At 44.2% G+C, this 72,089-nt stretch overlaps 1 protein-coding gene across 2 annotated transcripts; it reads left to right on the top strand.

Moving 5' to 3' along the window:
• The first annotated feature begins 27,636 nt into the window (after positions 1-27,636).
• STUM (stum, mechanosensory transduction mediator homolog) lies at positions 27,637-71,196 on the top strand. Of its 2 annotated transcripts, XM_075708308.1 has the most exons (4): positions 27,637-27,823; positions 62,269-62,448; positions 68,212-68,220; positions 71,162-71,196. In XM_075708308.1, exons 1-4 carry the CDS (start codon positions 27,637-27,639, stop codon positions 71,194-71,196), a joined length of 411 nt encoding a protein of 136 aa, XP_075564423.1. The 2 variants fall into 2 exon arrangements, with proteins under 2 accessions (XP_075564423.1, XP_075564422.1); XM_075708307.1 differs by lacking the exon at positions 68,212-68,220.
• Positions 71,197-72,089: the final 893 nt, after the last annotated feature.

Genomic DNA, 72,089 nt, shown 5'->3' with positions numbered 1-72,089 from the left:
CCATAGGTCTCAGAAGATGAAGAGCTGCAGTGACTGCTGCTTCAAGCTGGCAGTCTATCAGCAAGATAACTCAAGTGCCATTCCCAGTCACGCATGATAGTTATTTAATTAAGCTCTTTCCTTTCCCAAGAATTACCCAGCTCATTCAGAAAAGGCCATTTTGCTTGTGGTAACCACAAACAAATAATCTCAGTTTCCACAGCACCATTTCTCACCCACCCCCAGTAAAAGGCCAGGGTAGGAAATATAACAAGAAAACTGTTCCCAGCATGTTCCAGCTGCTGGGTCACTGAGCTCCATAGTCTATGCTAACTGACCTCTCCTGTGATAAGTAATTGTTCAGAGATGTCACTGCAACAATGATTTACACTTAAAGGCATAGCTTGCTGCAGAGATTATTTATTCTTTGAGAATCACCTTGTTATTGCAATTAAATTGTTCCTACCTTACAAACACAGTGGTAGTTGAAGACTTTCTTGCTAGCATTTCTGTAGGCAATCTCAGCATAACAAAAGGACATTCATTTAAGAGCTGCAGGTTTCCATCAGACTTTAAATCTCCTGAAAATGGATTTCCAGAACATATTTCCAGCACAGCTCTCTTTAACCAGAAGGTTGCTACGGGGAGTAAAAGACCTTTGCAGGTAAGGCAGTAGTTATTCACAGGACCTGACAATCGCTTCTGTTACAGCAAAGTGTTTGCAAATTTGAGTAAAAGTATTTTTAATTAGAGAAAGAAATTAAGAAAAAAATTCCAATGCAAAATAAATAAGTAAATCCCAAGGGGACTTAGCACAGCCAGGATCTGAAATCACAGCCTATCTCGCAGCTGGCCACAGCTCAGAGCTGGACCTGCTCCTTTCCTTTCCCAGCCCTGCTCTACCACTTGCCTGTTGCCACTGCAAACCAGATCCCAAAGCTGAGCAAAGTCAAAATCTGTTCCTCCTCTTCTGTGGAGCTGGAGTCTCTGCCAGCTTTGCTACCTGAATTTAATTTCTCTATGGCCAGATAAATACCAGAGCTGGTATAAGGAAAGCCACAGGACCACACAGGGGTTGGAGGAAGAACAACACCCCCTTCCCTAGCTAGCAGCTGTTAAATCAATGTCTGATGCAAAACTGCACCCTGAAGTGCCATTCACATGCTCCCACCCTTCCTTCTCAGCCGGGGCCTTACTCAAATACCTTAGCCAGGAATTGGGCTCAGCTGACTCCAAGCACCTTCTCAGCTGACAAAGCCCGCTGCTTGTACAGGTCTTTAATAATGTTCTTTTGTGTCCATCTCCTTAAGTGCCTTATTTGCACAGCCCTACACATGAAATTATGCCCTTGTACCTGATGGCAACCTATTTTTTTTGTAAGATTAAAAGGCTACTTGTGCATGGATATTCCCTAATATGATGACGGCCAGATTCTAGTGTCTGAAAGAAATAATGCAGTGCCTCCACAGCAAGCTCTTTGGCAGAAGTAGCCAACCTACCCCAGCTACCTGCCAGACTTCTCATCCAGCCAAGAGCCACCAGAGATACGTCACTTATTTCAGGGATATGTTCACAGGCAGGGAACAACCGCAGCCTACCAGGGGGTTACACTGCAAGGTGACACTGTAATGGGCACATAGCTGGAGTCTGCAGCAATGTGCAAACAGGCGCCCAGAGCTGCCTGGCTCCTTCTTTTCTCCGGGCGGGGGAATTTCCCAGCAATGCCTGTGCATGCACAGTCTCTGTGGTGGTCATGGGATTTTGGCTGGGGTGTGCAAGAGCCACAGTTCAACTGCTTGAGTGCAGCCTGAATCTTGCTGCACAGCTGCTCTGCTAGGGACTTTTCTCTCTCTTTTTCCCACTTGGGGAATACAAGTAACAAAGTAGTCCTAACTTCTTCCAGAGGCACAAACGTCACCAAGACTCCAGGGTCATAGCCTCTCCTCTGCTGCTTTCTAAATGTATGATCACTTCCTTGGAAATCTGATGTAGCTCTACAAAACAGAGAAATAGATGCTACACTTCTATATCACAGGAATGCTGGTTATTGAAGTTAACTAATGTTTATGAGGTGCTTTAAGACTAAGTGTGATATACGTATAAGTCTGATTATTTTCATAGTCTTTCACATAGTACTAACATTGCTATTTACTAACATTATTTTTCCTAGGCTATTTTGAGCAGCATTTTCAATATGTAACTTGGACTTATTCTCCCTTTGCCTATTTAAATTGTACCCACTGAAAAGGCTGAGGGCTCAATAAGAAATTTGAATATTACCAGTGTATTTTATCTGAAGGTGGCAGATTTGACATCCGTGAATTAGTGCAGTGCTTTCTATTACAGTCTACTAGTGAGGGCTGTGATCTTGTCAGATCTCATAAACTAAACAAGATCGATCCTTGAATGGAAACCTTAGAAGAACACCCACGTGCTAGGTGAAGTAATATTTCATCTTCTGAATCATCCCTCTTACCCCGAGTCATTTCTATAGCAGGAGTTCAGCTAGGTGTTTGGGGTTCTTTGCTGATAGTTATTATAGTTAATACAGTTATTACCATTTAAAATATATTCAGAGGGGTTCCTTACCATCTGTGGTCATTAAAGAGCTCAGAGTTATTACCCCACAAGAACAAAACTATGAATATACGTATTTTGCACAGATAGCAGGCTGTACTTTATCTTAAGAAATCCTGCCAGCAATTTCATTTGGATTCAGTATTTTTGTCCTTTTGTCTGCCTGGAACAATGACAGACTGTTACAGGTTTTATTTCTCCCAGATGCTTGTGAGTAATCGCTGTTACAAGAGAACCAAATGCTGACCATCCAGCAGTCTCCTGCAGTTTCTAGAGAATGTGGAGGCAAGCTGAACTTGGCCCCAAAGGATTTTGAGTTTTGGATGCAGCTGAGCACTACTCCCATAACACTCTGAGCACCTTCTCCTCCCCCTGAATGCGTTAAGATCATGAGAATGTGCTCTCAGAAATACACACTTGCATACCTAAATGGGTGCTGATGCATGCAGTGCTTGGTCACTCTGCACATGCTCCTGACATTTCCTGGGTTTGAAGGTCTGGTGCATTCTGAGAGCAGGCTGAGTCCTTGGGCCCTGTGCTATTATCACCGAGGTGGCCTTGAGCTGCCAAATTTCAACATGTGCAATTTCAAGTCCGGATCTCAAAACCCTCCACGCAACACCCATTGGTACCTGGAATCTGGATTTAAGGATCATCTTTATTTTCCACGTTACTAGTTTAAAGAGTCCTAGTTGCCTTTCTTGCTTTGCAAAGAGTAATGCATAATTTGGCCACAAATATTACTTGTTATTGCTTTAGAAAGACAAATGATAGCCTTCTCTTCTTAAGCGTCTCTACAAGCCATAAAAGACATGTTCTCCTCAGTCCATTCAATGCTTTGATGGGAAGAATTACATTTTTCCTGTACAGAGCCATTTATAATTTATTTTTAATTTGTATGTATGGCACAGTTTTGTCTGAGGAGCCTGCTACTGCAGCTCTTATAATTTAATATTTCAGGAAGATTAGGATAAAAAAATGCTTTGGAGAAACTTTATGACAGCTTTATTACTTATTTCTCTTTCTAAGCATGAAAGTTAATGCAGGCTTCTTGCTTCCCTGATAGATACAATGGCTTTTTGGGGGGTTATTTCCAATTCTATCGGGGATCTTTGCTCCGTGACTTGCTACTTCCCTCAGTAACAGCCACTTGACCTATTTCAGGTGTGACAGTGTATCAGCATAGATTATAAAATGTAAGATATTTCTGCAGGAAAAATTGGTGATCAAAACCACCCTTGCAATAGTGACTGCTTATTTATCTTACTTTCCTTGAAGAGCCTCAAAGTGTTATCAGTGGAAAGCCTGAGAAAGCCGTGTTTTCAAAAACTTGTGAGACTGAGAAAACATAATTGCTTCGTTATGTAAGAATGGCTGGTTGCAGCTTCTGTTACCTTGCTGTCTAACAGAGACAATGCTTGTGGTTTTAGCTTCTCAGCTCAGCTTTGGCACTATAAATTGTTCACCGAGATTTTTTTATTGCCTTTGGCACTCATCTGACATGGATGGTATCAGCAGATGAACTCTTGATATCACACTAAAGTGGCTTAAAGTGTTACTGTGCTTGAACCAGAGATCCCCGTTGCGCTGCAACAAACACAGTAGTCAGCTGCATGCACACACATACTCTGTTCCAACATGACCTAAGATGAGTATAGGTAAGTCACTTTCAGCAGGTCACTACAGAAATTAGGAGTGTATGATGAACAGTTATTGCTAGAAGAAGCTGGGAGCAGAAACAGTAACTTTCCATCCACCTGATCACACCCAAATGATGCCCCTTTCAGCAAAATGGGGCATTAGGGCTGGCACAGAGGAAGTCAGGATTGTTTAGGTATAGCTCACAGGTTTATGCCAAAATTAGGTCCATACTTAAACTGTTTGGGACAAGGAATTCTTACTAGCCTGTATCCTGTGTATGTACTTAGCATGAAGCACCCCAATCTTAGTGGGTCCCTAGAGTTAACAGAATAATAATAATGTTGTGACTTTTAAAGATCTGTTGGTCCCAAGCTGAGAAAAAGAAATTGCCAGCTCACAGCCCCTCTCCATGAATCTGGAATATGAAATAACAACGGTGATGGCTCACCATCTGTTCAGCAACTGATATGAAAAGGCTGGAGGATCTCAGTCCAGTTCTTAGCAGATGTCTATCCATAGCATCCATATCCATCATGGGTGTACTCACTTGTGTGCAGTCAGCTGTGCAGAGAAAGCAAGATTCAACACAGGGACTGCCTACACATTGCTTTTGCACATGTACATCTGTAAGTCCCTCCTTGGAGCAGCAACCTCATTTTCAAACTGCCTATATGCCTGTGTCCTGCTGACACAATGAAAAGCATTGTAGTAATTTGGATCAAACACGAGCCACATAGCAGATTGTTCTAGGGCCCCCACTGATATGTACTACATCCCTTTAATTATGCCCATGACAAGGCACTAACAGGGAAAGCTCTGTAATAAATTATTCCTGTTCTAATGACCTATTAACACCACAGCTGAGAATTTTTCTGCGGGATGCATCCTCCCCCTCCAGTTACGTGATCCTTCACTCTATCTGTAAGCTGTACCAACTTTTCAATTTCACTTTAAAAGTCAAACAACATTGCACCTGCAAGTCTTAGTTCATTTAGGGGTCTGTATTCAGAGCTTCCCCACTCTGTTGACTGTACAGCAAATTAAGTCGCCTCAGAGTTTCTATGGAAACAGAAAAATGGCTGTTAACTTTAAAATACACAACAGGGTATGCCTTCCAGATGAGTTACTTCATATCTGATTGGGTGTTTGCTTTTCTCACCTGCACTACAAGGTTTTGATTGCCTCTAATCTTGCTGGATGTAGTGACCTGGATCAAGCTGGCTCAGACCTGCATAGACCCTATGCAGCCAAGGGCTTTACAGGAAAATTTTGTCCTGGGAGGTCTACTCTTAAACACATAGATACTTTTCCCTGGACTGATTTCACAGGCAGTTGAGATTCCCAGCTTCAGTCTTCCAGCCTTGGGGAGATCAGCAGTCCTGTGCAGAGGCTCCTAGGGGACATGCTCCTGTTCTTGCTAGAAATACTGTGAGGGCAGCTGGTCCTGTGCTCCCTCATCACACTTTATAGCCAGCCTGGAGGTGTGTGCAGCAAAGGAGAAATGGTCCATCTTTGCCTGATGAGAGAATAAGAAACAGAGGAGAGCCAAGGGGTGGTGAGGGAAGAATGGGAGAAAACTGGCAATGTATCCTGTATCTGAACAGGGGGGCAGCTTGTATTTAACCAGGAAGAGATGCTCATAAACTGTGGGAAGTGACAAGATGGAGAACGGACAGGAACCGCTGCTGTCCTTGAGTTACACAGACTAGCTGGGGAACCCAAACAGCTTTTCATATTTGAGCACTCCATTGGCATCACTAACAACAGACACATCTCAGGATCTACAAAGCCACCCATGCCAAACACCCTTTTCTTCCCCTCAAATACCAAATAGGCCTCAGTTAGTCTTAGAAAATGCACCAAGAGAGTAAGGCTGGAAGTTCCTGAGTCACTAGTAACTGAAGGCTGGAGATGTATTCTGAAGAAGAATCACTATTGATTTTCCTTGTTCTTATACTCACCCCTAAGGCATCCTTTCTTGGCCACCGCCCAGGGACAGGATGCTGAGCCAGATGAACCTTTACTCTGAGCAAGTATGGCCTTTCTGATGTTCCTGTGTAAAGTATGACAAACTGGCAGTTACAAAAAGCAGTAGAACATTTTCATTTACTGCTGACAAAAATGTCAGTTTAATCCATTATATCAGTCCTTAAAATTCCCAACACATACTTCTGTTTTTGTACTGAAAACAATTCTCATTAAAAGCAAAAATACTCAGAAGGATATTATTTACTAGCTCCTTGATCAGCTATTGCTTCTAAATTTTCTAATTTTCTTCTAGTTTTTTAGATTAAAACCACAAGAAAAGGTATAACTGGTATTGCAATGAGGAGTCATTAGAAGAGCAATTCCTACCAACCTCTCTGTGAAGAGTTAGGAGAGCAGCCCGAAATGGCTCCTTTCCTTGGATTATACAGACTTATTGGGAACATCGATAGCTTGCCTTCCTCTGAGCACTCCATGAGGGTATCAAACCACAGACATGCATGTTTACCATTGCAGTTGCACACAGTACCTGATAGGGAAATAGCCTCACTAGCTGCTGTCTAATCTATCTGTCAAGACTGGTGTTCCTTTAATAAATGCAATGTTTGCAATGCAATTCCCATGCGGCTTCAAGTGAGCTCACCATTTCTTTACCGTCTATCCTAAAGCATTACATAGTATTGCTATAATCAAACAAACAGACGCCCAGAGTGAAATGATCTCTATGCGCTACTCACTGACTTCATCTGAGTGCTTTCAGATTTAATTAATTAATATTCCTACAGCACATTTTAATCTTTGAGTGAAAAACCTTATAGTACCCATATGGAAACGTTTGCTGTGTTAACCTGTCTGACAGCGTGGTGAAATGGAAATACTGATTTGAAAGGACAGGTAAGAGTAAATTGTCTCAAGGAACAGGCCAAGCAGAGAAATTATGTGACATGGCACAAAAAGCCAATAGTGTGATTCAAGCTGAGTGATGAATTTGGCCTACTTATTGATGTCAACAAGATTTTGTTGTCATTAGTAAGGAAATGAAGGTTGATTTTCATGGTCTTGGATTGCTGAAGCCCTCAGTAGACAATCTTTTGAACATTATTGGTAGACTTTTTTCCCTAGAACAGTCCTGTATAATTAAAAGCTACTAGTTGAAGATTGCTAGTTTTAATCTTTATGGCATCTTTTGAAAGAGTTTTGTTGGTTTTAAGTTACTTTTTGGAGGCAAAACATCCAAAAGTACATCCTCATTATTCCTTTGAAAGAACATAACTAATGGCAGGTACTTGACAACTATCCAAGTCCAGAAAAGACTAAAAATTACCTTCTTGGGAATGTGACAGTTCATAGCACAGAACAATTCAAGATAAATAGCAGACTGTCCAGCTTAAGGAATAGTTAAAATATGCCCTCCCTCCCATCTCTGGGTTCATTAATTTCATAAGCAGGTGGGACAACTTTGTTATAAATTAAGTACTAAGACTTAAGTACAAACACACTTGATATAAGTGAACACAAAGGCTGTGAGTCACCGAACCTGCGCTGGTGGCTGTGTGTCAGCGAGAACAAATGGATCGTCCTGTGTTTACACTGAGGATGTGGAGAGAAGGAAGTTTGATTTGAAAGTCACAGCAGTGATTAAGCATCAAAATCTTGGGGTTGGGGCTCAACTCCATCCAATGCACCAATTTCTCTGTCCTTTCAGCTGGAAGTGCACACTGAATCACACTTCTTGCAGTAAATGATTCAATAGCTGCTGGTCCCTTGGCCTTAGATCAACTGGCTGAGAAATCCACACCTGAGCTTACCAAATAAGCTGTTGGAGCTGTGTGCTGGGATTGCTCAGAGAATACCTTCTCTGAGGGATAAATGACAATTTGTATGTGTTTGTGTATATAGATCCTTTAAGTGCAACTGGTTGCATGGCCTGCAATTAAGACATCTCCTTACTTTTGATGTCTTACAACTTGGACACATTTCAGTGAGATGGGCTGAGCTTTCCTGTGTTGGCCAAGTTTGAAGTAGTTTTGAAGGTTCACCCAAAATGGAAAGATATTAAATGAAAATATATTTAGTCCAAATTAACAGACCCTTCTTTTGCTTCTGAAAAGTTGTTGCACATCCCTGTCACAGGGCTGTCACCTCTAATAAAGAATATAGCTGAAATACTGGATTCACTGCAGTAAAAGCAAAATCATCATTAGCTCCAAAGGGAATAGCATTTCATTGTACAAGTAAAATGTACTGGTTTGGGGTAGTGCAGTTTTGTTTTCCTTAACAAAGAAACAGGTACTAAATTACTTGAATTCAGCTCTACTCTTTTCAACTAAACACAGATACTCCTCAAGCATTTTCTCAGGACTGTTCAGTAGAGTTCATTGCTTTCTAGGTGAAAAGCAAAACGTAAAGCTTTAAACACAGTTGGGGTGTTGGCAGGCTTTTGTAAAGATACTTTTGATAAAAGCTTTTGTTTTTCTACTCCAAAATTAAAGCTAGCAGTGACCATTTTTAAAATGAAAACCCAGCTGATAAGGTTAAAAATGGACCATTGTCACACAAATATTTTCAAAACAATTTTGGATAACATGAAAATGTCACAAGGCTGGTTTAATTTTGAAATTGTTCAAGTTCTTCTTTGCTTTAAAAACACTGACCATTTAAAAAGTTTTATTCAGCTTGTGTGTAAGGTTCCCCCTGCCCCAGAAAGCTACATTGTTTCCCAAGTCTACCCAGATGAAACTGAAGCACAGTTTTCCCTTCCATTAGGAGGGCAAGCCTGATTCTGCAGGAGCCAACATAATAATCTCTGTGTTACTACTAACTGTACTTTAAAGTACTTGTAAAAACACATTCTCCTAGTGAAGCAGTCATGTTAGGAACAGTTTTGGGTCATGCCAAGTACTGCTAGAGAGACAAATTAACATTATCTTGTAAAATCTCTTAACATACAATCACAAACCACTGTTTTTTAAAAATTTTAGTATTGCTCTTGATGTTGGAGACTGAGCCAAACAATGTTTAAAAAGCAGATGGGTCTCAGCTTGGTCCTTTTAATGTAAGTTGGATGTACTGTGTTGAGCAAATGCCTAATAACTCTGTGGGTGTTTGCTTAGAAATGGCATTTAGATTAAACACTGCTTCTGTGTCTGTACTTTAAAGGGTCAAGTGGTGGTGTTGAATTTGAAAGAGAATGAAATTCACATGCTTGTGTTGGTCATTTAGAAAATGCAAAACTTTTAAAATCTCCTTTTAGAGAGGAGTAAGACTACAGTAGCAAATAAAACTCAGGAATGTGGCAGCGACAGTGTAGCATGTGCACTGATACATATAAAGAGATGATACCCCATGTGCGAAGAATGGCTCACATTTCTGATTCATGTTAGATGAGAGCTGTTAGCTCCTGAGATATTTCTAAACTGGACGTTAAGGCCAAGGTGAAGAGCATTTGCTGTGCTGTTGAAGAAATACGCCCTTGAACTGTTACACTGTGAAGTTAACTTTGTGACATTAGATTAATTAAACTGTCCTAGAGTTGGTCCCTGGATGGAAAGTTCATATTTGCATTCAGCTTTTAGGCACGCATAGTCGTGATCCAGAGTTCTGATTCAGTCTCTGACCTAATTTAGCACAACACTGGGCAAAAGCTTTGAATTGTTTCAGAGCATTCAAATGAGAAAACCAAACCCCTGGCAATGATGCAGCTTTGCTCAGAGTCAGGAGTGGGTCAATATGCAGAAGTCTGCAACAAGGAGACCTTTGTGTTCCTTACAGTGAATCTCCTTTTCACTGTCCGGGTATTTCTGGCTGAGTATGGATTCCAGAACTGGACCTTATACATGTTGAATATAAATAAAAGGCTATTTTCCATCTTGATACAAATATCAGCTGCAAGTCAGTTTTCATACTCCCTTAGATCAACCTTGCTGAGAGACTCAGTTATGATGCTGTAATTCCTCTTTGCTCATGACAATGCTGTGGAAAACACTGGCCTTACCTTCTCAACACTGCCTGAGCAATACAATAAACATGGGATGTTTTGACAGCATCTCCTATGAACTCTTTGGAGACAGAGTTTACTGGGAACACCTTAAAAAGCAAGTCAGAAATCTGAGTTTATAGAAGGGATTCTTACTCAGTTTATCCGTTCTACATGTTTTTGTAAATCTTATCTTTACTAATGAAACAGCAAGCACGGAGGAATGAGCTGGATTCTGTCCTGTCTCTGGCACTACCAGTAGAACTGTCAGCTCAGCGCTATTTGTAGATTTTCTCTTGCTTGGGTGATGTGAGAGACAGAACATGTTTCTCAGGAAGGGGATGAGTCTGTGGGTCAAGATTCTCTGCTGTAATACAGAATCAGTACTTTCAAAGTGAGCATTATGGCACAGTCATGCTCCAAAAGTCATAGTGATCTTCCATACTCCTTCTACTCAGTGTTTTTCAGGTTAAGCCCTCAATTTTTCAAGCTTAAAAGACAATGTCAGGACTATGGAGCCAAATTTTTCACTAATGTAGTTTGAAGCAGCGTCAATTTATATAAGATTACAGCACATGAATCTCTCTATAAAAGACCTACTGATTTTTCTCTATCTTATTTTCTTTTAGGCTTCTTACAGGGTTATTTTTAGTTAGCATTTAAACCAATTTTCCTGCTTTCTGGAGGAAAAGCCAGCTTCATGTATGGCCCTTAGGATCACACCTAGCACCTTTCAGTAGGGGGATCAAACTGGCTGCTTTCTAAAAGTCGTTACTGATTTTAATAAAGGAGTGTATATAGTCCTAATAGGTCTGCCAACTGACTGCATGCTTTCAGAATTTTTTGACAAATACAGCTTGATTTTTACTTCTTTCACCTTTAGCAGCTTTTTCCAGTACCTGCTTTGACACCTCAGCTTCTTACCACAGGTCACTATTGCAAACTGAGGTTAAAAGATATACCCCAAAGCTTTCCTTCTGAAGGTTCATGCAAGTATATCCTTTTTCTCCTTTTCAGTACATTCATTTTCCTTAATTTCTCCTTTTAGTGCCTGATGGGCCAGTGGCACCAGCTCTGTGTTTGCTAGCTCTCACTTCCGATTCACAGCACAGTCAGACACAGCAGCAACTGAACACAGGACAATCTAAATCCAATATTGGAACAGATATTACAGTGGCTTACACTGTAAGGAGAACTATAGAAGACTTATGACCTGTAGCTACTATGCAGGTCAGTATATGTAGGAACACACCATGAAGTCAACAGTTCATTTGCTGTGGACAGTCTAAGTTAGAGGAGCTAATAATCGGGCATCTTCACAATTCAGTGTACCCTCAATTACGTCCAGAATCAGTGGTAGTTGCAGATATGCTGTACCCATATAGTACTCTCCCCCAACAGAAATCATATATGGCAGACAGTCTATCAGATCATCTGCTGTCACCCTTGCTGCAAGCAGTGAAGAATTTTCCCTTACAATACCAATCATCTTAAAAGTATCCATTGCAGGCATATTTTGGAAGGGGAGTGGAAGCAGATACACCTTCTGCAGTTCTAAGTAAACATTATCATGTTGAACAGGAAATTTGTGGTGTGACGTATGTCAAAGTGCTCAGAGCTAGATCTGGATTAGTTTTGGAAGAGAATTCATGGTCTGTGTTTGCAGAGGAGCCAAGGTCCAACTATACCAGCCAGTGCCAAGACAGCCAGTCTAGAACCACCGCTCTGACTTCAAGATCTAGTTTTGACTTATGGAATACTTTGCATGTCATCATTCCCCATGGCATTACCAGCAGCAAAGACAAGGTTTAAAATAAAATGAGAATCCTTTTTTCTTTTCTCCATTTTATGTGCTAATGTGGCATTAGAAGAAAAGGAAAGTTATGAAGGTAAGGAAGAAATAATACTTCCATTCTGAAGGCACTTCAATTCAGCATCGACCTGGCGGCTACGAAAAGGAGGCTCTTTGGAAGCTACAGTTATGCTGCTTCCATGCCATCACCACCTATAATGTTTCATAATGGCTTTAACACAATGCCTCTCCAGGTATAAAGAAGCAAATGGCACAGTTCCAGAAGAAAGAACACACTGATATTTTTTCAGTAGGAGGAAGAATGTTAAGCAGAACATTTTAACTCATATCCCATCCTCCTTTCTTCATGTCTCCTTTCTCCTCTCCTTTCCCATTATGATTGAGACTTAGGTATTTTATATACAAAAAAGCTATTTACATGAAGGAAAAAACACAGCCTACCTGCTAGATAGCAAACATAAACTGTATTTTAGAGAAAAGCAATAATGTGGGAAATGACTTAACACGTGTGTTTCAGTCTGTGTTCTAACATAGATATTGGCATTACCAAGGTCAACGCTACAGCGGACATAGTTAGCACAGAGGATCACATACTTGGCTGCAACACACAGCTTCTAGGTACCCTGTTGTGTACTAAACTCTTCAGGCTCAAGAAATATATGGGGAGTGACTCTTAGAAAGCAACTGAGCAAGAGGTTGTAATGCAGAGGAAAGACTGAGGGCTTAGGCATCTGAGCGGCTGATGCACTGAAGCTCAGCATCTGTGTCTGGTCTTGCAGGAACAGTCTTCTGCTGCACTGTGATATAGCAACAGGATAGCATGAAGAGGTGGTCTTAGTCAGGGCTTACACTACTGTTCTGCAGACAAGGCACAGGCGAGCCAGGCAACGTTTCAGGGATCAGGTAAAGACAACAGGTGAGCTACCTGGCTCAGATATTAATTAATGATATCTACCCATGTCAAAAGCCCCGGTGGGGATCATTAGCAGGAAGGGATACAAATGATGCCCAAGGTTGCACACATGCATTTCTTTCTGAAAGCCTAAGACACCTTTTTCTCACTGGCATCCCATTGCTACTAAAAGAATAACTTATTTGTTGATGGTTGTGTATCAAGTAAGCCATCTTTTGCCATTTTTCTCCCAGTGCGATATAGTTCATGCTCTTACTGACTCTTCCTCTCCTCATTTCCCCATCTCCTCTGTGCTAAATCTTTTCTGTTCTTCTTCATCTGACAAAGGGGACTGCACACACCCAGCAAGCAGTGCCATACCCATTGGGCCTGCTGTTGCTAAGAGACTAAGTGAAGAGAGGGAGAGAGACCCTGCCCACACAATTTCCCCTACAGATCCCAATATTCCTCCTATTGCTACTCTCCATTCCTACTGAGATACTGTTGATGCAACCTAGGTATCAACAGATCCATAGTGTTCTTATGGGATGTTTTCTCCCCCTGACCAGCACTACCGAGAAAGTTCCAAAACACAAAAAGTACATGGCATGTCATTTGGGAATTAGCATTGATAGCAGATGCAAACTACTCTTCTGCAAGACACTACTAAGGCCAGAACAGGTAGGGGATCTTGCCACAGACTAGTAGGCACAGGTATACCAAGACTGAGGTTCACAAAAATATCCCTGGAAAGCCAAACTAGAAGTGGGCCATTAGAGGTCCCAGCAACTGGCAGAGTGCTGGACTGGATGGACTCCTGCTCTACCACAGGAAGCCCCTCCAGATCTTAATAAATATGATTTTATTTCACTGTTCAGATAGCTTACTCCTTCTGTTCAGAAAGCAGGGGAGTTTACCTTGATAATATTTCTGGCAGAAGTCTTTCTCATGCCTATAGAAAGGATAGCAAGCTCCAAATGATAACAAATCTATTGACATGGGAAAATATGGGGGAAGTTTTTAAAGCTCTCCTGAAGTATTGTCATGTTGCTAGGCTGACAGAGTTATCAAATCACTTCTGTCCCTCACAGTAGTGACAGACTTTTGCAGAATCATAATAGCTCACAATTGTGAAGCCTCTTTGCTGCCTATATCTTTCAGGCACACAGCCTGCAACTTGCTAGATTTTTAGTTCTCCATTAAATTGGGGTCAGTGATGAATATGCACGGAGAGAGTTCAACCATCATACCAGAACCATGCAATATGCAAGTGGGTAATGTCATGATACCTTTGTGTGTGCACAGAAATAGCTAGGTTGGAAAGCTTTCCTGCTGAACAGAAGGCATATGGACAATAGATTATGGGAGACAGAGAAGACTATCTCAATACCTCAAAAAAGATTAAAGGTTAGGAACTGGCCAGCAAAGAGCTCCAAGACTATGAATTCATTTTATAGAGTGAGTGGAGCCTGGGGTACAGCAGTGAATAACTTCAGAAGTACCCTTGGGAATGTTGTTAATTAACAAAAGGGAGTAAAGAGATTTGGGACCTGCCAGTCGGAACCTGGTATTTCTGTGCCATCTTGGCAAGTTTAACTTTCCGTTCATAAGCAAGACAGACAGACATCAAATAGGTCACCCTAAGAAATGCACAACTAGATGGTACACTAGCCATCTAGTTGTGCCTTTGTCAACAAGGCTGTTGACAGAGACACCACTCTGAGACACCAACACGCTCAGACACCAACAAGACCCTATCCACACTCAGATTGCATCTTTTTGCATAAATATCTATATAAACTGATCAAATCTTCTGTCGACTATCCCATGAAGGCCTGTTTTCTACTCTTAGATCATCTGGAAGTGATTTGAAGGATTTTTAGGATTAGATCCATCTGTCTTGGAAAGATAAATGACTAACTCTGTTGTGTTTCAGCTGGACTATTATATGGCATCTGCAGCCTACTGCAAAGCTTGCAATTGCAAGTATTCCCCTTTCATGTGCTAGAAGGCAATTTGGGATTAAAATCCCAGACAGACTACCTGAGGCGAGTAGAAACCTATAGTGAGAGACAAAGAAATCAGAAGTGCATGGGACGCTGATGAGCAAAGCAGCAAGTGGAGACTAACAGAACTATTGCACAAATGCTTCCTCTGACGGCGAAGAATTCTACATAGCTGGAGAACATGGCATGTTTGAGGGGACAGCTTCTCATAAGGGTAGAAGGGTAAATTATATACAGAAGAAGCAGACACCAATAAAACAAATTTCCTGCGCAATGTTTATAAGGAATGGGGAATGTGGAGAAGATGCCAAGAACAGCCATACATTTTCTAGGGAAGAAAGCAGAAATACTGTCAGAAGTTGAGATCATGCCAAAAATAGTTATAAAATTTTTTAGAATGTCACAAGGCTGACAAAACATCAGGGCCAGATGGGATCTGTCTCAGAAAAATCAAGCAATTAACTAAAAAAAAAAAACAAACCACCAAACCACAAAAAACCCCCACAGCAGCGTATGAATCAAAGGAGTGAGGTCCATCATGCTTCACCCTGCCAGTTTCACATGGGCAACTGAGCAAAATAAGCCCTGCCCGGCCTCAGTAAAAGGCCATACTGAATGTGCCACAGGAAGGTAAAACTCAGGAGGATCCAGCTTCTGTATGAAAAACTTCACACAGTTGCAGCCATTTTAATCCTTTATGTGCAAGGTGGCCGTCTCAAAAGGCAGCATTTACCTTTGGAGAACACAGCTGTCCACAGCACTTTCTGTTGGTAGTTGAGTAAGAGGGATGCAGACACTGTCTCTGGGACAAGAGCGTTAAAAAGCAGCCAGAGAGACCACAGGAGAAAAGGACCTGGTGGGCTGGAGAGGTGCTAGTGCGTATTGAGGTTTATGAGGGATCCAAGAACCAGGAAGAAGCCCACAGCTTGACTTCCACAGTGAGGGGGTGGATACAGAATGGAGGCGCTAATTAAGGACACACAAGAACCACTCAGGAAGTTATGACTTCATTAATGATAATGACTAGATGGAGAATCATACTTAACAAATCTGTTGAGCATGGATTTTCCAGTTTAATTGGACATTTGAAATGCTCTTTTAAATGCAGTAAAATCTAACGTAGAAGTCTGTTCAACATGTAAGCACACAGGGGCAAAAGTTCTCAAGTAAGGGTTTCATAAAAGGGAATAGAAACTTTGGATGTGCACTGGTCTTGCAGATAAAGCACTAGGACGCTTAGGGTGAGATCATGGGATTGAATCTCCCAGTCTCCAGTGACATGACTGGACAGCTCCCTATAACCACATCACTAGTACATATTCCAGCCGGCTCAGCTAGCATTCCAATAGACCCCTGGAGAATCATATGCTGGAGTGAGATTTTTGCCAGCTATTCGTGACACAGAGACCAGTGCATGTTTCCTCAGTGTAGACCCCTAAGGCCTCCTTTAGCACAGAAAATTGCTTTGGGATGGAGAGAGCCACCGACAACTACAGTCCCTCGGGGGAAAGCGGGGGGGTAAATTCAGATTAAATCAGGCAGTTTTATTCAAGGGTGGAAAACTGCAGGCTGCCCTCTCTCCCTCAGCCCTTGAAAACCAAAAGCAGCTATGCTGTTTTCTCTCCCTGAGCTCACCATAGTCCTCTGTCCAGAATCTATCTACCTGCTACCCCTCTTTGCCTGGGAAATTCAGAACTGTAATAATCTCCACTGTAAACACCCCTTTCAGGGCTTAGAGCATACTTCCTGCCTAGTCCCCATTGCACTTGACTCATATCTCTAAATTAATGTATCAGGTATACCCTTCCTGTGAGCGAGAATAACTCACAAGGAGATCAGCAAATGCAACATGAATCCCATTCTAGATTAAAAGGAATTTAAGCAGGTGTTTTTCTATGCCAAGAAATAATTTAAAGTAATCTTCCAGCTTTGGCGAGAGAGATAGGAAAGAAGTAAATGGAACTTGGGAAGACAACAAATACATCTTAGCAGAAAGTGGTTTAGACTGATAGTGCATTGATAGCCCAAGAACTCTTTCACAGTTAGATGAATTGCTAAAACAATGAGGAATCAGCCTCCCTCCCCACACATCCTTCTTTGAGTCCACTTACAACAGGACATTCAGTCCCTCTGCATGCTGCTAATATCAGCTTTCATTGCCCAAGAAGCAGCTTCTGTCATTATTGCCTTCTTATGACAATCTTCACTTTTACATTCCCAACTCTTGCCTACATTAGTTGTGTGCATTATGCTTCAAGTAAAGCTTTGTAATTTCTTCTTTTGCTGAACAAGCTTAAAAATACCATTTTTTCCCCTATTTTAATTCCTAAGAGCCATGGAACATTGCTACAATTTGTAGCACTCTGTTGCATGTCAATGTAGTATTTACAAAATGAGCGAGTACAGTCTCAGAAAATTAAGTCCCCTGCTTGCTCATAAGAGAGAGAAAGTCTTGGCAGCATCAGAGAAAGTTCATGTTGCAATAAGTACTTGACAGTGCATAGATAAAACTTCTCCCTTTTGAACACAACAGAAGACCTACTGAAGCATTTGTGAACAGAGCAGTCTCTAAGTGATAGGCAGCAGAGGACTTACGTTCTACATAGGTTTTTTACACACCAAAGAGATTTCCCCCATAGCTCACAGGATGACTGGTCATTGAGGCCCATCCCTGCTGGAAAGCTTGAAGTCCACTGGGTTATATCATAAAAAACTCCCAAGATCCTTACATTTCACAGCCCATCAGTGATCTCGAGAAAGTGTTCCTCAGGCAAAATCCTTCATCTCTTCTCAGCAAGTCTGGCTGAAACTGTTAAACTCCTGGTGAAGATATCTACACCTTGGAACAGACCAGAGACCTACTGCTGTCCCACAAAGTGCTGGACAAAAGCCTGCAACATGGACCAAAGCCCAGGCGACCATGTTTAAGAGAATACAAAACTTCTTACACTCCAGGCATAAAACTCCCCATCCCACTGGAAATCCCTGAGCTAACCAGCAGTGCTTATGGCTTACACCTGTTCAGATATGCCCTATGTCACAGTAGCTGCCAATTTCCATCCAACTGAGACTACAAAGTTATGGGCAACTGTAGCAGAGAAACAAGGACTGAATACCTCATACTTTTGGACTTCTACTCACTTCTGAAATTGGTCCCTCCAGATAAGGGGTAGAACAGTAGGAGAAAAGCATGCATTTCCACTGTTCTTGTGTTGGTAAATAGAGGATTTCATTCCTCACAGCTGTCAAATAGATGGGTACCTTTCTCCAGGATCAAAATTTATGTATGCTGGCAAATCAGCCTCTGTCAGCATCACGATTCAAGCAAATCTCAAGAAAGGGGAGCAGCATATGTTTTTCTATTTCACAGCTTTCTGAAAAGGCTGTCTTACAATACATAACATTTAATCCTGTCTGAACCAGCTTTTATTGAGAAATAAGAAGTATTAAATAAGTGGCAAGAAATTTGATCTAAGGAGTAATTTCATTTAAGGCAGGGCATGATGGCTTTGCAGTAGTTTACCTGATAGACTGATGTTGTTTTCAAGTCACAGATCATAATTTGACTCCCTCAGACATAATCTGAGAGAAACAGTCTGTACACAAAAGGCTCCTGTCTCATCTCACACTCATACTAGAAAACATGTCCAAGAATAATGACCTTGAGGGGATCAATCCAAGTGTACAAAGAAGGGAATCTGGCCTGTCCAAACATTGCTTTAAGTTGTAACTCAGATACCCTAAACCCACTAAGATCCCCACAGTAATCCATTCCTGCTTACCTTTCAGGATTGCTTAATCTTTCAGACACCTAAATTTAGAGGTGTTTCTCTACACAGAGAGCATATTTCCTTATTACATGATTTTAGTTGCCTGTTGCTGCTCATTAGTGCTCCTCTATGGAGACTGGTATATCTCTCCCACCTGCAGTTCTGCCATGGTTTATCTTAGGCTTCTGAACTCTGCCTACATCCTTCAAAGAAGCCATGATCAGAGCATGACAAATTTAATCTTACATGGTGGTAATAAGTATTCAGCTTTTAAATAATAGTCTCTGGCAGAATACACTTGCCCAGGAAATTGAACACACAGATACTTTGTTCTACTTTGCATGAAACGTACTAAGCCATTAAACGTTTGTCTGCCAAAAAGGGAGAAGCAGAAAGGATGCCAAATGGATGAAGATACCTAATGTTTCTTATTGGTTCCTCTGAGTCTTAACCAGAGAAATAGATACTCAACTTAAGCAGACTTGATCGTTCCTGACAGATCTGAGGATCTGCCTCTCCACCGACTGCAAGAGGGAACTTACATGGCTCTGTTAGGTAAACTGCATTGTTTTGGGTGAAGTGCTTTAAATGCAACGGACTGGACTTGTGGCAGTTCTGGACTGCTGTAGAAGGAGCAGAATATGGCAACAAAATGACAAAATTGTGCCTGTGTGTTCTGTGTCTTTCCTTCTGTAAACTATCACACTGTGAGGAGGATAAAAGTTTTTGAATGGGAGAAGGAACAGGGTCTCATCTTGGCAGACAGCAAGAACCTGGCAGCGTTTCAGTAAGGCTGGTACTGGAAGCTATGAGACAAGGCAGAAAGAAAAATGGTTCATCATGTGGAGACATTGGGACTAGTTGGGCAAGGAGATTGTGACCAGTGGGAAAGAGAGGAAAAAAGGAGCCTATATTTGTGAGGTGTAGGAATGGGCCTGGAAAACACAAAACAGTTTAAAACAGCAAGCCTTGGGCATTTCCAAGCACAGTAACTGATCTACTGAACCATGGTATAAGAGGACTGAATAATCCAGGATACTAAATGTCACAAGAGTTAACTCCTAGAAACATCATCCAGCCCACACTTACAAAAAGTGAATGCCAAGGAGGATCATATAATGCCTGTGATCAATAATTAGTTCATGCTGGGGAGGAGAAGACTGCTTAAATCAAAGAACATTGACAGAAGCGCACAGGAACGCTAGGTGAATAACAAAGTTGGTCTATGCTATGTTGCAAGGTAGAAAGTTTCACAGAGAAAAGAGCTATAAAAGTGGGAAATGAGGTTACATTAAGAGAAAGAAGAAAAAGGAACTTTTCAACAGTTAAAGAGAATCTCCATAAGCTCAAATGGGGATAGGCAGATTCAAGACTTAGAAAATAATCAGAGGCAAAGCAAATGGCTAGTACGACAAGATCACCACATGTGACACTGGCAGTTGCTGGTGTAATAGTAGAAATCTGTAGCCTTCCTGATGTTTTCCATAAGTACGTTTGTTTCAATGACGGAAAAGAAATGAGCAAAAATTACAGCTAGTATGACATTAATAGAGCAAGGACCAAATCAAGTCACTCCTTTTCTTCCCTATAGATTTTGGGGCATGTTTGGAGGTGAATGAAGATCTGCCTCTTAAATTTTGTCATTGTTGTGGTTTAGCCCCAGCCAGCAACTAAGCACCACGCAGCTGCTCGCTCACTCCCCCTACCCCGATGGGATGGGGGAGAGAATCAGAGGAGTAAGAGTGAGAAACACTCCTGGGTTGAGATAAGAACAGTTTAATAATTGAAATAAAATAAAGTAAAATAATAATAATAACAACAATATAATAATAATAATAATAATAATAATAATAATAATAATAATAATAATAATAATAATAATAATGTACAAAGCAAGTGATGCACAATGCAATTGCTCACCACCCGACGACCGATACCCAGACAGTTCCCGAGCAGCGATCGCTGCTCCCCGGCCAACCCCCCGCAGTTTCTATACTGAGCATGACATCATTGGTATGGAATAGCCCTTTGGTCAGTTTGCATCAACTATTCTGGCTGTGCCCCCTCCCAGTTTCTTATGTACCTGGCAGAGCATGGGAAGCTGAAAAGTCCTTGACTAGCATAAGCAGTACTCAGCAACAACTAAAAACATCAGGGTGTTATCAACATTCTTCTCCTACTAAATCCAAACCACAGCACTGTGCCTGCTACTAGGAAGAAAATTAACTCTATCCCAGCCGAAACCAGGACAGTCATTCAGGTCCATTCCCACCAAAAGTCTCCATGACAGGGAAGAATATAAGAAAGATGAAGGCAAAGGACATTATTTCAGTGGCAAAGAATTATCAAAAGGATATGATTCACAGCAAAGGACTTCCATTTGACAAGCAGTTGGTGTTAGTGCAGAAGTAGGGTAGAAATTGATTCTCGTCAGGTTGCTTTCTTTATCTTACATGATGCAGCTGCCTGACACTATTGCAGGTTTCACTGCAGCTTAGTATCTTTGTTAACCTGTAACAGTCACAGGTAAAATCTAGAATGAATCTCTGAACCTTTAGAGATCGTGCTAGAGGTGCTGCCAAATCATTTAGACAGATGCAGACTGACAATAAGCCTAAGCCATACTAGTCTAAGACAGCAACAAGCAACTGAACTGGAAACAGACCCAAACCCAAAGCTGGGATGCAATCATCAAGGAATTCAGCTCCAAATTTCCATTCATATCTCACATTTATTGGAAAACTTGGAATGTTGGAAGACTGAGACTAGAGAACTTAAAAGTTCAAACCCTGAGCTAGCTGCTCTAGCTTAAGGTCACCTCTCTCCTCAAACGCCAAGACAACTGACATTTAACTTGCTGCTAGAAGGCACTTTCCATAACAAGACAGTGCTAGACAAGTCTGACGTGCTTATGTGGGAGAAGCCCTCGTAGCTGGCGCTGGACTTCAAAAGTGAGACACAGTAGAGAAGAACCATGTGCCTTTCAGTATCATTGCATATTTAACAGATGCTGTTGGGCTCCTTACATGGGGAGTTGCAGCCATTGTGACTAGGGCATCTGCTCTACTTTCAGGCAAGCGTGCATGACTCAGAACAGGGGGCGGGGGGGAGGGGGGGCGGGAAGCTTGCAGAATTGCTTTGGGCCACCCCATTATGTCTACTATGTTTCTCTAGTGCCTGTCCTCTTTCCTCACCTATCTTGTCATTGTTATGATTGGGACAGATTTTCCCCAACTATCTTTTCCCAGTTTCTATATTGGGAGGATTTACTTGCTGTGGATTTTCTCTCTCCGAGCTATACAGTTCACATTGGGAGACGTTAGGGGATGTTACAGAGCCTGGTACAGACACGTGGGGTCGATGTGTAACAGTCCAAAGCTGTTTGGAGAAAGAACAACTGCATGAACACTATGAGCTGGGAAGAAAGGAAAACAGCTACACGCATCAAAACATGAGGGCTGTCAGTGATGAGATCCTTGCATTTCCTAGAGATGACTGCAATTGGTCGTGCACAGGCTGTAAAGACAAAGGGATGCTTTAACTGAAGCCTGGAAAGGAAGGCAGGAGCCAGGGGAACAGATTTGTGCTGGAGTCCAAAGCATTTCTTGGTGATCTTGGTAGCATCACATGCTCTCAAGACATAGCAGGACACAGCTGCAAATGTCACCGTTAGAAGTCTTAAGCTAATAGAAATTTATGGAAAGAGTAAGATTTCCTCTTACTTTGACAAACTCATGTTACAGAAGATAAATTATTAAATATGAGGCTACTATTGTTCCCACTGGAATCAGTGCAGGATTTCCACCAGATTGGGCACAAAGAATCCATTTCAGCTTTTTTTTTTTTTTTTTTTAAATTGTCCCTCTGAAGTCTTTAACAAAACTAGTCTGGAGTCTCGTGTGTGCAGGATATATCCATGTACTGTGTCAGCAGTTAAGTGTAGCTCTCATATGCACCAGGAAGAGCCCCCTGAGTCAAACCCAGCCTCATGTGACTGTCTGACATGTCAGATGGAAAAAATTTATGAGGTTTCAGTGCCATGACAGTCCCATCAGAACAGAGTCTACATGGGCCACAAGTGTTAATGAATAAACTGTTCATCTGCACAGCGGTACATTTGTCTCTGTGAAGAAACAGGGTTCCCCAGCCCCAATTTCAGCTGATACAATGGATTCGTTAATGACACTGTCACATCTGTGATTCAATAATTCTAATCTGCTGCACACAAATGGAATTAACTGATCTTTTCTGTTAGGAGAAAGCTGGAGTCCTTGAACCAAACTCCGCTTTCAGTCACAATACCTGGAGCAACATGGGATTCACAGTGGTGTACTGGAGTGCAGACTACAGGGCTCCTCCTGCCCCCAGGGGACTGTTAGTGAGCAGTAGCTCTGCTTGGCTCCTTATTGTCTTCGTTAGTAACACTTCTAATCTGACTTGTGTTTGGGTCTTTTTTGTATCTCTCTTAACATGCTTGTATGATATCCAAGAAGACTGCTTTGGGAAGGATCCAAACACCACAGTGGGGTATATTTCAAAGGGATGGACCCCTGGTTAGTGTAGGTAGTCGCTGGTATTCAATTTGCAGGTTTTCTCCCTTTCCAAAGTCAGAGGCAAACTGTGGCATGCCCAGTCCTCAGAACACTGTAACAGAGAAGCACCATCCTTTCATTTTGCAGGATCTCTAATTCTCCATTGACTGCACAATAACAACTTAAATACTAGTACAAGCAGGGAAAGAAGAAAAAATTATTCTACAACAGCAGGGCAAACTCATACAACCTGCCGATCTTGGAGTTTTCTTTGGCCTGACAGCACTTCCCTTACCCTTTAGTGTATAACTAAAAATACCCATACCTGCAAAATGTTTGAAATACAGCTTGTTTATCCACTGTGGAAACCCAGCAAAGGGAAAACTCTCCCATTATGAAATCTCATATCACAGCTCCTTGGAAGTCAGCTAGTGATCGTAACATAAATGCCTTCTGCTGCTCTCAGCTAGGAGATGAGCCTCCTCTGACCGGCAATTTGGTGGCCATGAGCCACTTGTTGGACTCCTTCAGGCCTGACTCTTATAAAATTCTCAGGATACTGATCAAAGCTCCAGCATATACTTCCCACAGCAACGTTCACATGCACTACACCCACAAAGGCTTCACAATAAGACCACCAGCTTCTGTCAATCAGAAGGTCTAGGTTAAGTCTTGACAACACTGAGACAAAGCTATTTCACAAACAGGTTCTCTGTTTGTGCTTGCTTATCAAGGACCGGGCAACTATAGGCACTCTTTTCAAGACTAGAAGAGGTCAGAGGCCAGCCTTCTTTGGTTTTAGGAGCTACAACAGCGTGGAAGGCCCACCCATCTACAGGAAGTCCTGCAGGCTTGTTGCCAACCTGGGCCACCTACAATGCCTACTCTTCCACCAGACATCCAGGAGATTAAGGTATCTCAACTTCTTAAGACTACTAAGTGCCTGCCCTTGAGGCACAGCTGCAATGCTTACCTTCAGTTTTACAGTGCTTGCCTCTCGCAGCACTTAACTGTGGAGGGAAGTCTGGAGAAGGCTTGGGAAGGATGCGTCCCCAGTCCCATGTCAATACACTGGTGCTACAGTGGTGTGCCAGGGGAGTTCTGCAGCCTGAAACACCACTTTGAATTCAGGTTTGTTTTGGTTTTTTTGTTTGTTTTGCTTTTAACCTTTTTTGTCTCAACTGCAGCCAAATAATGTTATATATATGGGTTCTGTGAGCTGTTTTCATGCTGAGAAGTGAAATGAATATTTCAAGGACCAAATCTGAAGAAATCTTAGTATTCTTAATATTCACAAATATTACTGCTTTTTATAAATGATAACCTTATTTTCCTCAAAAAAAAAAAAGATTCAGCCCTGGGTCACATTTTTTTACCAAAGTCCCACCAGCATACTTTTTTGTTAATGACTGTCTTTCCTCACTTAAGCTCTCTAGCACACAGAATCTTGTCTCCTGAGTAATGGTAAAGCATGCAGCACATGGGTGCTCTGTATGAGACTGTTTGCATGGTTATCACACACCACTTGAGGAGCATGGAACAATCACGGCAGAGTAATGTTGCCACCAATTCACTTGTTTAGAGGAGCTTGGAAATGTCACAACTTGTTACACAATGGTATCTTTAATATAGTCTGAGTCAGTCATAACTTTTGCCTTAGGCGCCTGAGAACTTCCGCGAACACTGGCAGCACAGAATTAATGATGCAGTTCAGTCTAGAAGTGGCTGCATTTCAATAGTGGGTAGAGTAAGCCTCACATATTGCCAACTAATCTTAAAGAAGTAAATGAATTAACTCGCATTTGTCAAATGCTTTGAGATCTTCCAAGGAAACAGTCCATAAAAGCACAACGTGTTATTAAATATTTCTGACAAAATATTTTTTTAATTCATCTCAGTCTTTGATTTTCTATTTGGGCTATTCTCACAACAGCCTTTTCCTTGCTTTTAGTGTAGGTAATGTGGGCTCACCCACACATGATTTCCAGAACCTTTATCAGTTTATCATCTTGTTGAGTCTATAGAGAATTATATCACTGCAAGTTACTGATAGTGTTCCAACTGTGGGTTCAGCTTTGTACAGGCTCTGATTAGTCAATATTCATATCATAAAGATTTCTCTTTTGATTGTAGTTTGATCAGCTGGCAGAGAAAGATAGAATTCGTGTCAGTTACATCAGATCTTTCCAAGAGACAGGTGCAGCCCCTCCAATAGCTTTGTGTCTAGGTAATATAATAGGCTGTCATGAACTGTTTTGATAGAAATATAAACGTCACCATAAAAAAAAAAATAGCCAAGCCAGGTTGGCTGATATACTCCAGAAACATGTCTAAACTGTGTGTTTAATCAAAAGGAAATCAGAAGATTTTTTGGATGAAAGGCACTCAGAAGATAATCGGAGATTTTACATGGGATGTCTATATTTTTATGGTTCAGAACCCAGCTATTAGAAAAATAAAAAAGTATAATCTAGGAACAGGATTCTGCACCTGTGTCATTTAGTTTACCTAAATTTTTCATTGTACTAACTTCACTGTACTAATTTGTACTGAAATCGATTAAACCATTGAATCATGTATTCCATCAGGTGGCATTCCAGGGGCATATATAAAGCACTTCAAGATTTTCTGTTGGGGTCTAAATTCCTAGCAGGATGTCATGGTTTAACCCCAGCTGGCAACTAAGCCCCATGCAGCTGCTCACTCACTGCCCCCGCAGTGGGATGGGGCAGAGGATTGGAAGGGTAAAAGTGAGAAAACTCTGGGTTGAGATGAAGACAGCTTAATAGGTAAAGCAAAAGCTGCGCATGCAAGCAAAGCAAACCAAGGAATTCATTCACTACTTCCCATGAGCAGGCAGGTGTTCAGCCATCTCCAGGAAAGCAGGGCTCCATCACGTGTAACGGTTACTTGGGAAGACAAATGCCATCACTCCCAATGTCTCCCCCTTCCTTCTTCTTCCCCCAGCTTTATATGCTGAGCATGATGTCATATGATGTGGAATATCCCTTCAGTCCGTTGGGGTCAGCTGTCCCGGCTGTGTCCCCTCCCAACTTCTTGTGCGCCCCCAGCCTGCTCGCTGGTGGGGTGGTGTGAGAAGCAGAAAAGGCCTTGACCTGTGTGAGCACTGCTCAGCGATAACAAAAACATCCCTGTGTTACCAACACTGTTTCCAGCACAAATCCAAAACATAGCCCCATACTAGCTACTATGAAGAAAATTAACTCTACCCCAGCCAAAACCAGCACACAGGAATTCCTCAGCAAAAATACAGGTTCAAAACGCACAATAAGACACAGGCTACCCTCTATCTCCTATGCAAAAATCCTCTATGTGTGTCACACGTTTTATATCAGGCTTAATGCCTTTAATATTTTTTCTTGTTTTGCTCTGCTGAAACCTATCTGCAACGACCAGCCTCGTCATTATTTTTAACTACAGACACATTCAAGTTCCATTACCATTTCATCCATTAAACTGGGTACTGAACAATAATTACCAGCCCTACAAAAAGATATTGCAACTAGTGGTACTGATGTGAATTAAGATGCATTTTCACGCTGTCCCAAACTGTGATTAGCTTTTCAGGGGTATCTTTTTTCTTTTCTCTTCCTTCTAATTCTCCTGGCTCTCCTCCCTTCTCCTCCTCTTCCCCCTTACGGTAGCGTTTTTCAAACAACTCAGCGTGGGTTTTACACCTTTTCTTACACCTTCAGAGCACAGCAATTTTTAAAACCGCACAGGGCATTACTTTTCGCCGCTTCTACCCTCTCTCACGTCGAAATGGCCATTCCCCCGTCCCGAAGATTCAGCTGACCAGCTCCTTGCCCTCTCCTCACTTCCCAGGAGGGTCTGGGTGAGCAGCAGCCTGGCGAGGGGTGTGCGCCTCAAGGCGCCCGCCATGGAGCCGCGCTGGGGAAGCGCGACGGCAGGCAGCCTGGATACGGCCCAGCCCGGGTACGGCCCAGCCCGGGTACGGCCCAGCCCGCTTTGCCCCGCCGATTTCGGACGAGCTGCCCAAATTCGGTGTCGCCTCACAGGCCGGCGGGCCCGGGGCGGAGAGGGGGCCGTGTGAGGGGCCGGGCACGCGGGCAGCCCTGACCGAAGGGGTGCGAAGTGGCGGCGGGGGGGGGTGGGGGTGGGGCGCGGAACAGGCGGCGCGGCCGTTGGCTCAAACCGCCCAGGCGCGCGGGGGCATCTCTAACGAACGCCGCGCGTGCCTGACCGCGGGGCGAGCCGCGGCGGGAGGTCCCGATCCGGGGGGGGGGCGCGGCGGGAGCGGCGCCGGCGGGGCGGGAACGGCGGCGGAAGCCCGCGAGGGGCGGGGGGAGGGGAGGGGTCGCGGCGGGGAAGGGGGTGGTGGTGGTTGCACCCAGGCGCGCGCGCGCAGGCGGGGCCGCGCGGCGGCGGCGGCAGCTGGGAGCCCGCCGGGGCACCGCGAGCCTCGGCCGCACCGCGCCGGCCATGGATCCCTTCCCAAAAGACGGCGAGAGCGCGGCGGCCGGCGAGCCCAGCCGGGGCGCTGCCCCCTCCAGCGGGGTGGTGGTGCAGGTCCGGGAGAAGAAGGGCCCCCTGCGCGCCGCCATCCCCTACATGCCGTTCCCCGTGGCTGTCATCTGCCTCTTCCTCAACACCTTCGTGCCGGGGCTGGGTAAGGAGCTCCACGGCCCCGGGCGCGGCGGGAGAGCGGTGACCGCCGCCGCCCAGCCGGGACGGGGATTCCGCGGACGGGGCTGCGGGGTTGCCGCTCTCCCCCACCTGCCGCTACTTTACCGGGGCGGGCGCGCTTCTGTGCGGGGCCGCCCGGAGAGACGGACCTCGCCGCGGCGGCAGCTTTCCCCGACGGCGCCGCGGGAAGGCAGGCAGGCAGGGAGGGAGGGAGGGAGGGAGCCCCTCCGCCCCGGCGGAAAGTTTGGCGGCGGGAACGGGGAGCGGTCGCTCCGCCGCGGGGCCCCCGGGGGAGCAGCCGCCCGTCTCTCAGGGCAGCGTCCCCGCACCGTGGAGGGGGCGCGGGCGGCGGGGGCTCCGCCGCGGCCGTCGCGCTTCCTGGGGGAGAAGCGGCGAGGGGCGCGGCGGGGCGAGCGGTTTTCCTCGGACGGCAGGCGGGGACCGGTGCCCGGGGCGCCCGGCAGCCCCCGCTGCGCGCCCGGCGGGGCTTCGCTGCGTGACTCAGCGAGGCAGAGGCCGGTCCCCGGCCTCGGGGGCTGAGCATCCCCGCGCGTTCCGACCCTTCCGTTCTCTTCAGGCGGGGCACGGCCCGACGCTGGGAATCGTGCGGTTTAGGGGAAGGGCTGCAGGTGTTGGGGCTCTTGGCGAAACTGTAATTTTAGTCAGAGGACCAAGATGCGGAGCGACCGCGTCGCTCACCAGCAAAGGCGAGCTTTCAGAGCTCATCTTCCCAAGTTTCCTAAGGACTCCCCTGAAAAATGTTGGTGCTGTTACCACTACTCTAAGGAACTGATGTCCAGAGAAACTGTGGGGATTTACTGTTTCTGGATACGAAGTCCCTAGTGAGTAACTCGGGTAATGCATCCCTAAGCTGTGGCTGTAATCCCTTCTGTATTTCCCCTTGCTCCTTTTTAATTAGGAAATGCTTGCTTGCTGCAACTGGAGACTAGGGTTTGAACGTTACAAAGGCACCTGGAACCCAAGGCTAAATACAAGTATTCTAGCTGCAAGCAAAACAATCACATTTAAAAAAAACCCAAGCAAACCAAAACCCATTAGTCCCTACCTTGAGTCTCTCATAGTCCATTCCTGGCCACCATTTCTGCTACTATGGCCACTGCAGAAGCCTTCCTTGTGGCATGGGACTATCTCCTAGTTTGCCCTGCTTTTAAAGAGCTACTACCCTGCCCTTAACTGCTTTATGTGTTTCAGGTGGCTTAATTCTTTAATGAATCTGAAATTCTTAAAGTTCTTCTGATTAAAGTATTACCTATGTCTGAGTGGTATACTGTGTGCAACATGTACAAGCCATTGCTATTCCAGTGTGTTTGCTCTGAACCTACGGATATATTCCAGAGGAAAACTTCCACCTTTTGAAATACCTCAGAGTTTTCCTGTGGAAAGAATGGCATTGGTATATGTGCTTCCAGATGTAATGCTGCGTGCTCAGGTGTGGTGTTCTCCCAGCCCTGGTGTGCAGCCACCTGAAGAACCTGGGGTGATGAATCAAACAGAAACTCTCTGGTTGAGTGCTTTCATGGGGTTTTAGGTTATTGTTATTTAGCGCTTAATTTCCCACCATCTTCAGAGAGAGGTGTTCAAAGCCAGAGCTTTCAAAGTGAATGTAGTTTTCCGTTGGTGGTGAAGACACTACATCTTCACTGTAGACATACAAGAAAAAAACTGACTCGCCATACCCTTTTTCTCATTTGAATGATCTTATACTTCATAGTGTGCTGTTTTTCACAGCACACTAGAAAACCCTCAGTGTTCTTCCATCATCTTAAGAGGGTAGATCCCCATAAGCTGTCCTCCTGCCAGAATTGGCTTGAGGTGTTATCTGCCCAGAGCTCTTCTCTGGCTGCTTGCTGCTGCAGGGCTGCTGGGGGTAGCCAGCGTTGTGCCTTCCCTCACACGGAAGTGGTCAGTGAGGAATGACAGCAGATAGTGTTTCCTTTCTAAAGGCAGGTGTATAGGGCTTCCCATCCCTCCTGGCTTGAAAGCTTGAGAGTTGAATTTGGACTTTGCAGCCATGTTGGTGGTGCTATCACCCACTGGCTGGACCAACCCAAAATTATTTTAATTCTGGTTTTGGTTTTTAACAGGTGGAGATTTTTTTTTAAACTTGTTTTCCATTTGATGCGCTGATTTCAGCGGTACTTTCTGTCTGTCTGTACCCCTGTTCCTCCTGATCTTCTGTTGCAAAAGTAGCAAAACAAATTACAAATTAAAAGAAATCCTTCTATGTGGCATTCTCACAGACTGGCAAAAAGCATTGTTTTGGAGATGCATCCCAAATTCTGTATGCAAAGCATAGCACTTAGGCCATACATAAATGAACCATTCTCTTAATGAAGCTGTTAATATCCTATGCATTTTGATAGAAAATTTACTCAGAGATAATATACACGACTAGAATATAGCTATTTACAATCTCAGCCATATCCTGTTGTATATCATGTAGCCCACGCACGAGGGGAAACAGGAGGAACACAAATCTACTGGCACAAATATTCAGGGTAAAAAGAGATCTTGTGTCTTTGTTGCACTTCAGCCATCTCAATGAGCTGAGCAAGACTTGTAAAATAAATAATATTTGCAGTGGTGTGAAGTATTCACATCTAGGATGTGAACCTGTTCCCAGTGAAATAAATGGCAGAATTCCCATCAGTTCCTGTAGTCCAGATTTATAACATGTTAAAATGATGTTTCACAGGCTTGCTGTATATTTTGCCTGCTTAGGTGGAGTGTGACTGTGTTTATGTGGTAATGGAAGTTCTCTATTTTTCAGTCCCTCAATTCATTCCTCATCTGTTTTGCACGTAGTTGTCATTCATGTGTAGACTCTGCAGTGCAATTGCAATAAAGGGTCAGAAGCCAGAAGGAATAGACAAGAAAATGGGCAACACCGAATAAATCAAGTGTTCCACTGCTTGGAGAGTGGTGCAGCTGAGGTGTTCACTAGTGCCCAGTACCTCAAACCAGTGATATCCAAATAGAACTTGCGCTCCAATGCAGGCTACCAAATACTCGGGCAGTCTCTCGGCATCTGAAAGCATCTACTTCTTTTAGTTAAATTATTTTTCCTATGTTATGGAAGTCACCTATGAGGGTGAAATCTGAGAATTTTAAATATCCAGTTTATTTTTCCTTTATGCTATTTATGTTTTGCAGTAGTTGGACAGAAGTAACTCTTTATAGTCAGTTTATTTTTTTCAGTTGGTTTATTTTCAGGGTTTTATGTAGTAACCCAGAACTGCAGGTTTTAAGATGCATTGTAAACTGGGTTTTAATTCCTCCTTGCATATACGTTACAAAAGACTCATAGGAAATTTTTCATACCCAGAGGATATGTTAACTTTTGCCTTGCCAAAACTTAAAATTCAGACCAAATACAACCACTAAAAGCTTGATTAGCCCATCTACTTGGAATCTGCTTTGCAGAACAGTCTTGAAATTACACACTGCTTCCATTCACTGTGATAGACGCAACAACTTGGAGACATCCTAGATCAGAATTTTCCGTGGTCTGATGCAGTCTTCCTCATCTGCATCTGATAGGGCTGCAGGGCCAAGCTGCAACGACGGTGTCCCTAGCTCAGGTTCATAAAAGGAGCAGATAGTATGAAAGGGAGAAGAGGGAGGTGGTGTTCTCAGCGAGTGCTGTAGCAAAAGCCATCGTGCCGTTGGCTACCAGCGTTCCAGCTCTGCCACAGGCACCCCTGCGCCTCAGACACTGTAACCTCTAGTTTGGCTTAGGGCCTCTGGAGCAGGCTCTGAGGCCTCGGGGCCAAATCATGCCGTGACGAGCTCTGGAGAATGGAAGGTGATGATACCAGCAGAGCTAAATGGTGGTGTATCCTCTCTTTCTCAGTTCCCGCAGGATTGAGCAGTGTGCACCTCCAGCCAGTACGTGCTGCAGATGGCAACTGAGAGAAGGGGCTGGCCATGCCCTTTAGCTGGCAGACTGTGTTCTCTTGGAGCTGCCGTGTGCCAGTCAGCGTGGGAGAAGATCTGGCTCCTTGTCATTCCCTGAGCTGATACATGGGAATCTTGCCCTCCTTCCTACCTGTTTTTCCTTCCCTCGACATCACGTGTGTGGGAGGGGGGAAACGAAGGGGGAAATGTGAGGAGTGGAATTATCTGAAAGTATGAGGTATCTCCAAGATTAATCCCTCCTGTCAGGAAGGGGGAGGACTTTTGGATCACAGCCTGAATTATACATGTATACTATTTTTATGCAGGGAGTAATTCAAATACGTGTGAAAATTATGTTAGTGCAAGATAGGAGAGCAGCCACCCATAAGCCATGAAATAGCCGGTGGAGGAGATCATGAGTGACAGCCTCTCACATACAGCTAGAGAAAGAAGGGATGATTCCCAGCCCGCTGAACTTTTTTCTTCTGCAGTGTACAGCTCTCCTGTCTGGGTGTGTCAGCTCCGTATCATGAGTCCGCTGCCATCTGTTTCTTCTGTTTCAGTCTTGACAGAGGTCAAGGGCTAGACCTTCAGCTAGGTAAATACAGCTTTAATGCTCGATTTATAGAAGGCAGGCATCTGCAGAAGGCTCTCATTAGAAGCCACGGCTCTCTTCAGCAGAATGAGCTCTCCAAAGAGCTGAATAGAAGTACAGACCACAACACTCAGGAAAGTTGCAGGGATGAGATCTGCATAAAATTATCAATACCCATTTTATTTTTGTTGTTGGAATGGTAAATAGATGCCTCAGGCAAACATCCATCGCCTTCATTATTGAAACAAAGAATTTAAAGGAAAAAACTCATTTGCTTATCTACAGTAGGACAAATATTGCAGAAAAGAAATTGGGGCTTTCAAACATCTGTGCATTAAAATCTCAAACTTGCTTTGGCATTTATGATCCTTTTTAATTTTTTTTTCTTATGGACATGCAAATCAATCAATCTGGGTGATTTACAAGCTCATTTGTGGAAAACAAAGGTTTTTCAAAGTGTTTGTATGAATTTTTGAACTTTACTACTGGAATTCTTTAGCTAATGTTGCCTTTCAGCCTGTGATGTATAGACCACTAGTAGTCTGCAGAAACAAGCTATTTGTTCATGAGAGCATAATTAAACAAAGCAAACCTATTGTCAGTACACTTGACTGTTGGGTTTTGTATTTTCCACTGAAAAGATCAAGAAGTTTTTCATGGTAATTTCTTCATCTGCTTGTGCAAGGTGGGAAAGGAGAGCTGTGATAAAATGTGTGTGTCCAGTGTACTGCTCCATTGCTGGTAGCAGTGGTATCAGCTGTGCTGTAGATATTCCTCATGGTGAGGTAAAGTTGGGCACAAGAACAACTGAATCTGCAGGTTTCTCCTTCTGCAGGTCCTGTTCTTGTCGGTATGGAGAAGGCCATCAATTTCCTGCTTTTTTTTAAAAAAACAGATTTAAGTGAGAAATAGAAGTGTGTTATATAACTAACTTGGCTGATCATATTGAACAGTCACTCAACGATCTTGCCAGCACTGGGTAGTCTGGAATATTTTTGTGCCATGAAATGTCTGGACGATCTAGAATGACAAACAAGCTTGGAAAACTCGAAACTGATTCGCAGATAATTTGTGATCAGAATAAATGCCAAATTATTTCAAGTTTACAGCTCCTTGGTTGAGAGAACTCCAGCCTATGTGTCTGATCAGTAAAAGAACAACAGGGTTTTATCTCTGCTGAGGGATCTGGCATGGTCCCTCTGTTTTAATCCAGTGTCCAATGGCACACCCTGCTGTATTTTAGGAAGAAAGCTGCTTTTTTGCTTTGTGGCTGTATTTTATTAGCCCATACTTGCCTGAATACTTAATATAGTCGTCGTCTTCCTCCCTTTCCTGTGTTTTACATTGGATCCCTTTCTTGAGTTTATCTTCTTAGCCATAATATCACATATATACGTGCCTTCTCATTCATCATCCTCCTGTGGCCCTTGCTTTACAAATGCAGTTATGGGCATATAGAGCAAAAGCACAACAATGCCTTGTTCTTGACTACAGTCTCTCTCACAGTCCAAACATTTAGTATTGGTTATGTCCTTTGGTCAGTTTTTGCTCTTCACTCATAGTTGGTAAAAGTCAGCTGTTGAGCTCTACTTGCATTTTTAATGACTTTTTGGTTCATTTCACTGTCAAGCTGTGCACTAACCTAGTGCTGCTGCTTTTGAATTGCTGTCAGTGCCAGACCAACTTAAAAGCAAACAAGTTTTTCTCCCCTCCCTCATGCCTTCTGTTTCCATCAAAATAGAAGACAAAAGAAACGGCCAGTGACGTTTTTGTTCACTGCTGTTGTTGAATTAGTTCTATGGAGTTATGAATGACTTAACCAACACGTAAGGATACAGGGTTTGCTCAGCATCTTGCAGTCTTGTTTGTCATTTAATACAATTTGGACAGATGTACTTGAAGATTAAGAGTGAAGGTGGGAGCAGACAGCAGAGAAGAGCTGTTAAATGGCCAAGTAAACCAACTGAATTTTAAGGAGTCTGGAAAGCTGTTCCAGACGAAGGGTGTGACGTGGAGAAAAATAGAGAATCAAGCCCAGAAGGAGAAAAGTGCATTCACAGAGATTTGGTGAGAAGGCCAAAGAACTGGAACTTCTTGCAGTAAGAGAGGAAAGGAGTGAAAGGATTTGAAGACGGAAGTAACTGGGATGAGGAGGGTGCTTTTGACAGGTGAATTTTGGCTAGTCTGGATTGCAGGATGGAGGTGAATTGATCTCCTGCTCTGAATCAATGGGTGTCAGAGCGATTTACAAACTATGATAAAATACCATTGCCTGCAGCAGTTCACTGCCATTTTATCTGTTCCACCATCAAAAGATCATAAAGAGTTTGTGGAACTGTTCAGGATAGTCAAGGGAGGAGTGGAAAGCAGAAACCAGGTTCCTCAGGCTCCTTCTTACCCATCAAATCGCATGCAGCACCCTGTACACAAACACACCCGTAGGTGGCAGCAGCTGGCATAAAGCAGAAAGGTGAATTTTAGAATCTGTATACAATTTCGAATTTTGTGGAGAAGTGATTGAATGGTAAAGGGATTCTAAAATAGTCCCTAAGCTAATAATAGGGCCTGGGGTTTGCAATGGATTTATGAAAACTTTCATTCAGAGGTAACCTGGAAAGGAGAAAAGGAAAAGACCTTTCTTTTCTTATTTTCTATGAGATGTAAAGTCAATCTGACATATGACATTCATTCTTCTGTCTTTGGACTTGTCTTCATTTAAGAACTTTACAACTTTAAACAGTTGCAGCACTACAGTGGATGTATAGGGACTCGGTTGTAGCACTGTGCAAAGATGCTGGTCAGTAAAGATAGAACAGAATAGACTATTTCAGTTGGAAGGGACTTACAATGACCATCTAGTCCAACTGCCTGACCAATTCAGGGCTGACCAAAAGTTAAAGTACGTTATTAAGGGCATTGTCCAAATGCCTCTTAAACACTGACAGGCTTGGGGCATCGACCACCTCTCTAGGAAGCAAGTTCCAGTGTTTGACCACCCTCTCGGTAAAGAAATGTTTCTTAATGGCCAGTCTGAACCTCCCCTGGCACAGCTTTGAACCATTCCCACATGTCCTATCACTGGATACCAGGGAGAAGAGATCAGCACCTCCCTCTCCACTTAACTCTCAGGAAGCTGTAGAAAGCAATGAGGTCACCCCTCAGCCTCCTTTTCTCTAAACTAGACAAACCCAGAGTCCTCAGCCACTCCTTAATAGGACATGCCTTCCAGCCCATATCTGGAAGAATGTAAACCAGTTTAGAGTGTTGTACCTATGTCCAGTAGTTGGGATTTTGCTAGTATGAAGGTTCTGACATCTGGCAAACCTTAATGGCAATTAAAAACATTATCTGTACCTTACACAACTTCTGCGGGAAGTTACTCCGGCAGCAAGGGAAGCAGAAGGGAATGCCCACATCTGCTGCAGCTACTCCAGTTCACAGTTCAACATTTTATTGGAAACTGCAGTTAGAGCTCATTTGCCTCTCAGATGCCGGTCTGTGGACTGGAGCATTTGTGGTGTGATGCTCATGTAAGGAAGCTGGTGTGGCGGCAGTATTCCTTAGCAAAGAGCTGGAGCCAGCATCACATGGCAACCTTAGACATCATTGAATACAAGTCAGACCCAGGACATGACATCAGCATGGGCCTAGCCTCACACATGAAAGAAAAGTTTGCATTGACTGAGCTTGCTTAGAGATTCCAGGAATGTGAAAGCTGGGTTTCCCTGGTTCTACTGAAGATTGGGAGCTTTTTCCTTAAGTGAAGGAGTTAATCCCTCTTCCTCTTCCCACTCTTCCCAGGGTTTTTGAGTGTTTATGTCAACTAGGAGCCCAGAAATGAAAATATTGCAAGAGCTTGAGAAAAACCACCCGCCATTCTACCTAGTTATATTTCACTTGTTGATTTCTGATGATGTAAGTTTCCTAGGTTTCATTGTGTGTAGAGTCAAGGAAAAAATAAGTAGACAGAACTTGAATATTTGATTTAAAATTTCTAATTTCTACAGATTGTTTTCTCTCTATCTTACCACGTAGAAGCTGCTCTCACCCTCCTTCCTCCAGCAATGTAGTCCATATTATAAAGGCAGTTCAAAGCTCAGTTTTTCCGTTCCGAGGGAGTTAGAGGCCAAACAGTTTCTCCCTAACTACTTAACAGCCCCTCAAAAGGCCTAGCAACGCAATCGTGACTCTCACAATATTTGGTGTTTCCTTAGAACCCTGTCCCTTGAGGCTCCCGATTAGATGAGAATCTCTGCTTTCAAGAAAAGAAAAAAATGTAACTCATGGCTTTGGAGCAGGATTTGAAGAAACGATCCTGTGTCAAAGAAGGGGGGAGAATGAATTTTTTTTTTTTTTTTTTTTTTTAATTCTCAGTTTTGGAGAACCTGATTCATGATTTTTTCAGTCCTGAAGGGTGGCAATATTATGCTGAGCTTTTAAATTAAAAAAGTAGATATATTGCTAACTAATTCACAACTCTGCCAGACTAGACAAAACCATGGACACTCATGTCTTTGAGCATATCATCATGAAATATCCAGACTAGTAAATATAAATGAGATGATTGATGAAAGCTGATTGGTAATACACTAACTTACATTAACTTAAGTTCCAGTATAAGCATACCCAAAGGATATGTCCAGAGTGGATCATGGTCAAATTTTGCTAGAGGAAATAGTGAATACGATCAATAGAGGAACTCTTGGAAACATAATCGTGTTCACTGCAGGGGTTTGACCTGTACTGCATTTCTAACTTCAGTAACAACGCTTAGACAAGGAACTGTGCAGGGGACTAAGGCTGTCATCTTTGGAATATGAATTTAAACATATCACAGATCATTATCCAGCATCTCACCAGCTTGTCATTTATCTAGGCTGAGCTCTCAGCTTGCCACAAACATTGATGAATGTCTGCACAAAACTTATAAACGCTCTGAGTTTGTGGATAATCATTTTGTTTCAGTTATAATGCAAGCAAGTTTGTAAAGAAAACAAAGGCTAAATGGTTAAATTAATCTTGAGATTGTGTTGCAAAAAAATTCAGTTGAACCAAATAAAAATGTTTTTAAAAAGTGTTGTACGTTTTTAGCTATGTGTTATAAGCACTTAAAGAACTGAGATTTTAGTGGAGATTAATAAACTAAATTATAATGAGCCATCATTACAAGCTTACTATGTTAAAAAGTTGAGTCATTTTACAAAGTATGAATCATAATGCTTATATGAAAATATTTTACCTGAAATAAAAGATGCCAAATGATCACATTAGTATAGCACTGTCCAGCTGAAACAATTTTACTGTGTTAAGTTTAAAATACATATTTATTTGTATGCATATATCTATTAGATATGCCAATGTGATGACATGAGATCTTGGGTTTAAATGATTTCTTCCTTATGTAGGTAGGAAACCATTTGTTGTATCTGTTTAAGTGCATTCATAAAAGAATGGATCTTAGATTTCATAAATGGATTTTGTTAATTTGCTATTTTTAAAATACTTGCAAGACCTCTTCTGTTGCCATGACAATTTGATTTCCATAAACATGATTTTTGTGTGTGTGAATATCCAACATTGTATTTGCTATGTTGTGTTGGGGAAAGGAGATGGCAACTTGACACCACAGAAATCACTATGCGGAGGGGCCCATATAGTCAGACCTTTTTCACGGACAGTGGTCAGGACTAGGTTCTTTGTAGTAGGATAAAATAAGCTCTTGGGTCAAGATGTATGTATTTGTATTCCCTGTAAATGAAAAGGTTTGGTTTTTTTTTTTTTGCATGTCTTCTTGCAAACACTGTGTTGGAGTCCGGAAGCTTTAAGTTTCCTTTCCACTGAAAATTGGTTCCAAGAATCTGAAGACTAAATTCTAGCTAAAAGTACTTCTGGATCTCCTTGGGTCTACATACAGAAAGCAGCTGTGAGGACATACAACTCTTGTTGCCCTGCATCCCACTCTGGAGTTCTGTCCTAGTGGAGGGGTTCACAAAGGATTTAGGACTGTGAGAAAGGACTGGTCACAAATTGAGACATTTGTGAGGTGTAGCCAGAAGAAAATCCCTTTCTAGCTGTGGGATTGGCATGGTTCCCCATACCTTCCTTCTGTCTGTTATCGAGTAATCTGTTGAAAGAGTAGGTACATTGGTTGTGATGTAGTTAGAGAATTTAGTTAGTGTGATTCTCTGGATTGGGCCATTATCTCTCTTGATCTATTTGTGAAAGCATTGCCAAATCTTCCTGTCTGTATTGCAAGGATGATACTGTTTTTTACTGCATGTCTCTGTTCTTTAGCTCTGCACCTGACAAACTGATCAACAGAAGAGAAAGTTGAGCAGGGGTTTTAGAAAACAAATCCTAAATTTTTTTAAAAACAATATTTTAGACTCAGCATCACGAGTTGTTTTTTTTTTTTTTCCTCCTACTGAAATTTCATTGCAGCTACAGAGAGCTGGTGGGATGGTTCCTTGTCTCATGTAAAAGAGAACAGAGCACAGGAACTACAATCATTGGCAATTGTGAGTACAAAAATGCTCTCTTGTTTTCTCTTTTAAAAGCCAGAGGGTAATTTTATACATTGACTTGCACCTGAGTGCTTATTTCGTTCAGCTCTCTGCTCCTCCCACACATCCCACAAAAGCAACATTGAAATAGATTCTCCTGGCACTCCTTTGAAGCTGACTCCCTGAGGTGATCTAACTTTTATCTTATTTACATTGGTCAGCTGTACGCAGTGACCTGATTTTTGTGCCTTGAGAGCTAGCTCCTTACATCGTATACTGTCACAGAAGGCTCGTGTTCTTTACACCCACGCTGCAGAGGTGTAGATAGCTGCACAAGTGCAAGGCAGAGCTTGAAGCAAGCCATGAGTGTGGATAGAAGAATGGGCAGGACTCTGTCCAGCCATCAGCCATTCTGTGTCACCAACCCATCTTGATCCAAATAACTCTTTACGCACAAGGGTGCCAACATGCAAATTCTCATTTCCATCAGTTAAGCCTTAGTATTCCCACTTTGGATGGTAAATTCAAGGCAGCATAGTTAAAGGTAGGATCTGTCTCCTTGTGCTGTGTGCAGCTGATACTTAGAAGAAATCTGTGGTGGAGCCAGGAATGGAATTTAGACCAAGCATTAGTTCCCAGGAACCACCCTTGCTCAGCAATTACACAGTGAATCCTTCTTTTACTGAAGTTGTGATGACTAAATGGTAACAGTCCACCCTTAGTATTATCAACACAAGGAAGGAAAGATTTTTCTTCTGTGTATAAGCTAAAATATGGTATACAAATATGGTAATATATGGTGCAATTGAAAATCTGGCCCATGTGCAAATATGTTATACTCTCACATCAGTGCTTTCAATCCACTAGATGTTCTTTCAGTGCTCATTTACTCTCTGTGCCAAGGCAGAACTAGACAGAGAGGATGTCCACTTTCTAGTTGCTCTGTGGACTCCAGGTCACATTGTTTGGAGCAACAAACAGTCATTTGAACCAGTGCAAAATAGGTACAAAATGTGCCCATTTCAAGCTAAACCCAGTTGGCAGAACTGAGAATCCACAACATGCAGAGCAATGTGGTGTTGAGCCTCTAGAACGAGTTTGCCTCACCACTGCTCATCATTTTTGCTGCTGCGTATAACATTGAGCTGGCCCCTTGAGGTTGCTCCTATGAATAAGTATTACTCACTGGCAAGAAGAGTTGCAGAACTGAGCTCTTACATTGCACTTAAAACCAGAGACAGTGCTTCCTAAGTTGCAGTAATAAGTAGGACACCCATTGGGAACTGTATTTCCCCAATTAGCCAGCAATCGAAGGTAAAAATCTGAGGCTGCTGCATCACAAAACTTATTCTACTTTCTCCCTTACAAACACGGTTTTGTTTTAAATATTTATGACACTTCATCATATACTAGTAAATGTTCTTTAGTATATTTTGTAAAAGGAATGATACCTAAATGACATGAGACCTTATTCTAGTGACTGTGATTTAAGTCTTTCCACTTAAGTCCACTATTTACTGGTATGAGAAGTACTGAGTAGGTAGTCAAGCAGGGTTTTACAGCATTACTATTTCAGTAGCATTGCGAAGTGCAGACTACACTTAAGTCCTGTTATGATACAGAAATATGAAGGAAGAGTTGTGTCACATACTTAGACTGCAGTCTGAATGGAAAAGTCAGAGGAAATAACCTGCTGAAGATTGTCCAGGAGGATGGTGGCAGAACTGGCAAGAGAATCTAAATGGACTTCTTGCAATTCAGTGCCTCGAATCACACAGCCATACTTTAGTTTCCATTAACGTCTTCCAAGGAAACTGTTTTTAATGAACCACCTCCATCCCTCCTGGACTTTGTGTTCATCAGGAATCAAGGTGGTTGTCTGTGCCATGCATTAGTGAAAACGCAATAGGAAGGATGGACAAGGCAGTTTGTAGTTCAGATGTGGTGGTTACTTCCTCACGTGATCCTATGATCTGCTTTATGCCTGTGAAAGCTACACACTATCTCGTACACACAAGGGGGACTTCAGCATGTTTTGGTTAGTACATGGCTAAAAACCCAAAACCAAAACCAAAAGCCAAGCAACACAGATGCACCCTAGAGTTGCCATTTGCAAGAACACTGATTTGTGCTGTGCTTTGTAGTTTATTAACAGACGTTTGCAGTAAGTAGTGTCCACTCTATTCCTTCTTGTTTACACAATTGTGTGCAAAATTGGGCCTTACTGTGACCCTAAAATGTATTATTTTAAAATATATTATTTATACAGCTATGTAGGTGACCACGGCACTGTACAGACAATGGAAAAAGAATGGGTCCTCTCCCAGAAGGTTGTGATAGAAATGTAACCCCAAGAGTCAGATCAGAGTTAAAAGAAATCTTAATAAAAACACACAATACAGAGTAATGAAAAGAAAAATATTTCCTTGAGTTGTATGTTTAAAGGCAGAGTTTTAAAGGCACAGTTGGGACTTGTTTCTTAGCAACAGGGCTCATCTGAGCCATGCAAACACTGTCACGTTGGAAAAAGATACCCTCAAGAAGAAAGGCAATATGAAAGGAGCTAGAAACATCAAATTTAGATGTCTTCCTGCTGTTGCAGGAGCATTTCATCAGCATTGCAAACCCTTCAGGCAACGACCAAGGTCATTTTGATAAACTGTAATGATCAGAACAAAGAACTCATCTTTACTTCTCTTTCTCAACAGGGAAGAATGGCAAAAATAACATTTAAAAATGTGTGTATTGGTATTACAGGGATACTATAAACCATAGTTTAGGTCCCATCTTCCCTCTCCATCCATAATAACATGGCTGTATTCTACACTGAGGGCATAGGAGTCCTGCAGAATGAAATCCTTGCTCTGCTGTACCTCATTAGGGTATCCAGTACTAGATGTTTCAGAGGAAGATCTGTAATGAACAGAGTTGAATGCAGTAACCTGCCTGTAGCAAAAGCCCATCCTAAAGTAGTTGATTAGCGAGCTGATACACCAAAACAGGAGATAATTTTTATTAGTATTATTTAGTCAAAATAACTTAATGGCAAATGTTCTTTTTATTGGACGTATTAGATGGGATTCATCTAGCTGTGCATCTGAGTTGGTTGCCGTTATAATCTGTGGGGAGGAATTAGGCACTACTAGCATGTGACTCATGTCTTCTCTAAAATAGGTTAAGTGAATCACACCCTCTGGGGGCCTCTGTGTCTTTTTTTTTTTTTTTTTTTTTTTTTTTTTTTTTTTTACTGCAAAGGGTAACTGGCTCAAATCAAGACACCTCCCTTGCAGATATCTGAAGTTAGGTCAGATGAAAGCTACCCATTAACTGGTTAGCAAAATAAGGCATTTACTTTAATAGTTTCAAAATACATCATGCATTGTCCGCATAGCTTTCTGGATCTTGTCTTGTCCTTAGAAGAACTTGTAAGTAGGTCTGACCTCTACGCTGTTTCCTAATGCATATACGTCTACCATGGCTCATGTAATTTGTATATTTTTGAAGCTTAGACCTCCTATCTTTCTCAAGAGTCCTCAACATAAAAGCCTTTAATTTCTGTAATTACTATCATTTCCCTTCCCTGTAGACCTTTGCTAGCTCTTTTCCAAAGTGTATGTGTATTGGGTGTTGGTGGCAAGGTTTTGGCAGCAGAGCACTGCAGGAAAGAGGGGACACATCTGTGGGAACAGCTGAAAGAGACATCCATGGAGAGCCCATGCTGGAACAGATATTCCTGATAGGAACTGCAACTTGTGGAGAGTGCATGCTAGAGCAGATTTGTCCCAAAGGACTGCAGCCCATGGAACAATCAACACCAGACCAGGGGAAAAGCATCAGGAGGAAGGAGTGGCAGAGAGGAACTGCTCTGAACTGACCACACCCACCCCACCCCCCATTTGTCCTGCACTGCTCAGAGCAGGGCAGAGATAGAGGAATCAGGAATGAAAGAGTAAAGTTGAACCTGGGGGCAGGGGGAAGATAAGGGGAGGAAGTGGTATTTTAATTCTTCTGTTTCTCACTATCCAAACCTATTTTAATTGGCAATAAATTGATTTTCCCCAAGTCCAGTCTGTTTTGCCTTTGACTGTAATTGGTAAGTGATCTTGCTGTCTTTATCTCAGCCCACAAACTTCTTCGTCTTATTTTCTCCCTATGTCCTGTGGAGGGGTGTGAGAGAGCAGCTGGGTGGGTGTCTGGCAGCCAGCCAAGGTCAACCCGGCACAGCACGTCACTGATTTCTGTAATGCCATTATAACCTCTTCCATAGCACCCCTCTTCTAGTACAGTCTAAAATCTTGTTAGCTTTGCTGACTCTGGAACACCTTGAGCACATGTTGTCACTACACTCTTCATGGTGATATTTAGATCCCTCCCTTGAAAGATGGGCTAGATGTTCAAAATGTTCTTCCTTTATGCATTATCTATGGTATAGAAAGTATCAGAGAGGTCCTTGCATGCTCCATATCAGTAGCTTTGAGAGCTGCTATATTTATTAACGGGGCTGACAGATGAGCTCAGATGAATCTTGGGAACTAGCTACTGCCTCTCCTCGCTTCACCCCAGCCAACCAGGATGACGCCTGGCAGTAATCTCCAGTTGTGATGACTAACGTAGAAAGGTTTCCCTTCTCAGTCATCTTCTGACTTCTGGGGCATTGACAATTCCATCAGAAACTTGATTGTGGCAGCTTAAGCAGTTACAGCTGAAGTAACAGTGCCTGTTCCATGCCCTAGCTGGAGATACACCACCTCACAGCAAGAGACAGCAGATGAAAACATCTATTAGTACCTCAGTGCAAAGCCATGGTTAAAGTAAGCTAAGTTTAAGCTTAGGGAAGCTTTAGTAAGACTTTGCACTGAATCTTCTGTGGCAGAGATCCATGTTCCCCTCTGTTGACTCTGATACAGGCTTATACTAAAAAGATTGATTGCCTGGCAGCTGGTCCTCTTCAGCCTGTAAGTCCTCAGTTATAGTTGCACAGCATAAGCAGTTGATAGTACGGTGTTGGACCAGTTCTGCTCTCCTCAAGCCATAAAAAACACAGACTATCATTAGCACTGCTTAAACAGGAAGAAACATTAACTATTTCCTATAGGAAATATGAATTATTTCCTAACACAGGAAAGAGACTTCAGACAAACATTCTTCAATACCTTGTAGTATCTTCATTTTCTGGTACATATTTATAATCCTCATCTGTATGTTTCACTTTCCAAAACCTTGGAGGGCAGTGAGGCTCAACTAGGAAAGCCAGAATTTGATGGAGTAACCTGACGGCTCTTTCACTATGGCCTCAGGCATGATTTAGCCTGAAATTCCTTGATTTCAGTGGGAATTAGGTGCCTAAGTGTCTTCAAAAGTCCATGCTTTAGCTTCTCTGCCTTCCTTCTTTTGTTCTTCAACAGAAGGAAGAGAATGATAGCATACGTAATTACTCAGACATGCACTGGGCTATCATTAGTACTTATGACATGCTAAGATAAAGAGAACTAGATGAAGTGCTGCTGTTGGTCAGTATGGACATTAGGAGAGAAGTAACAGTATGTTCAGAATAGAATAAGTAGAAAAATATATGCAGTATTATTTGCATATGTTAAAAAATATTGATGGATTATAAATAGTTTGGGGCCAGACATTTGAGAAAGATAAGAACTATGTGCATGCTCTCTCCCTGCTGAGCAGTTCAGCTCAGCTGTTAATCTTCACTAACTGGAAATGAAAAGCTCTTTTCCAATAGACTTGTATTGCCTTAATCCCAGATCTAGAAATGTGATGTTTCACATGGATCACGTGCATGGTGTAGACTCTGCCTGTCTTGCGTCACTTGCCATTCTGTTAGCAATGATGGGACTGAACTTTCCCACAGCACCAGACAGACATGACAGCAAATGCACCAGCACCTTCTCCTGATACTCCTTTCTTCCTTAAGGCATTCTGTGATTTAGGGACTTCCTAACCCACAAGTTGTAATTGCATCCCTGTATTGTAATAGCCTTTGACTAACCTTTCTTTTATGTGTATTTTGATCAGTATTAGTTCAGTTAATAGCGAGGGGAGTTGATGACACCATCTTGCTCCATACAGTCCTCTTTCTACTCTCATCCCACCCAAATCTAGTCTTGCTTTCTGTCAGATGGGCAAAAAGAAGAGCTAGTTCCACATGATCCATAGCTACTAGCACATGCATTGGCTTGAAACCCCCTGCTGCCAAGCCATGCCATCTCTCAGGTGAAGGTGAGACATGGAAAGTCTGGTGGGTTTGTGCAAAGTTCATTCCAGTTTCCAAACATTCAGCTAAAAGACCAAACAATCCTGATGGCAGCTCATGTCTGCTTAGTTCCCTCCAAGAGCTGAGACTGGGAAGCTTTAGCGGTGATACTCATTCCACCTCTGCAGGAACAGGCTGGTTTTGAGGCTCTTCTTGAAAAGGGAAGGGTGATCTCAGTGTTGGGCCCAAATCACTTGGCTCTTCTGCAACAGTTGAGAAGAGTACAGAGCAAGTTGCAATGTTGAATGCAAAGATTTCTAAAGAAGAGTCCTAGGCTGCCTCTAGTTTCTTGCAGGGGAATACAGTGGGAATTGCCAGGGGAGCTCTGTGGCCTTGAGCTCACTCAGTGCTTAGTGATCCTTCACAAATCGTGCATTTAGGCTAGTTTGCTCCACCTACACACCAGGCCTACCCATGATTCTGATTTTGCTCAGACCAGATGAAAGCACACAGTACTTCTACTGCGTGCAGAAATTCCTTTTCTACATGAGGAGTATTTTCTGGGTGAGAACTAAGGCAGTCTGCGCAACTCTTAGGAACTTCTCATGAAGGAGTTTGATCCTGTATTGGGTTTGCGTGGCAAGGTTTTGGTAGCAGGGGAGCTACAGGGGTGGCTTCTGTGAGAAACTGCTGGAAGCTTCCTCTATGTCTGATAGAGCCAATACCAGACAGCTCCCAAGATGGATCCAGTGATCTCTCCCTGTCCTTATCTTGACCTATGAGCCTTTCATGATATTTTCTCCTGCCTGTCCAGCTGAGGAGAGTGACAGAGCAGCTTTTGGTGGGCACCTGGCATCCAGCCAGGATCAACCCGACACAGACCTGTGGATCTTGAACCTAAATTTCCCTTCTCTCCTGCTGTCCTGTGTGCCAACTTGCTATTCCTTTCCCTGTAAGGAGCTGCCATAATTCAGCAGTCCCGTTTGTAGAGCACAGTGTAATCATTACAGACTTGAGATCCTACAGTAGGCCTGCCTGCTTAGATTATTGCACTGTCCTACTTGCCCTAGTATCCGAGATAGAGGCACGTGGTTTGCTGTGGATGGCTCCAACATCCCAGAGCATTGGTGGTCCAGTTCCAATCTGTTTCCAAGGAAAGTTTAACAAGATGCAGCTGCTTTGTGGTGTGGTCCTAATGCATTGACGTCTTTGGATTTTGCATGGAAGACATTTTTCTCTAGAAAATACTAATTGTAAAATTTAAGGTAATTTTTCATGACTGCATCTGGTTAAACAAATGTTCCTTTGAATGACAATAACAGGCTTCTGCTATGAGATTTACTGTGCTACGCAGAACAGCTAAAAATACATGCTTATTTTGTTGCAGGCACAATAAAAAGATGGCAGAATAGCTCTAATGTGTCAGATTGTTGCTTTTGTACAATACTGTACTAGAAATCTTATTTTGTAAAATATGACGGAAGAAAAATGCTACATTTCAATCACTAAAATGAAAGAAAAATAAATTATTTAGCGAGAAATGTGGGGTTATTTAATGCTTAAATGTAGGAAGGTATAATGACTGTAGAAATACACTTTGGGCACCTGTAGGGATTAGCATTGAAGAGTAAGGAATTCCTAAGCAGGAAGAGAACATCATGGTATATAGCAGTGTATCAATGGCCCACTCTTTCAGAGAGCACACAGTAGCCCAGGGAGGAAAAAAGCACGGACTCACTACAGTTTGTGTTAGTGAACAGTTGTCTTTCTGCCACTACTTACTGACTTCAGGCAGGAGAAAGTATAGCCTTCTGTCATTTTGGTGGTTAGAACTGCAGATTTCTACATATGTAAGAAAAGTACCTGACCTATTACTTTGTCTTAAAAAATAAAATAAAAAAAAAAGAAAAGGAAAAAAAAAAATCACAGAACTGTGATTTAACCGATATAGCTTTTGTAAATTCCTAATATGGATGGGGACATTTGTTGACTACAGAAATAAACTGTTGCAACAAGTTACCTTGTGTCACACAGGAACTATAACAGATTACCAATTCAAGGGCAGGCGTTTTGTGTTGCAGGGTATATATAAATGATAACAGCAACAGATGTTCATCAGCTCCAAACGTAAACTCTTAGAGTAGAAAGCATTTGATATGGTGTGTGAAGAACTATGGCTGGAGAGTAGGCTATAGTGATTGAAACTAATGTAAGAAAAGAAGAACATTGAACTTGTTGATGCGAGAGAGAAAAAGGAACAGTATTTTAGGTGACCTGATTGCATGGGAAAAGGAGAGGGAGGAACCAAATACTTAATTCTCCTCTTTTTCTCTTCACTTGCAAGCCTGATTGATGGGAAGGTGGTTGGTGGTGTCATCAGTGAGAAACATTCACCACACAGGGAAATGGAGTTTGACTTTGCCATCGTCAAGTTAATACAAGAGGACGTTCAAGCAGAGATACCAGAAAGACTGGGCAGGATGTGGGAGACGTGTCCTAAAGAGATACAGGATTTTGAGTCACTAGCATAGAGATGGCACATGAAGCTTGTGGTGTGGATGAAGTTTAAAGAAGGCATGGCATGGAGGGAACAGAAAACAGGGGGAAGGGAATTGCAGAGGCTCAGTCTGTGCCTCTGTGAAATAGGAAGAGAAAGATGGTAATGTAGACTGAGAGATGTCAAGGATGCAGTAGGAGAAAGGCAGGCAGCTAGTAAGATGTCAAAGAGCAGAGAACCCCTAATGTACTCTGGAGCTAGGAACCAGAAATACTGCAGATGGACCAGAGGTCCTGACACTCACCCAAACTCTTTGCAGACCTTAGTGAGAATGGTTTCAGCAGAGGGTATGGAAGCCTCATTTATAAAAGAGGAGAAAATTGAGGTAACATTGCAACATTTACAAGGCAACGGGAGGGAGGGAGGAAGGTGGTTAGGGTAGTTGGAGAGACAAATGGAGCTGCATGACTGACAACTCTGCTGAGGCAGGAGACTGACAAGAAGCCTTTGTCTGTATTGGGGTAAAGTGTAGTTCTCACCTTGGTTTCAGCTGTGCAATACCATAAACTGAATTCACATTGTAGTGAGAATGCTGATACAGTGAATCCAGGCCAGAAGTGGGCTTAAACCAAAATCAGCTATTAGAAACTGCAGAGTTAAAGCAGCTGGATAACTAGTCTCCCAGCTGTACAGCTTCTGGGCACACAAGGTGAGCCTGGAGAGCCTGCCAGGATCACCAGGCACCATGGTTCTGCTCAGCTAGGGAGCAAGGAGAGCAACACCAGCTGCTGTACAGAGCAGAGCCTGTTTCTCGTACTGCACAACAGACTTGCTAAAAAGTTAGGAATGTGTGTGTATGCATATAGGATCAATTTTCTACAATTTCTAATTCTGCTCAAATTTCATGGATGCATATTTATTTATGTTAGCCCTGTTCAAGTTCCTGTTTGGATTTGATTCATCAGCCTCAAAGCAGTAAGCATATAATGTTTGCCATGGCCCGTTACTATTATTTGAAAGAACTGTATTTCTGCTATTTGCACTTCTGAATTGCTGCCAAGATCAGGTTAGGCCTGATGAGCCAAATTAATCCCCAGTGTAACTCTGTGGCAGTCAATGGATTTATGTCACAGATGAATCTGGGCCCAATATAGATGTATTTTTTGGCAGTAGGAAAAGAACACCGACATAGGAATGAGTAAGGGTTAGATGGATGGTCCCTCAGCTGAGCCTGCCCTTTCAAGTGTTTTCCCTCTACATCCACCCCTTCTTTCCAAGGAGATGCATTCCTCTGCTTTCCCTGCTGCTTGCTCTGGAGTCCTCAACTAGGGGAGCCATGTGAGGTGCAAGTGGCAGTCCTTGGTGGGTTGGAGGATATGGATCTTTTTGAGCTGCTGCAGAGACCTGCAGGCTCTTGAGAGAGACACGACATGACACCAGTACCCAAAAAGGTATGGCAGGAGTAGCTTTGGGGATATTCAAGAACTGCAGTGTGAGCTCTTTGGGACAGGGAGAATCTTCTGGGGTTCATACATTGCCTACCACAAGGAGGTCCTGGCCCTGGCCGGCACACAAGTAGCAAATGTGAATTCTGTTTGCTCTGCAGGACGGGTACCACCACCACCACCACCCCCACCCCAAAATACAGCCCTGTTTAGAAAACTCTATGGAAAACTAGTTAAGAACTGACCATAGCGAATTCCAGTTTGTAAACTGCAGGACATGCAGAAGCAGAGAAACATCTTTGTTTAGGTTGTGAAGTCTTGTGTTGCAATGTCAGTGCTGGTGCCCTGTCCCCAGCCTGATGACTTCTCAGTAAGGCAGGAAAGGACATTTAAAAGTCTGAATCTCATCTCAGCTACACCCTTTAACATTTAGATAAGTGCTTCCAGCAGTCTTGCATAGGAGAGTTGAGCCATTTTACTGTTGTCCCTAAACTTATTGCAACCTATTCAGCATGAGAATTCTAAAGAAGAATGACAGGTAGGATGAAACTGTGATAATTTCCAGCTTCTCTTTGTATAACACTTTTCCCAGTACATCTCACTCCATATAAATCTTCTCTAACCTCTGAAGAATGGTGTCCTTGAATCATTGTATAACAGAGGTATTACTTTCCATATTTTACTTGGAATAATTGCATGCTATATTGTGATGCTGGGAACTCAGTTCTTTGTGATATCTACAAACAAATGCATATGCATTTTTATCTAATGCTGACCAGTAGCTAGATGGCAGATATTGGAAATTATTTGGTAAAGGGAAAATCTGTCCTGTAACAGAAATAAGTGTAAATTGGTTGCTATTTCCTGCAAATTGGGAATGCAAGAACTCCTAGAGTGTGCAGGGAACATTCAGATGAAAAGACCACATGTAAAATCCCACAAGCACACTTACATGGCTGTGCAGAGGCCCCAGCCTTGCTGGACACATCTTGGCTGGCCAAGAGGCATTAACTGTTTGTGGATAACCTGGCTCCTGAACAGGACCCAGTATTCATCTATGTTTCTGGCCTGCTCAACTAAGCTGTGGTGTTTCCTTTAGCTTTGCTTTCAGACAAAAGAGGACTAGACCCTGCAGAAATTATGATTTTATCCAAGTTAATATTTCTTCTACTTTTAAAGAAAGACCACACTTCTATATAAAGCGCTATTTCGCCTTAGTACAAAGGCATATCCCCTCAGAGGCTGGCTGAGCCTTTTGATACGAGCATGCACACGCTCAGAGGGGCAATGTCAAAGGGGAGTGGTCGGTTGACTTGAAGTTCACCTGTTTTGGTATGAGCAACAACTTAACAAGCATGCTTTCTGTTTGGGTGTACTGATTGCTATAAGAGTAATTGCACCTGATGTTTAAGAACCAGAACAGCTTTTCAAACGTAAATTGAAAAATCACAAAGTGCTCTACATCTGAGAGCTGTTAGTCATGTAATGGCAAGAGGACACAGCTCTGGGAAAAGAAACTGAGATAAATCAGCTAAGCCTTGCATGGAGTAAAGTTACTGAAATATTATAGAATAGCTGAGGTTGGAAGAGACTTCTGGAGGTCATCTAGTCCTTTCTGCAGGTGGGTTAAACTAGAGCAGGTTGCTCAGGTCCTTGTTCAGAATATCACAGGATACCTGCTCATGCAGATACAGTGCAGTAGCATCTGTAATCTCCACATTTTCTCCATCCTAGTAAGAAATCTTCCTTTTAGAAAACTATGCTAGCTGTGCTGAATTAATTTGTCTTGGCTGGTGCTCATATTCACAGAATCTGTAAAGCCCATGGGTCACTCCAGCCTGCTCCATTTATGGAGCCTGTACTGGGGTGATGTCAGGTATAACGTACCACAGCTCATTTCTCCACTGCCAGCAAAGACTTGCTTTTGTTGGCCTGCCTGGGGCCTTTCCATGGGCAGCTGAAAAGGCTCTTGAAGACTCCAGATCCTCTCCCCATCTTTGCCTGGAGGAGAAAGACTGTAGACAGCCAGTCACTTGGGCTGTGCACTTCACCTCTACAATTGCAGCACCTGCCCTTCTCACCAAAAAGAGTGTGGGTTGGCTGCAGTCCAGCTCTGTGTGAATCCTTGTCCTCCTCATCCCACACCGCTCTTCTACAGAATTGGTTGTGTTTGAATCTGTTTTCATCTAAGGAAGAACACTATTCTTTTGTGAATGGCTTTTGTGAAAACTGTCCTATAAAAGCAAGACCTGGTCATTATTTGACTTACAGTAGTACTGAACAGAACAGTGATACAGTCCCACAGGTTAAGTGCATGAGAGATGGTAATTTCCTGGGACAAGGACTATCCAAATGGAAGAGACACTTGAAAGTAGTAGTGTCAACATCTTAGTTGTGTTGCTCCAGCACTACAAGAATAACACTACAGGTTCAGAATCATTTAGCAAGCAGCAGTAAAGCCAGGACTGAATTCTGGTCTCCCAAATCATATTCTGGACTCCTGGGTACAACACCACACCTCCAGGCTATGGAGTGCAACTCTGCCATGTCCCCTTTAAGTCCCTGCTTGAGACACTTTGTCTCATAAAATGTATGCACTGAGTTTTCTGGATAAAAAAGGTCTTTTTGTTAGTCTCCTGCACACTTATCCCTGCAGATCTCTCAACATTTATGTTAGTTTTGGTTTACATTCGTATACTACTTAAAAGATAGCTTGTACTTCGGGGTGATTTTGGAGGCTGGCACGCTTTATTACACCTCTGTTTCAGCTGTCTTGGTCTGTAGCAAAGACTCTAATTGCTCTGCATCTCCATCTAACTTTCTAATAAGATTAATTCTGTCTTATGTCTTGGTAGTCCCTAATTAACGTAATTTGTCTTCACAGTTAAAGACTCCAGGGTATCGCAGCAAGCTCAGATTCACCGCTCAGTGAATCTTAGAAGTAGTTAATCTATCCTTCCATGAGCAGAGCAAATGCAGTTAGGTAACTTCAAAGGGCTAAATTATTGGCAAGGCAGTGATCAGAAAGACAGACGAGGAGGCAACGCAGCTGCAGACCTCGACTGGATCTGTGGCTGCTTGGCTGTATGCAGACAGACAGGGCAGGAGAGAGAGACCCTTACGCTGCCCTTAGCCTGCTGCTTTCCTTCTGCTGAATTAGAGCACCCTGAGATGGGCACTAATGGCGCTTAATTAACCTGTGGGAGGGCAGAGGCAGGAAAACAAGGGAGCATTTGATCTGGCTTCACCCAGTAAAACACTGAGTGCCCTTCTGAGCCCTTACACTAGTGTGGAAGTTGAGACCAGAGGGTCATGCCTGCCCCCCACCTCGGTGCCTGACAAGAAGGAGCTTTCTCTAGTACAGACAATTAAGAATAAACTTCAGTTCATCACTGTATAACTGGCTAGAGCCTTTGTGAAAGCTCTTGAGAATCCATGGCCTTTTTTTCATTATTTTCCCACTGTTGCACAGCTCTTATTTCCAGGGACCTTTAAGAACTGGAGGTACCAAAAAGCTTTCTTTACAGATTTCCTGGCCACTCTGAAATAAGGAGTCTCTCTGGAGATTCAGCTCTTGAAGCTTCCAGGTTTGTAAAGTCTGGGTGAAAAGCCACATCCAAATTATTTCAATATCAATAGCATAAAATGGAATGGCTCAAAGCTTATTTCTGGATGTACATCAAGAAAAGAGATAATTGATTTCTGGCAGCGCTTGAGAATTGTGAATTAAGATCATAGTCTTAAAAATACGAGATATTTTAGTGGAAGGTTGTTTCTGTCTCTTTGGTTCCTCTGTCACTTGGATCCCGAGCTCCTGCAGCAGGTGGATGCAGAACAGCCTGGGACTAGGAGAGCCATGGCAAAGCACCCAAGCTGGTGTTCCTGGGTAGTTGATGGGAGGAGAGGGGAGCACGAGGTGGAATAAGCACCTGGTTTAGTAGTAGACAGCATGAATACAGTAAGTTCTGCGTGGCAGGAGACAGCAGAGAGAAACCAGCAAGTAGAGCTGTTTCTATGAAACAGAGCTTTTAAGTTGTTGATAAAGTTACAGAGCAGCAGGAATGCTATAAGCTCATCTGCCCTAAGTGGATGCAAAGTGCCCTGTGCTGTAAACAGCAGTCATGCCTTTTGTTCTCCCTTGTGTTTGTTGTTATAACTGGAAGCCAATTACATTATTTCTCTCAATGCTGGCATACTTAATAAGGATGCAAATTAATTAAGATTCTCTCTTCATTCCATTAGCAAAGAAAAATGTAAGCATTGAGCAGAAGCAAGGCTGCAGCATCTCCATTCTTTTCGTAGCGGTGCCCCTGGCTAGCAGCAGAACAAGGGCCATATCATTTAGCCTCCCTGGCTCTTTGTTCCCCATCCGTAACATGCAGACAGCCTGTGGTCTGCTTCATAGCAAACATCTACCTTACAAACTGCAGAGCACTACCTGGGACCTGCATTAGCTTTAAGCAAGCCAGTGTAGCTGTGAGCAAGAAGCAAGCCAGATTAGTCTATGCGGAGCTTCAAGCTGCTGGGCTGCTCACTGTGCCCAAAGGATGACTTTACATCCGGTAGAGCATCTCTATACATCGCCAGTCAGCAGCACAGGTGTAGCAGATGGCTACAGTGCAACTTGGACAGCCAGGGATTCTCAAGTGACCCAAACAGGAGCCAGAACAGGTTGGGAAGGAAGATGACTGTTAGTGAGCTATGAGTGTTACATCAGGAAGAAGTTGGGAATAAGCAACAGACTGGTGTTGTATTCAGAGAGTTGACCTGTGTGTCAGTTAAGTGTGGCAAAGAATTTCTCCCTGAGGCATAGTATCTTGGAAATACAGCAAAAGATGATACTTCTGGTGTAGATGGACTTGTCTTAAGCAATTGATTTTCTGTGACTGCAGGTATTGTATGGTACACCCTTCCCATTTCCTATATCTAGGTTTCTGTGTAGTAATTCCCCTCCCCCCGCCCCTTACTTTTGGGAAATTACAGATTTTCCTCAGTGGTTCATACTATTATAAAGCACGATGCAAAATGTCTGTGGCAATTCTGGGACCGCATCTTTTATACAAAAGGAGAAAAAATTAGTTTGGGAGTCAGGCAGGTACAACTTGTAAAAAGAATTCAGAAGCAGCAAGTCCTGGTGGGAGTCTGAGGTCTGCTTCGCCACTGTGGGTTACACAGTTGGGCCCCGCATCGCCATTGAGCAGAAGTTCTCCAATCTCAAATACTTCAAGCACACCCTTAATTTTAGGCATCAAGTCAACAGAATTAAACCATAAGACTGGATTGGAAAACTTCACCCAAGGATTGTGGAATGTCTGGCAGTGGAACAAGCTGTACTGCAATCTCACTATTTATGGGTGGCTGCTCTTGAGCGTTCAAAACGTTGCAGTACTGCAGAGTAAAAATAATGCCGATGGCTCCATGTATAATTAAAGCTTTAGTAAGTCATTTCACCTTCATGCAGCCCCCCCGCCCCCCATGTAATTTAAGATTTCACTGTGTATTTTTAGCCTTGGAAGTCTGTGAAAGTTTGTTGCAGTCAAGTTTTGAAGTTCGTGTTAAAAAACTCTGCATTTTCAGAAGAGTTAACTTTTTCTAAACCATTAAATATGAGAAAAATCCTCATTTTTGATGCAAAGGCAACACTGTCTTACTTGCACGTGGGCCGTCTTCTGTAGATGCTACATAAACACTGTCAAGTCTGTTCTGACCACATGACACAAGCCTACTAATTGCAAACAGATGCAGAGCAGTAGCTCAGTGCTGGAGCTACAGCAATGTACTGAAGCAGTTGTAATCAATCTTGGGCATATAATGCTTTGGGACATGCTGGACATTTTTCATGTATGTAGGGAAACCAGAAATCTAATCCTATATACAGCCTGCCTTCTGCAGACTTGGGAGTTGGAACAAACCCTGTGGAGACAAGAATTGCAAGCACCAGCTCTCACTTGTCAAACAACTGTATATTTTTGTCCATAGCAAGGCCAAAAGGACCAGACAGAATCAGAATTCACTTTGAACATCCTTCCAATATGGAAGGGGAAAATAAAAACCCAACATGCTAGCAGAAGCTAAACAAAGCATTTTTAATAGCAGGCCATGGAGGAAAATTCATGCGCTATTCTCCATGGCAACATCTAGGTTCCGTTACATTTGCTGCCTCCACTCTCTCCTCCTCCCCTTTCTGTTCTCCCTCTCCAGTCCTTCGGTTCCCACTGTTCTTGCCCAGGTCCTGCCCGCACCGCTGTCCATAAGACCTGGCATTTGCAGGCAATCGCTTTGCCACCAGGTATCTGCACACCATTCATGTTCCCTCCCTGCAGCAGTGCTTGTTATGCCTGGCCATGCGGGATTCAGTTTTTTGATTCCAAGAGGTGCTGCCTGGGACCAAGGAAGCCTCCTGTTTACTAAGCTGTCCCCTGCTGCTGCTCTTCTTCGCCCTCAAATCACTGAAGCCACCTATCCGCCCTAGCCCCCTTGCACTGTATTTGGCAGGGGTAGACTTTAGTCTGTATGGATACTGGAAAGGGGAAGAAAGCTTGTCAATGGCTGTTTAAACAAACCTTATCCTAAAACTCAAGCTTTTAAGTTGTTGGTCTAAACCACCATTATTTCTAGAATAAAACCAGGTAATTGCACCGAGTCCTGGCTTACTTCATGGCTGAAATGAACTACAAGGGGAAGGATGTAGGGGATGCCACTGACAGTCAGGTTGCACGTTCTCCTGTGTGGGACACCTGCTGCAGCATTGTGTTGCAGGCTTGCCATCTCTACACTCTTTATGTTTCAAGAGAAAGAAGTCCAGCACCCACTAACAGGTGAAGAATTTCTGTGTAAATGACAGCCTCTGGACTAAGCACTGGCCCCAACACATAGCAGCAGCACAAATTTGTCAGTGGTCCCAAGCTGCTTGGTGCAAGAAGCCCACAGACACATCAGCTGGATGCTCTACTCCAGGAGCACGGCTGTAGTTGTGGGCATCTATTTTCAGAGGGGGCTGAATGGCAAGTGGGTTGGTGTCTTCCGTTGCTTGCTTTGAGTGCCTCTGAGGAAACTGGGTGGAATATGCCTCCTGACAAAGGAGCACATCTGGCCACAGAGCCGGGCTCAGGCACTTGAGAATGGTTAGCTTCCTCAGGAGGACACCCTCCAGCCTCTGCACCTCTGCTTTTTCTGCAAACCAGAGAGATTTTCTGCATGCCCCCTGCCCACAATCACAGCTCTCTGAGGAGGCCATGGGAAGGAGAGGCATGGTGGAGACCCTGACAAGAGCGCTGCACTTGCAAACAGCAAGAGCCATGGTAGTTCACACACAGGTACATCAAGTGCTCTTCTGGACCAGCCTTTTCTGTTCAGAGAGCTGTAGTAAGTTGGGAAAGAGAGCACTCAGAGGGTTTCTGGCAGGTTCTCTCCTGATGCGGCCTAAGCCCTACTGAGTTCCAGCAAGGGGGAAACTGGGGACACTGGTGAGGACTCATGCTGGCCAGAACACTTCTAGGGGGTTTTACCTGGTGTCTGTTTTCTCAAATAAAGACACAAGCAATTCTCTGTTTCAGGAAACTTCAGTAGATAGGCAGCCTGAGTGTTAATACTTTGCAATTTCGTTTTATTGCATAGCCCAGCTCTACCCACCTAAGCAGAGGGGAAGGGTTTTCAGCATCAGCAGATGCTGCTATAGCCCTTCTTGTGCAAGTTTCAGTTCTCTTTCCCTCATCATAATCCACAGGACTACAGCTTAGCATCTATGTGGATTGATACCAAGGATGAAAGGCCTCTGCAACTGAAACAACTCCTTACAGTTCAAACTAGAGTATAAAAACAAATTCAGGACACTTAGGACCCAAGGATATCTTAACCAATAGATACCACATTCACTGTAATACTCAGAAAACAAGTACAATCTTTATTACCATTCTGTACAATTTTTCTGACTCAGGCAAGCAAGAACCAGCACATCTCATGAATTTTCAGCACATCCACAACATCTGCCTCATAGACCTGCCAACACTGTTTAATGACAGCTAATCATCATTTTTCTTAAAAAATTCAAAGACACATCAGACACGTCCCCACAGAGAGCACTCCCCTGACACAATACAGCCATACAGGTACATCTCATCCCCACAAAACACACGCTCATTAACTACATCTCCCACCATCAAGTCCAACAGTCTTCCTTGCTCCTACAGACACCTCAAATTTCACTCCCCTCTCTTTCCCATCTTTGCTTGTGCTTACCTGCAGCTGTACTCCAGCACCACAACATGGTTCTATTTTTCCCCTCCAGGAGCACGAAAGGAGGCACTATCCCACCACCTTATTTACTCCCAGTGCTATAGGAGAACATCTTAAACAATGTCCAAGCTTGTGGGAGGAGGAAGAGGTGTTTCCCAGCCCTTCCCTAGCTCCAGGCTTTTGTAGGGTAGGGACCATGACCAGCAGCAGCTGCTCCATATGCTGTCCCTGACTGCAGTAATTTGGGTTTCTGCTGTTCTTCCACCTGTAACAGGGCTGCTCATCAGATGTGATTTCCTTGCAGCAGAGATGCTTTGTGTTGTGAAGTTGCAGATATCTGATAGTCAGTGGGAAGCCCACTAACAAGTTGTCTGTGTGCTCAAATTACTTACACTTAACACTGTGGCCATCGGTGTCCTATCTCTCTCTGGTTTGCACCCTGGCTCCGAGCAGGCTCCCACTTCTGATGTTCCTGGGAAGGTGCCATCAGAAATTTGCTCCCAGCCAGGTTCCCCCATATGAAACATGCCAAGCTCAGTGTCTGGCTGAAGCTCCTGCAGAAGTGCCCAGGGTATGCTTTCTTGCAAAAACAGGGGAGAAAAACTTCTCTCATGCAGCTTAAGATATTCCATACCACAGTCACTGCTGCACTCAGATAGCACAGAGGACACTGTGCTCAGGACAGGCCATGGGCTTGGCCTCGTGTCTTCCTCCACCTTGGATGAGTGACCCAAACAGTAGTAAAGCAGAAGAGCTTTCTCTAGGGTGTGAGTTTTTCCTTTAAGAGAAAAAAACCCCAACTTTTCCTCTCTCATACTATTTCGGTGTAGTCCGTGAGGCCAGGAACCAGCAGGTGATGCTCTTGGGAAGGCCATAGCTGCCAGGGTACCAGCACACACTGGAGAGGGGACTTCATCCTGTGTGCAATGGACTGGAGTGGAGACAAAGGGCAAACCCCCTCCTTTGTCTCTCCCTTTACAGTGTTGTCCTACAGATAACACATCCCCTTCATGTTCAATGGATTAAACTGTTGAAAACAAAAAGCTTTTACTGGTATAATCTAAAAATACCCCGATTCTGCTGGCAGCAAAAGCAAACACAGGCTCCCAGAGGCTTTCTTCCCTTGCTGAAAACAGCGCGCGGTGTCCTGGCTGGCTGACGCTGCCCCAAGTGAGACGAGATGAGTTGAAAGGGCAAGCTTGGCTTCCCATCCCCTCCCAGCCTCACTGCACAGGGTGCCTTCAGCCCCTGCCCCACAGCTGCTCCAGAAGAGCAAACCTCAGCTCCCACCCAGCCCTCTGCCCAGCCCCTGGTACTTGCTGGCCCCGGGTGCCAGGTGGGCTGTATGGCTCAGCCAGGTGATTGCAATGGGCCCTGATGCCCCATGAGGCTGAACGAACAGACTCATTGGTTAGCACAGGGCATCTTCTCTCCACCACCTCCCCTCTGTCCCCAAAGAGGCTGTATTGATTCACGATTTAGAATAATCCCAGATTTTACTGCAATTGGGGCATTTTTCATTGGGTAGATACAAGAAATGCTTGATAAGACCAGCTGGCGGGGAAGATGAGTGGCCTGGCTGAACAGGGAGCTTTTGCTGGGACTCAGGGTAAAAAGGAGAGTCTACCACCTTCGGAAGAAGGGACAGGCAACTCAGGAAGAGTACAGGGATCTTGTTAGGTCATGCAGGGAGGAAATTAGAAAAGCAAAAGCCCAGCTAGAACTCAATCTGGCCACTGTTGTAAGAGATAATAAAAAATGTTTTTACAAGTACATCAACAATAAAAGGAGAGCCAAGGAGAATCTCCATCCTTTGCTGGATGCGGAGGGAACATTGTCACCAAGGATGAGGAAAAGGCTGAGGTACTTAATGCCTCCTATGCTGGCATTGCTGTAGTAGCTTTTAGTTTACACCTGCTTGCAAAGTTAGCAGTTTGTGTTTGCTGGTTACACTTACAGCCTGAGACCTTTTTGGACAGCTGATTCATTTGGCCAACATCATCCCAGCTGCAGTTTGCATACCAAGTTTATGGTTTCTAGGCTATAGGTATTCAAGTGTCTGAATGCTTGGTCAGGAAGGGAAATGGTTCGGTGCCCCAGCTCTGATGCAGCCAGGCGGTATCAGGAGATACAGCTTGCTTGCCTTCCTCCTCCTACTCCTCCTCCTCCTCTCTGCTTCCAGATGCAAACACTTCCATATTCGGTAATGTGTAACTATGATGGCTTCTTAAGGGGAAATCATCTACCTTGGCAAATGCATTTAATACTCTTTCTTCTGCTTTGCATTTTAAAGCATATGTGGACTAGAGGAAAAATACTTCCATTTTATGTCTGCTGGCATGTCTCCAGTCTTGTATTTAAAAATGCCAACAACCTCTCAAAGATTAGCTAATCATAATTAATAAAGAAAATGCACTGGCACTGGAAAATGAATTGGCTCCCATGCATAGGCAAGTGGCCTGAAGAGGGAATCAGAAGCCAAGGTTCATAAGATTTTAATCCTAGCTTCTGTATTAATTCCTGTCCAGAGAGGGACACTTGACTGCTTTGTCTGCTTTATTCCCTTCTGAATGGGACTAGACATTAGCTTAGTCACTGTGGTGTTTAGGGGATTAATTAGCTAATTCAGCACCTCATTCTTAATGATGTAAAAATCTTAAAAGTTTCACTGGAAGGATTTGAAGCCGTAGCTTAAGAATTATTGCTCATTTATGACCTTTTTTGTAGCACATCTTGGAAGAGTTAAAATAAGGCGAGAGGAGAAGATTTTCATTTTCATTTTAGAGAGACATGCATTTCCATTTGGCAAGATTTTGCATCCTGATGGGAAAATGTAAACATCCAGTTTCTGATCTTGCCTCGATCCATATTTAATCTCAGAGAGTGCTGTGGTGTAACTTTGCAGAGAACACTTTCAGGAAGCATGGGCGAATATTCCAGGCTTCTTGCTGCTTTGGAGACACTATAAAGGAAGAAAAAGATAGGTGAAGCGGGGCAGAGATCTCACGTAATCCCACATGGAGGACACAAAAGACGTGGAAGACAAAGCCACAGATCAAAAGACAGCCTTCCTTTTAACAAGCAAGGGGGAGACTTATACAACATCCTTTGGGATTAAAATTGTTTCCCCTTTTCCTCTGTGCAGACCCTTTTGTTTTGGTGGATAAGGGGGTGCAACTCTGCCTGTGAAAGCCGAACAGCCAGAGGACAAAGCCCAGGGGGGATTTCTCACATGGGAGCAGACACTGCCCCTTCCCTGCCAGCGATGCTCTGCCGTAGGGCTGCCTCCCACCACCCAGCAGCGCTCACCCTCTCCCCTCTGCCACGGTGCTGCTCCACGGCTGCTGCGTGCCCGGCTTTGGTGTGCAGCAAAGGGGAGCGGGTGGGAGTACAAAATCAGATCAAGCCAGCGGCAGGAAGATGAGCTGGGTTTTAGGAGCTGGTGGAGTGTTAGGAAGATGCTGGAGTTGAAGCCTGCAGAGGATGGTGAGATTAAAAATAGGCTGTAGCCAGCCTTCCCCAGCATTTTGGCATCTTCACTGCCTGTTGTCTGTGTGACCCACTGAAGAAGAGGCAGCAATGGAAGAGATTATCTCTTCCATCACCTTGGGAGTGCAGGATAAAATGGTATTTTGCTTGTAACCAGATCCTTCTGCTCCCTGTGTCTGGGGAGGCCCTCTAGAAGGATGTAAGCTGAGTGTTTCCTCCCAGTCTTCAGTCAAACCAAGGGACTCCTTCCTTCCTCCAAGTTCAACAAGGCACTTGTGAGCATTGAAGATGAGCTCATTCATTCACACCTTACAGGGCATTTGCAGGCTTCCATCTTTTGATAGGAAAAAGGGCAATTTTTGTAGAAACCACTGGACATCATGCTGTAGGATTTTTAATTCAAGACATTCAGTAAAGCAAGCATTTCCCAGAACTACGTTATCCAGTACAACCCACATTACACCTTTATACATAGCTTAGCAATGCTGTATTTATATTAAAAAAACCCCAAAGACAATTCATAATGATGAGAGGTATTAAAATGCATACTTAGATCAGGTGACTGAACCTCCTGGCCAACAGCTTGTACATTACAGGGGTCAGCAACAGTTTCTTCTGCTCTTTGCCCATGCTGTGTATTTCTGCAGGTTGGTTGTGGGACAGACAAGGCTTCCCCGAGCTGCGTGTTTCAGCTAGCCATGAACCTGGGACATCAGCTGCGAATAAATGATCAGGCTTGTCCAATGTGGTAAATTCAGGAAGAATCTTTGTAAAGGCTGCTGTGGTGTAGATTTTTTTCCCCCAGCTTTAACTTTCCTACATCAACAAGATCCTTCATCTGAATTCTTTTGGGAAGCCTGAAGGGTGTTTGCAAGTTTTTTAAGTTGGTCTCAAGCAGAGCCAAGGGTTGCCATGCCAGGTCACCTGGCTCCAGCACTGGTTTAGCTGCTTCTGCTTTGTTAAAACATGCTCTCAGGTAACAACTTGTGACTGGAGAAAGCGTTGTGCAAAGATGCAGTGCCACCTTAGCACCCCCTTTTTTTTGGTGTGCTCCTTCTAGAGCAGTATTTGTGAATAGCAACAGACTGCCAGACCTGTACAGCTTTCTAGATCCAGTCCTGCTCTAACTCTGGGTGCAATTTTCCCTTTTAGAACTTCTGTGTAGTAAATGTTCTCCCCAAGAGAGAGCCACCAGGCAGGAAAAAGGTAGACTGCTATTTCCACACAGAGCACTCCCTTGTAAACTGCCTACAGTGCATAAGTGGTTACTGTTGGATGTGGGGGAAGGAGCCAAAACCGAGTGTTTTTTCTGTCCTGGTTTTCAAGTGTACGTATCAGTGTAATTTAGTGCGAGACAGTAGTGTGTTTGAGTGAGATGTGGCTGTGCCTCCATTTGTCCTCCTGTAAAGCGTTTCCAGCTTTTCAGTACTGCAGTGGGAGCACAAGAAGTAGGATGCTATGAGAAGTGGGTCTAAGGGAAGGAATTTGGCACGAAGCCATGGCTTTCACTGGGTATTTTGTTGCTGCTCTCTCCCTAGGAACGTTTGTATCCGCTTTCACCGTCCTGTGCGGAGCCCGGACCGACCTCCCCGACAGGCACATGTGTTGTGTCTTCTGGCTGAACATTGCTGCTGCTCTGATTCAGATCCTGACGGCAATCGTGATGGTTGGCTGGATTATGAGTATATTCTGGGGGATGGACATGGTCATTCTTGCAAGTAAGTACAGTGCACTCACCCCCTCTCCCCCCCCCCCCGACTTCTCCCCTCCATGGCCGTGTTGCTGGGTCCCAGCTAATGCCCCTTCAAGCCATCGGGCTGCACTGTAGGGAAGAAGAGCCACAGGATGGGCTCTGCAAGTCCACGAGAAACACAGTAGGCAGAGGAATTGCTGGGACGCAGTTGGGATGGGCGCCGAGACACATCTGGAAGAGCCTCCCATCCCACCACGTGGGTTAGGATCTTCCTTCCCCTTTATAAAATTAAAAATGCAGGAAGGGGTGAGGCCCCCCAGCACTGTGACCTCCGCTGTTTGGAGCCCCTTCTGCCCTGGTTGCATCTGCGTGCGTGTTTGAACGAAAAAACCCTTTCTCCCTCGCGACTCCGGCTGCATTTCTCCAGCTAGCAAGACCTTCCTGAGAGGCCGGTTCTGCTCCCAGGGAGCACGCAGGGCCAGCTGTCCCTAGAAAAGCCCTGGGGACTCTCCTGGACCCTCCCTTTCCTCCACAGAATACATTTACGCAAAGGCTTTTTTTCATGTTTCACACCAAGTTCTTAGGCTGAGCCGGACTGTTTAGCTACTCCTAGAAGGATTTCCCCTACACTCTTTAAAGAGGCTCCAAAACACTAGTCTAGGGGAAGAAGAGAGGAATCCTTTTTTTAAACACACATAATTTAGGTCACCCAGTTAGTACATATTGCCAATCTAGAATACAGGCTCTGTAACTTTATCTGCTAAAGACCTTTACTGGTGTAAAAGTTGTATCATAAAGCAGCGAATTAAGGTGACAGCCTCACCTCGCCTCCAAAGCCAGAAGCAGCCCACATCTCAGGGGGCTGATTGCATCTGCAAGACCCCACTCCCTTTCCAAAGGCTGGCAGAGGCCAGTGGGCATTGCCCCAAACCAAACAGGTCTTAGATCCTTCAGGCTGGCAGGGCAGGCAGTTCCCAAAGCAAGCGCTTCTCCCAGAGAATGTCTTACCAGCAGTTTTTGCTTTCTGGTTTGAAGGGGCTCCACTTTGTCATCTCTGCTGATGACATCTGTGGCTGCATGACAGAGGAGAAGAGAGGATCTCAGGAAATTGCCAGGCACCTGCCTAAAGATGAAATGGATGACATTGAAAAAAACAGCAGGAAACCAGTGCACATTTTCAGCTGCCAAACCCAGGGGTTAAACCCTCTCACCAAACCACCTGCTAATTTCTCAGCCAGCTGCAATTTACAGGCTGAGTTAGGGGCAATCCCCATGCAGAGCAAACGATGGATATTAAAAACCTGAACATAACTGAGGCAAAAGGCTTTCCTCAGGATGAAGGCAGCACTGCCCTTCATTTTTCCCTGCAAACCACCTGCCAAGTTTCCTCTCAGATGTACCCGCAGAGCAGGGGTTACTTCTGAGGATAAATTGTGAATCGGTGTACCTCTGTGACGTGTCTTTAAGAACCTTCCCAGTTTGTGTGTAATCCCATAACTACATGTTTGTAATGATATGCTCTTCTGCTACTCCTCTGCTGGACAGCCTCCGTGTGCGGTTCGCTGTCTGGCAGGACCCAGTTCTGCAGCTGCGGGGAGAGGCAGGAAAGCATCTGTCCAGATAAAGAGCTACAGCTGAAACCGTGACTTGCTTTTCTCCATAGTCCTGTTCATGTATGTCCTCCAGGTAGAGGGGCTGGGGCTCAGGAGGGTCTTAACTGGTTTTCCAGTTTGGTTGCTGGGGAAAACCATACAGCTTGGAAGTATCACCCCAAAGGTGTTCCCCACACCTGGCTGGACCCACCAGTTTGGGAGGCAGAGGGTGGGTGAGCAGCCTGTGGCAGGGATGCTCAGGCCAAGAGGTCCCCAATCACAGCAACAGTTTTTCATCCCAGCCCCTCTGGTGGCAGTGGAGAAGGTTAAGAGGAGTCAACATGTCTTATATTAACCAGCTATACATCTTCTGACAAGTGCAGCCCTTGGCAGTTTCTTGCTGTCACATTAGATAGCTGGGTTTTAAGTTTACTTACCATGCAGAGAAAATAATGGCTAAATAAAGCAGCTTTTGGTTGAGGGAGAATAAAAGAAAAAACTCATTTTTCAATCAAAACAAAGAAGTGATCAGTTGCTCCCAGCTGGGTCAAACAGCCCTGTCAGACCCCAAACGGTTTGTTTTTTCATCTTTTGTTTTCATGTTTAAAAAAAAGAAAGCAATAACGTAAAAAGGAAACAATGTTTCAGATGCAAGAAATAAGCCATTTCATTTAAAAACACTGCCAGGAAACAGTTTGCTTTGGTTGGGTTTTGTTTGTGTGCAAACAAATTATTTGATGCGCTGGACAGAAATCGTACAGCGTTGCAACTTGAATCTGCATGCAGGTGGGAAAGAGTTAAAAAAAAAATATGAAACTACTGCTCACCTCTAGTCTTCCTTGCCTCAAAATGGCTGATTCCATGTGTCCCTATGAGGGTACCATATGATTTTGATGGGCTAGAGGCCGGGCACAGTGGGTGGTGGCTAAGCTGATGGGGGCTAGCAGTGAGAAGGGTGGGAAGCAGCAGGGGCTTGGGGTCTTGGCTCCAGCTTTCCCTGAGGGATGGGTGCCTCGCTCCCTGGATCAGGGCCTGCCTGCCTATTAGTTGGTAGAGACCTGGGTGGGAGCTGGGCAGGGTCATTGCAGTTTTTCATCTTCTAGTGTTAATTCTCAGCCATTAAAAGGGGGAGCCTGCTCCAAGGGGAGAGCTTTGGGGATAGTGTCATACTGCCTTTAATGAGGGGAAAAGAAGAAGAATTATAGGCCAATTCCTGGAAGAAGTTATCAAATAAGTGACTTTCATGCATTTAGAAAATAAAAAGAAACAAAGTCAACCTGGCTTTTTCCAGAGCAAGCTGTGTCAGACTGGATTGATTCCCTTCTGTGGCAGAGGGATTCATTTTGTGAGTGGCGGTCAACCATCCCTCCTGACTTTCAGGCGCTGACACAGCGTTCTCACACAGTGTTCCTACCAGCAAGCCAGCGAGACGTGGCCTGGGTGAAAATACACTTGAGAACTGTTCTCTAAATGCATTTTCCTGAACTGGAAAGAGTGGAGAGGTGTGTTGAAAGGTCCCTCCAGAATCCAGCTATGTTCAGTATTTTCATTCATGGCTTGATGGTGGACCGGAGAAAGGGCTTACCAGCCCCGCACCACCAGCAGCTGCAGGGATGGCAGGCATAGCGAGGGCAGTGTCCGGATTCAAGCAAATGGAAGAAATGGGCTGCAAAAAAATAAATGCTACTCAGTAGAGTCAAGTCCAAGACACTAAGGAAGGATTAATCAACTGCATAAATACATGCTGGGGAACAACTTGTTTTTCAGAGAAGGATGTGGTGGCTGCAGTGAGTCACAAGCTGCACAGGAGTACATGGCTGTGGAGGGAACAAACGCTGCCCAGGCAGGTAGAGGCAGAGCCTGTAGGACATTAACTGGTCCACTCACCTTTCTCAGCACCCATAAAGCTGCAGCGAGGTTTGTGGCCAGCTTTGCAGGCTGCACTTCATGTGGACCACCTGGAGAGAGTCCAGAGGACCACGAGACAGCAGGCAATGAAGAGGTTCAGCGGGCTAGTAAACGTGAGAGGGCAGCAGTTTAGCCTAAGACAGTCTTAAATAACAGCAGGAAATATCTGTGTGGAAATTAGGAGACATTTTCCCTCCAGTAAGGTCAAAATGCTGAAGAGGTGGCATGGTGGGATCTGCCCTTTCTGTCACTGGAAGACCCCAAGAGTGGGTAGACCCACGTCTGTCAGGAGCAAGGTGGGACATGGGAAGAGATCGACTGGCCTCGGGGGGGGTCCCGTCCAGCCCTCATCTCCTGTAAGGTGATATATACCTTTAGTGGGATATATCCCAGAAGGAAGATTAATTGAATGCAGTTTTGCTGTCACACTTAATTACTTTTGGCAGCACAGTGGCACGGGGCATTTTCTCTGCTAATTTAAATGAATTGCCAGCTGGCCCCATTAAACACCACAGATATCTTCTTTAAGCAGCCATATGGCTCTGGGAACAGTCCTTCACTTTACCTGCTGTCTGAAGGCAAAGGTAGATTAAAAGGAAGCACTTAATTCTTTTGCAAAAAAAAATAGTCTGGACTCTCCCCTTGCCACTGCAAATATCCAGCCGCCCTTGGTGGTGGCTGGGCAGCGCTGCTGCACCGTGCTCTCCTCAAACCCCTCGTCACGGCTGCGGCGACAAGGCACGGAGCTGAGGCAAAACAGAGCTAATTAGCTGGCCAAGGCCAACTGGAAAATGGGCCTCCTAAGGCTTTCCAGGCAAGATTCCCTCTGCTAAAGGCACACCTTGTCCCCAGCCTACGCAGCACACATCTTTGTTAGCAGCATCATGCAGAACGAACGCAGAGGAACGGCCTTTCCAGGAGCTCCCTAGCTGCTCAGAGCTCGTTATAAAAGGTTTTGTGCCATTTCTTGACAGAAATACCACAGAAATCAATATAGTAATGTCACACTGAGGTGGCACAGGGGACAGAAGTCACGGACTGTGTGTCCAGGCGTTGTTTTGCCTCTAATGAACACAGCAAAGAAGTCAAGCCTGGTTTCTGAAGGAAGCCCTTGCTCAGCTTCTGGCGTCTGAATTAACGACGTGCGCCTAAGTGGCTGTGCCTATGAATGAGCAAAGGCGCCATCGCTTGTGGTGTCACAGGACGGGGACTCCTGCTGCAGCCTCTGCTTCTGCAATGGGCAACTGGCTTTCAGGGACTGATTGCCAGCCAGTAGTAAGAAATTACGTGTAATCACGCTGTCCACTTGTCACTCCTTTGCTAATTACAGCGCTCAGACCTTGCCAGAAGCAGCAGCAGATGATTGCATGGTTACTGTACGCTCAGGCTCCAAGGGACTTTGGAAAGCATCACCGAGCCTCTCTTCTCTGCAGGGCCCCTGCTAGCACAGGTAACGCAGCTGCCCTGGGAAGTAAAGGGAGGAGAAAACACTTGAGAGACTCGGGAGAGAACAACATCCTAAACCAGCTGGTAACCCTTCATGAGATGAAAGAAATTCTGAGGACAATTTGGTCTCTTAGACCTATTATGGTTTTTTTAGAATCTAAATAGAGCCATCCCCCAAACTATGCCTGAGGGAAGTAGTTAAAATACCCTTTTTTGCAGTTTCCTACCAAATGCTGCAGAAGGGTAAGTTCTTAAAATATTGTAGGAATGTTAAATACTACCAGGGTTTGCAGCACCCAGCCAGGCTGAGGCACGCCGTGGTTGTGAGTTATCTGTGGGCACAAGCAAACTCAGCAGCAAAACTGCCAAAAAGCTGTCACGTGTCATTTTCCCAGCTCTCAGACTGAACGGCATGCCATGTGCCATCCAGTGCACTGTGACATCTTGTTTGCCACCTTCCTTCAGTGGTTCCCCTTTGGTCAAACCCGCGAAATAGCAATGTCACGGAGGAAAGCGTTTGTGGGAGCATCGCACAGAGGTGTTAGTCCACCCGGCGTGTCTGGCTTGGTGCCGGTGAGCTGGAAAGCAGATGAGGATTCTCCCATCCTGTTTAAACAAGAGCCTCAAATGAAATGATCCACTTCAAGTAAAAAGATTTTAAATAATGTTTAGCCCTGGTGTGAATGTCTAATGGTAGAGCAGCTGTTCTCTGTTTACTCTGCAGCCCCGATTTATTTGTTCTTTTCTGGTTCTCCATGTGTTTTGGATATATCGTCTACAGTTACATTTCTCCCTCTCTCTTTCTTTCATGTTCCTTTGCCTCCTTTTGTTCACCATCAAAGTTTCACAAGGTAAGTTTGTTTCTGTTCTTCTTCCTCCTCCTCCTCACAGCTGGTGGCAGCTCCCCACGGAGAGCAGCGAGCGCTCGGCTGGGGCAAGCTCTTTGGGATTCGCTTTGGCTGGCGCTGTCTGCTCCCAGCCCGAGTCCAGCCGTGTGCCTGTACGTGCGTGTGTCCGCCTGTCTCTGTGTCTGTCCTGTGGCCGCACAGCCCCCGGGATGTGTTCTCCGCCCAGCGTTGAAATGCCCCTTGGGCTGCCCCAAGGGCACCCTCGGAGCAGGGCAGGGACCCGTTTCATCCTCAAGAGCATCCAGAGGCCACCCTCAGCATGAACCCAGTCCCGGTAGGACAGCCTGTGCACAGACTGGTTTCTTTTTGCCTGAATCTTACTTGCAATGGTTTACAGAAGAAGTGCAAATTCAAGCAAACTTGATTAAATCAGTGATTTTGTGCGCAGATGCTCAGACCCACTTAATCTTGATCCCAGAACAGTCTGCTTTACAGAACTGCACCTTAACTGTATTACAGGCGTACTAACGTGAAGCTGCTTCATACAGAATAGCTATTCTATGCAAGAAATGCAATAACTATTTTCATATATAAACTATTTAATAAGTTAGGTCTGAAGTATTTTAATAAATAAGTTTAGCATAAGACAGGTCATCTTTTGGCTTAATTTGGTCGTGTAAAGAGAGACGCAGGCTCGGCCACCGTAACTGGCTTCCAGCCAGCCTCAAAACTGATAGCAGGACTGAAAGGATTTCTATTATATCTTAATAAAAGGCATGGCTACGCAAGCAAGTTACTGTGAGCATAACCTAGCTTGCTTACTTTAGCTAAGGATTTATGGCACGCTCCAACTCTCTGGTTCATGTGCTTGGTTGGGTTTTTCTTACTGTGGTCCCTAAACAAATTAAACCAATCCTGTAGTCAAGCCCACATTACAGGTTTCCAAGCAGCTCATCTTGCCTTCAGAGCTGACTCACACTTAGAACATAAATGCATAAGAAATCATGATTTTTCCCCCTGGAAAAAGCTCTTTGAAAGAGGTGAGAGGCTTTCTGTTCAGCTGCACACGATGGGCAGCAATGCAGTGCAGGGTAGTATGTGCTGGTAAGTGTCTTTAATCTCCTCCTCTATTCCTCGTGCTCATTTAGCAGCAGGAGATCCAGACTGCCAAAGCTGGGTGAATGTGTGGATTTTTCCAAAGTACAGGAAAGTTCATTTTCCAGGGCCAATTCTTAGTTCAGCAAAAAGTCCCTTAAAGATAGGGGTTGTGGCACCTGCTGGTATTTTGTGTTCAAAAGCCTGACATAAGGGTTGGAATGAAGTATTAAAAAGCATCAATGGAAAAGAGCTAAACATTCTTCTGAGATGTGAAATTTCAGACTAATTTGAAATTCAAAATATAAAAATGACAGGCTGCTTACATTATTTAAACAAAGGGAAAAAACCCTCCAGAGTTTTAAAAGGTTTCTAGTTGAAAGATCTTCACTATTGCAGGGGGTGCAGGTAAAGACAGTTTGTTTGCTGCTTTAAAAAGCAGATGTTTTTGCATTGATACTATGCTAATAACAATCCCAGCTGCTCTTAAAAAGAAAGCGGGTAAAGCTTCTGGCGCAGTCATTGCAACCACCTAGGAAAGTCTTAAAAAAACCAGCATTTTTCTCGTTATCTTGTTTCAGCACAAGAGCTACGGGTGCTCTCCTACTACCCTTCCCTGCCCTAGCTCCCCAGGGGAAGGAGCCCTCCCCTATGGGATTTGCAGCCTCCCCTCAACCACTACGTAAGCGACAGCAAATAAAGCAGGGCCGCAGCCCCCCCCAGGAGCTGTGATGAGCAGCGGGACAGGCTGCTTTAGCCCTTGCAGCATCCATGTGGCTGCAACACAGCAGGGCCCCGGTGTCTGCCCCGAGGGCTTTGCTGCATTGGACCCCCACGGCCAGAAGAAGAGGAGAAGGGGTGGAGGAGGAGGGATCCAGGCAGTTCCCAGTGCAATTGGTTTTGCTGCTGTAAAGCTCCGTTTTCTCCAGTCCCACCACACGGCTGCTGTGCCCTGACAAAAGCACCTGTAATTCTGCTGGGCTGGAGCCTAGTAAGTGCGTAACAAGGCAGTGAGAATATCATTAGAGAAAGGACCCACGGAAACATCCCAAGGTCTGTGTTTGAACTCTGACATGTCAGCCTGTGATTAAAGGCGTCCTTCTTCTCCTCCAAGAGATGTTTGTTCATCTCTGCAAACTGCAGTGCAAATTGGTTGCTGCTGGAGAGCTCTGTTAGCAAAAGCCAGCATAGGAACTAAAAGGTGGAGAAAGGAAACCAACCTGCCCCTACTTGGCAGTCCTCTGGAAGGACGAGGGTTAGAGTAGATCACAAGTAGAGATGCAAGTGTGTCAGATTTATGACCAGCAAGCTGCCAGGCCAGCACTTGGGAAGAGCGGTGTCTCTGGAGCGGTATGTAAGGGCACACATTTCCCCTACACTGCAGAAAAACACGCTCCGATATGGAATAATTTAGGCAGAAAATACAGCGTTTCCATAAAGGTTTTAGGTTATTGGGCTGTACTGGAATTGGTGGCCGCTGGTACCTACTGTGCCTTTATGACCCCTTCAAGCAGACGTGCCTCTGCCCACGACGGGGCTGGTGGCAGGCAGGCACCGCAGTGGCGAGGCTGGCCACCGGCAGCCGCATCGCCGTCGCCAGGAAGGTGGTTGCACCCCAGGGTTGCACAGGGCGGGCGTTGGCTAAAGCAAGGCAGGGCAGCTCGCCAGGCTGAGCCTGCCCCGGGACAGCCTGGCAGCGAGGGGGGACGTGGCAGACCCCCCCCCCGCCCCATTCTCCCATGTGGTTTGCCACTCCTGGTAAACCAGGCTCGTGGCTCCCCTGAGCCTCGCCAAGACTCCTTGTTGGGAATTAACACTAATCATCTTCCCTTCCCCTCCCTCCTCACAGGCTACAAGGAACAGGGGATCCCACAGCAGCTGTAGTGGCTGGGACAAGTATGGTCAGAGAAATACGGCAAGAGGTTTCCTTTGGCAGCTGCGGGCCGCGGACCTTTTCATTACCGTTTGTCTTTCTTCTTCCTTTTGTTTTGTTTCCCTCTGTTTGAACCCGGTTCATCTGCCCGTCCAGCGGAGCGGAGGTGCAGAGCAGGCGACGGAGACTTGCACTGATCCCATTGAGCAGCGGAGATGGGGCAAGCACGGCGTGGGTTAGGACTGGCCCCGGCCAACACACGGTGGGCGGACGATGAGGAGGAGGAGGGTGCCGTGAGGAAGCAACACCCCTGGCGAAGGTGGCACCTGGGCAGGCAGCTGAGCCAGGGGAGCAGGAGATGCTGCTTTCTCTCTCCTCCAAGGGGGAAGTAGCTGAAGACATTTTGCCTCCTTTTTATGCTCACCGTTAAAGGAAACTGGCTGTGAACATCAAATGCCAAGGAGCTATTACTAGATATATGTACAGTATGTAAAAGCAAACCAGTGGTACTTTTTCCCCCCACCCCGAGAGTCCACCTTTGACTGCTTCGCAGTAGCGGAGAGCTCAGCCCAGCCTCCTCTGCTGTCTGTGTATATATGATGCTCAATGAAGCTCTGTCCTTGCAGATGTCTTGAGAAACGTGCTTGCTGTAATTCGTATTGTACTGCTGAACTGACTGGGGCCATCCCCTGCTTCCATCCACTAGCACCATGCGAAGACCAGACCTCCCACCGGCCCCTGGGGAGACTTTATCTAGCAAGGGACCCGTGCCCCACAGCGCTTTGCCTCTAGGGTGGTGGGCACAGCCATGTGCTGTCAAAAGCTTCTAGCATAAAACAATACTGAGGGAGCCAAAAAAAAAAAAAAAAAAAAAAAAAAGAGGCTTTTCCTCCCCTCCCCCTGA

This window comes from Pelecanus crispus, chromosome 3 (genome assembly GCF_030463565.1).
Source record: "Pelecanus crispus isolate bPelCri1 chromosome 3, bPelCri1.pri, whole genome shotgun sequence".
NCBI lineage: Eukaryota > Metazoa > Chordata > Aves > Pelecaniformes > Pelecanidae > Pelecanus > Pelecanus crispus.
Note: the sequence above shows the minus strand (reverse complement) of the source record. Positions and strands in the feature narration are given on the sequence as shown.

Excerpts from the sequence above, each read along its gene's own strand:
- STUM (XM_075708308.1), top strand. The coding sequence starts at position 27,637 with ATGGATCCCTTCCCAAAAGACGGCGAGAGCGCGGCGGCCGGCGAGCCC. Across the intron at positions 27,824-62,268 it reads CACCTTCGTGCCGGGGCTGG|GAACGTTTGTATCCGCTTTC; the intron begins GTAAGGAGCTCC and ends CTCTCTCCCTAG.